Here is a 69,902-nt window from a genome sequence, read left to right on the forward strand (position 1 = left end):
CCCCTTTGGCATCAAGCACCAAAACGGGATCAATCTTGGCCCTTTTAACCCCATTGCCTCACAAAAATCTTCAATAAGAATACAAAGGCAATGAGAGAGCATGAGATGAACTTGGAATAAGTTACCCTCTCATCGGAGTGCAGTGGAAGTCTTTCATGGTCCAAGTCCACCTTTTCCCTTCCAAACCTCCTTTGAGACTAAAACAAGCAAACTCAAGCACATGGTTAGTCTCAAAGGGTCAAGTTGTAGCACAGCTCCCCCTAAATATGTGCATCACTTGCACAAAGGACTTGTGAGGTCCAGGGAGTGTTTGTACAACTTGAGCACCATAAGTAAGCAACGAAATGCATAAGGAACATGATCAAGGGCATAAACACATGTATGCTATAAATCAATCCAAGTTCCGCGAATCTAAGACATTTAGCTCACTACGCAACCTGCAAAAGGTCTTCTCATCTAGAGGCTTGGTAAAGATATCGGCTAGCTGGTTCTCGGTGCTAACATGAAACACTCCGATATCTCCCTTTTGCTGGTGGTCTCTCAAAAAGTGATGTCGGATGTCTATGTGCTTTGTGTGGCTGTGTTCAACAGGATTTTCCGCCATGCGGATAGCACTCTCATTGTCACATAGGAGTGGGACTTTGCTCAGATTGTAGCCTAAGTCCCGAAGGGTTTGCCTCATCCAAAGTAGTTGCGCGCAACACTGTCCTGCGGCAACATACTCGGCCTCAGCGGTGGATAGGGCAACGGAGGTTTGTTTCTTAGAGTTCCACGACATCAGGGACCTTCCTAAGAATTGGCACGTCCCTGATGTACTCTTCCTATCGACCTTACATCCAGCATAGTCGGAATCTGAGTATCCAACCAAGTCAAAGGTAGACCCCTTTGGATACCAGAGCCCGAAGCAAGGCGTAGCAACCAAATATCTAAGAATTCGCTTCACCGCCACTAAGTGACACTCCTTAGGATCGGATTGAAATCTAGCACACATGCATACGCTAAGCATAATATCCGGTCTACTAGAACATAAATAAAGTAAAGACCCTATCATTGACCGGTATGCTTTTTGATCAACGGACTTACCTCCTTTGTTGAGGTCGGTGTGTCCGTCGGTTCCCATCGGAGTCTTTGCGGGCTTGGCGTCCTTCATCCCAAACCGCTTCAGCAAGTCTTGCGTGTACTTTGTTTGGGAGATGAAGGTGCCGTCCTTGAGTTGCTTCACTTGGAACCCAAGGAAGTAGTTCAACTCGCCCATCATCGACATCTCAAATTTCTGCGTCATCACCCTGCTAAACCCTTCACAAGACTTTTGATTAGTAGAACCAAATATTATGTCATCGACATAAATTTGGCACACAAAAAGATCACCATTGCAAGTCTTAGTAAAAAGAGTTGGATCGGCTTTCCCAACCTTGAAAGCATTAGCAATTAAAAAGTCTCTAAGGCATTCATACCATGCTCTTGGGGCTTGCTTAAGTCCATAGAGCGCCTTAGAGAGCTTACACACATGGTCGGGGTACCGTTCATCCTCGAAGCCAGGGGGTTGCTCTACGTACACCTCCTCCTTGATCGGCCCGTTGAGGAATGCGCTCTTCACATCCATTTGGTACAACCTGAAAGAATGGTGAGCGGCATATGCTAGCAAGATACGAATTGATTCTAGCCTAGCCACAGGAGCAAAAGTCTCCTCAAAGTCCAAACCTGCGACTTGGGCATAACCTTTTGCCACAAGTCGAGCCTTGTTCCTCGTCACCACCCCGTGCTCGTCCTGTTTGTTGCGGAACACCCACTTGGTTCCCACAACATTTTGCTTGGGACGAGGCACTAGTGCCCAAACTTCATTGCGCTTGAAGTTGTTGAGTTCCTCCTGCATGGCCAATACCCAATCTGGATCTAGCAAGGCCTCCTCTACCCTGAAAGGCTCAATAGAAGAGACAAAGGAGTAATGCTCACAAAAATTAACTAATCGTGATCGAGTAGTTACTCCCTTACTAATGTCACCCAAAATTTGGTCGACGGGATGATCCCTTTGAATCACCGCTCGAACTTGGGTTGGAGGTGCCGGTTGCGCTTCTTCCTCCATCACGTGATCATCTTGTGCTCCCCCTTGATCACACGCCTCCTTTTGATGAACCTGTTCATCGTCTTGAGTTGGGGGATGCACCGTTGTTGAGGAAGAAGGTTGATCTCGTTCATCTTGTTCCTGTGGCCGCACTTCTCCAATCGCCATGGTTCGTATAGCTGCCGTCGGAACATCTTCTTCATCTACATCATCACAATCAACAACTTGCTCTCTTGGAGAGCCATTAGTCTCATCAAATACAACGTCGCTAGAGACTTCAACCAAACCCGATGATTTGTTGAAGACTCTATACGCCTTTGTATTTGAGTCATAACCTAACAAAAACCCTTCTACAGCTTTGGGAGCAAATTTAGAATTTCTACCCTTCTTCACTAGAATATAGCACCTGCTCCCAAATACACGAAAGTAAGATACATTGGGTTTGTTACCGGTGAGTAGCTCATACGAAGTCTTCTTGAGGAGGCGATGAAGGTAGACCCTGTTGATGGCGTGGCAAGCCGTGTTCACGGCTTCCGACCAAAAACGCTCGGGGGTCTTGAATTCTCCAAGCATCGTCCTCGTCATATCGATTAGCGTCCTGTTCTTCCTCTCTACCACACCATTTTGCTGTGGTGTGTAGGGAGCGGAGAACTCGTGCTTGATCCCTTCCTCCTCAAGGAACTCCTCCACTTGAAGGTTCTTGAACTCGGACCCGTTGTCGCTCCTTATCTTCTTCACCTTGAGCTCAAACTCATTTTGAGCTCTCCTGAGGAAGCGCTTGAGGGTCCCTTGGGTTTCAGACTTATCCTGCAAAAAGAACACCCAAGTGAAGCGGGAAAAGTCATCAACAACAACTAAACCATACTTACTTCCTCCTATGCTTAGATAGGCGACGGGTCCGAAGAGGTCCATATGTAGCAGCTCCAGGGGTCTTGATGTGGTCATCACATTCTTGCTGTGATGCGCTCCTCCCACCTGTTTACCTGCCTGACAAGCTGCACAGGGTCTATCTTTTTCGAATTGTACGTTAGTCAAACCTATCACGTGTTCTCCCTTTAGAAGCTTGTGAAGGTTCTTCATCCCCACATGTGCTAAGCGGCGATGCCACAGCCAGCCCATGCTAGTCTTAGCAATTAAGCATGCATCTAGACCGGCCTCTTCTTTTGCAAAATCAACTAAGTAAAGCTTTCCGTCTAATACACCCTTAAAGGCTAGTGAACCATCACTTCTTCTAAAGACAGACACATCTACATTTGTAAAAAGACAATTATATCCCATATTGCATAGTTGACTAACAGATAGCAAATTGTAACCAAGAGACTCAACTAAAAACACATTGGAGATAGAGTGCTCATTAGAAATTGCAATTTTACCTAACCCTTTTACCTTGCCTTGATTCCCATCACCGAATATAATTGAATCTTGGGAATCCTTATTCTTGATGTAGGAGGTGAACATCTTCTTCTCCCCCGTCATATGGTTTGTGCATCCGCTGTCGATAATCCAGCTTGAACCCCCGGATGCATAAACCTGCAAGGCAAATTTAGGCTTGGGTCTTAGGTACCCAACTCATGTTGGGTCCTACAAGGTTAGTGCAAATATCCTTAGGGACCCAAATGCAAGTTTTGTCTCCCTTGCATTTTGCCCCTAACTTCCTAGCAACTATTTTCCTATCCTTTCTACAAATAGCAAAGGAAGCATTTAAAGCATAATAAATTGTAGAAGGTTCATTCACTACTTTCCTAGGAGCATGAATAATATTCTTTCTAGGCACATGATGAATAGCATTTCTCCTAGACATATTTCTACCATGCATATAGGAAGAACTAGAAGCAAACATGGCATGAGAGTCAAAATCATCATAAGCATTATAACTCCTATAAGCATTTCTAGTTTGTCTCCTATCATGACACATAAAAGCATGGTTCCTTTTAATACTACTAGCCATAGGAGCCTTCCCTTTCTCCTTGGCGGAGATAGGAGCCTTATGGCTTGTCAAGTCCTTGGCTTCCCTCTTGTAGCCAAGTCCATCCTTAATTGAGGGGTGTCTACCAATCGTGTAGGCATCCCTTGCAAATTTCAGCTTATCAAATTCATTCTTGCTAGTCTTAAGTTGGGCATTAAGACTAGCCAATTCCTCATTTAATTTGGAAATTGAAACTAAATGATCACTACAAGCATCAATGTCAAAATCTTTACACCTATTGCAAGTTTCAACAATTTCTACACAAGATGTTGATTTACTAGCTATTTCTAACTTAGCATTCAAATCATCATTAACACTTTTTAATTTAGAGATGGATTCATGACAAGTAGATAATTCACTAGAGAGCATTTCATTCCTTTTAATTTCTAGAGCAAGAGAATTTTGTGCACTAACAAATTTATCATGCTCCTCATATAAAAGATCCTCTTGTTTTTCTAGTAATCTATTCTTGTCATTCAAAGCATCAATCAACTCATTAATCTTATTAATTTTAGATCTATCTAATCCCTTGAATAAGCATGAGTAATCTATCTCATCATCATCACTAGACTCATCCTCACTTGAATAAGCATGAGTACTAGTATTATGAGTGCTTACTTTCTTCTCCCTTGCCATGAGGCAAGTGTGACGCTCGTTGGGGAAGAGGGATGACTTGCTGAAGGCGGTGGTGGCGAGTCCTTCATTGTCGGAGTCGGAGGAAGAACAATCTGAATCCCACTCCTTTCCGATATGTGCCTCGCCCTTGGCCTTCTTGTAATGCTTCTTCTTCTCCCTTTTGTTCCCCTTTTCCTGGTCACTTTCATTATCGGGACATTTAGCAATGAAATGACCAATCTTACCACATTTGAAGCACGAGCGCTTCTCCTTTGTCTTGGTCTTGCTTGGCTGTCCCTTGCGACCTTTAAGCGCCGTCTTGAAGCGCTTAATGATGAGGGCCATCTCCTCATTATTTAGCCCGGCCGCCTCAACTTGCACCACCTTGCTCGGTAGCGCCTCCTTGCTCCTCGTTGCCTTGAGAGCAATGGGTTGAGGCTCATGAATAGGACCGTTCAACGCGTCGTCCACATATCTTGCCTCCTTGATCATCATTCGCCCGCTTACGAACTTCCCCAGAACTTCTTCGGGCGACATCTTGGTGTACCTAGGATTTTCACGAATATTGTTCACTAAATGAGGATCAAGAACGGTAAAGGACCTTAGCATTAGGCGGACGACGTCGTGATCCGTCCATCGCGTGCTTCCGTAGCTCCTTATTTTGTTGATAAGGGTCTTGAGCCGGTTGTATGTTTGAGTTGGCTCCTCGCCCCTTATCATTGCGAACCGTCCAAGCTCGCCCTCCATCAACTCCATCTTGGTGAGCAAGGTGACATCATTCCCCTCATGAGAGATCTTGAGGGTGTCCCAGATCTGCTTGGCATTGTCCAAGCCGCTCACCTTATGGTACTCGTCCCTGCACAAAGAGGCTAGCAACACAGTAGTAGCTTGTGCATTTTTATGAATCTGTTCATTAATAAACATGGGACTATCCGTACTATCAAAGTGCATTCCACTTTCTACAATCTCCCATATGCTAGGATGGAGAGAGAACAAGTGACTACGCATTTTGTGACTCCAAAATCCGTAGTCCTCTCCATCAAAATGAGGAGGTTTACCAAGTGGAATAGATAATAAATGAGCATTAGTACTTTGAGGAATACAAGAGTAATCAAAAGAAAAGTTCGAATTGACCGGTTTCTTTCTCTCGTATTCGTTGTGGTCGTCGTCCTTTTGGGAGGAAGTAGACTCATCGCTGTCGTAGTAGACGATCTCCTTGATGCGTCTTGTCTTCTTCTTCTTCCCATCTTTGCGTCTGTGGCCCGAGCCTGAGTCGTTGGACTTGTCATCCCTTGGCTCGTTGACGAAGGACTCCTTCTCCTTGTCGTTGATCACGATTCCCTTCCCTTTAGGATCCATCTCTTCGGGCGGTTAGTCCCTTTGTGAAGAGAACGGCTCTGATACCAATTGAGAGCACCTAGAGGGGGGTGAATAGGTGATCCTGTAAAACTTAAAAAACTTAAGCCACAAAACTTTGATTAAGCGTTAGCACAGTTAATGCCAAGTGGCTGGAGAGAAGATCTTGCACAATACGATAACCACAAGGAGTTCAACACAGAGAAGACACAGTGGTTTATCCCGTGGTTCGGCCAAGTACAAAACTTGCCTACTCCATGTTGTGGCGTCCCAACGGACGAGAGTTGCACTCAACTCCTCTCAAGTGATCCAATGATCAACTTGAATACCACAGTGTTATGCTTTTCTTTTCTTATCGTGTTCGCGAGGAATCTCCACAACTTGGAGTCTCTCGCCCTTACACTTGAAGTTCACAAAGAAGCACGGAGTAAGGGAGGGAAGCAACACACACAAGTCCACAGCAAAATGCGCACACACACGGCCAAGAATCGAGCTCAAAAGACTATCTCAAAGTTCTCACTAGAACGAAGCTCGAATCACTGAGAATGACAAATGAATGTGCAAAGACTGAGTGTGGATGATCAAGAATGCTCTAAGGTTGCTTGGTGTGCTCCTCCATGCGCCTAGGGGTCCCTTTTATAGCCCCAAGGCAGCTAGGAGCCGTTGAGAGCAAATCTGGAAGGTCATTCTTGCCTTCTGTCATCGGGCGCACCGGACAGTCCGATGCACACCGGACAGTGTCCGGTGCCCGATTTCCTTCCTTAAATGGCGAAGCCGACCGTTGGCGGCCAGAGAGCCGTTGGTGCACCGGACATGTCCGGTGCACACCGGACAGTCCGGTGCCCCCTTTCGACCGTTGGCCCGGCCACGTGTCGCGCGCAGATTCCACGGCCGACCGTTGGCTCACCGGACAGTCCGGTGAATTTTAGCCGTACACCGTCGGCGAATTCCCGAGAGCGGCCACTTCGCGCCGAGTCAGCCTGGCGCACCGGACACTGTCCGGTGCATCACCAGACAGTCCGGTGTGCCAGACTGAGCTGAGTCTTGGTTGTACACAGCCAAGCCTTTTTCAACTCTTTTCTTTTCTTCTTCTTTCTGTTTTTAACACTTAGACAAGTATATTAGTACACAAAACCAATGTACTAAGGCTTAGAAACATACCTTTACTCTTGATTTGCACTTTGTCCATCCATGAGCATAAATTCACATTTAAGCACTTGTGTTGGCACTCAATCACCAAAATACTTAGAAATGGCCCAAGGGCACATTTCCCTTTCAAGTACTGGTTCCGCAGTCGAGGAGGCGTGGTAGTGGCGCGAGGGGCGGTGCAGTTGCTCGCACGTAGCAACAGGCGCGCCGGTTGCATGACGTGTGGGCCTGGGCCTCCATGCTGGGCGCGTTGGAGTCGAAGGGGTGCGCCCACTTGGCGCGGTTGCATGCCGACTGCATGGTTGTCCACCCTTTCACCCGCTGGTCTGGGCGAAAGTGGTGGAATGCTTGTAACCGCCGGGTAGTTGCATGCACTGCGCGCGGCGGTTTGGCTCCTTCTGCCCTGGACCAGCTTGCATGACGCGTGGGAACCAGCCCCCGTGTCGTAGGGGGAGGACCTTGGAGCATGTTGGAGAAGACTCAGCCCGCGATGGCTGAGGACGCAAGTGGGAGAGTCGCCTTTAAAAGGAGGGTGACCCCCTTGAAAGGCTACCATGTCTTCGCGTTCCCTTATGCGTCGTGTCTTTCCGCCTTCCGAGCCCCCGGATGGGGGACGCCCGCAATCCTTCCGCCTTGTCATTGGAGGGACGCAACTTCGAGGAAGTTGGTACCTTTCGGCCATCGTTCGGCTTCAAGGATTTTCATCAGGCAGCCCGGCCGCATCCCCTCACCGGTGGTCACCCAAGATGGTGGCCACCAGCTCGATGGTGGGGAGAAGCGAACCGGGCTGCGGCCTCTGCCCCTCCCTCAGCTTCAAGGATGTTCATCATCAGTGCTGGGGAGGGGAGTGCGCCGAGTTGGGGTCGGTCTCTGCGCGGGCAGCGGCCCGCTCCTCCCCTCAGTGATCGGGGGGAAGGGCGTTCGCCGTTCGTGGCGCTGGCAGCTGCCGCATGCCCGGCTCTCTGACCCGAGCGGCTTCGGAGCCGCTTCCGGCGCCGCCTTCCGCCACGGCAGCCGGAAGAGGTTCCTCCACCGACGAGATAGCCGGTGCCGCCTCCGGGCTGACCTCCAACTCTACGGCCTTCTGCTCGTCCTTGCCTCTTGAGTGAGGAAGTGGGCGAGGACCCCATGGCAGCAGCATCCGCCCTGAGGTCATCGCTGCTGTTGTTCGGCCCCTCGGAGCAGAAGTCGTCGTCGTCGTTGTCGGAGCGGGCGGCGGCGAGCCACCCGTCGGCCTTCTGTTGCTCCGCAGGCCCCCCTATCGTGTGGGGTTGTTCGTACCTGCGGAGGTGGAACCGGAGTTCCGTTTGTAAGGGCACTTTGAGTGCCGGCGTCTTGTTCATTGCGGCTGTCGGGCCTGAACATGTATGTATTTTCGGCACGGAGCCGTGTTTTTTCTTTTATTCGAGCACTAAGACTCGCCTGTCGACTATCTGAACCGCTTCACCGAGCGTGAGTCGCCTCGTGCAAAGGTGACGAGTGAGGTATCCGTATCCCGGAGGCGTAGGAGTCCCTCGGCTCGGTCGGCCTCGCTGTCCGAGGCTTCTCTTGCTCAGTTAAAGGAACCCTCGGCCGCTCTTCGATGAGCCGAAGCCGGAGGTAGCGGTGTCAGCACGGACAGAGGCAGAGTTGGCTCGAAAAGAAGATTTGGTTGGCCGGAGCCTGACCGGGTCGTCCACTGGCGGGACCGACGCCGGAGTTGAGCTGCCGAGGCCACAAGCCGGGCTGATGTCCTCGGGGAACGGTTGGCTGAGGCTTCAGGGTGGCCGGCCGAGCCGTCTGCTCGAGCCGGATTCCTGACGAAGATCCCGCCGGCGCTGGTCCGGGCGTGGTGCTGATGTCGTCCTTCGGGGTGGAGATCCTCCAACCGCGTTGCCGTCCGAGGCTAGGTCAGACCCTGCCGAAGGTTTAGTTGACGCCGAGGGTGCTGCTGCCCCCTTCAACTGTCGACGTCCGAGCTTGCAGGATCGGGTTGTCTTGTAGTGTGTGTATGTTTTCTGCGGCCGCCGAGGCCCAAACACACTGTCGTCGTGTTGTAAAGCTGCGTCGCTTTTCCTCTTGTTTCGAGTATCTAGACTTACTTGTCGGTAACAAAATTGTTTGTCCGAGCGAGAGTTACTTTTCACGGAAGGTGATGAGTGAGGTATCCGTATCCTGGAGGCGTAGGAATCCCTCGGCTCGGTTGGCCTTGCCGCTTACGTGTACTCTTACTCGCCCATAGGGTTCTGTCGCCGTCGTAGTCGAGAAGGCCCGAAAAATCGTTTCGGCAGAGGAGCTTTCGAGCGTGAAGACTTGTTCGGTCCGCGGAGTCACCTATCCGAGCGTGAGTTACTTATCGCAGAAGGTGATGAGTGAGGTATCCGTATCCCGGAGGCGTAGGAGTCCCTCGGCTTGGTCAGCCTTGACTACTTACGTGTACCCGGAGGTAGCGGTGTCAGCACGGACAGAGGCAGAGTTGGCTCGAAAAGAAGATTTGGTTGGCCGGAGCCTGACCAGGTCGTCCACTGGCGGGACCGACGCCGGAGTTGAGCTGTCGAGGCCACAAGTCGGGCTGATGTCCTCGGGGAACGGTTGGCTGAGGCTTCGGGGTGGCCGGCCGAGCCGTCTGCTCGAGCCGGATTCCTGACGAAGATCCCGCCGGCGCTGGTCCGGGCGTGGTGCTGATGTCGTCCTTCGGGGTGGAGATCCTCCAACCGCGTTGCCGTCCGAGGCTAGGTCAGACCCTGCCGAAGGTTTAGTTGACGCCGAGGGTGCTGCTGCCCCCTTCAACTGTCGACGTCCGAGCCTGCAGGATCGGGTTGTCTTGTAGTGTGTGTATGTTTTCTGCGGCCGCCGAGGCCCAAACACACTGTCGTCGTGTTGTAAAGTTGCGTCGCTTTTCCTCTTGTTTCGAGTATCTAGACTTACTTGTCGGTAACAAAATTGTTTGTCCGAGCGAGAGTTACTTTTCACGGAAGGTGATGAGTGAGGTATCTGTATCCCGGAGGCGTAGGAATCCCTCGGCTCGGTTGGCCTTGCCGCTTACGTGTACTCTTACTCGCCCATAGGGTTCTATCGCCGTCGTAGTCGAGAAGGCCCGAAAAATCGTTTCGGCAGAGGAGCTTTCGAGCGTGAAGACTTGTTCGGTCCGCGGAGTCACATATCCGAGCGTGAGTTACTTATCGCAGAAGGTGATGAGTGAGGTATCCGTATCCCGGAGGCGTAGGAGTCCCTCGGCTTGGTCAGCCTTGACTACTTACGTGTACTCCGTCGTTTTCAGGATCCACTTTCGAAGTAGTCGAAAAGCACGAAAGGCATTCTGGCAGAAAAGATTTTTTTCTTTTTTCGAGGAAAATTTCGACGCAGAGGGGGTTCCCCCCTTCTAGCCCCCGAGGGAGGGTCGGGCTTTGCCGAGGCAAGGCTGACCCTTCCTTGATGACCAGACTTTGTGTGTGAACGAGGTGTACGAATAACTTGGAAGCATCTTAAGGGTAGAAGCGACGTAGCTGTTGGATGTTCCAAGCGTTGCTGTAGACCTTGCCTTGACTGTTGGCCAGCTTGTATGTTCCGGGCTTCAGAACCTTGGCGACGACGAACGGCCCTTCCTAGGGAGGCGTGAGCTTGAGCCGCCCTCGGGCGTCTTGTCGCAGCCGAAGCATCAGGTCGCCCACCTAGAGGTCTCGGGACCGAACCCTCGGGCGTGGTAGCGTCGCAGGGACTGCTGGTACCGCGTCGAGTGTAGTAAGGCCATGTCCCGAGCCTCCTCCAGCTGGTCCAGTGAGTCTTCTCGATTAGCTCGATTGCTTTGGTCGGCGTAGGCCCTCGTCCTCGGGGAACCGTATTCTAAGTCTGTGGGCAAGATGGCCTTGGCCCCATAGACTAGAAAGAACGATGTGAAGCCCGTGGCTTGGCTCGGTGTTGTCCTCAGACTCCAGACCACCAAGGGGAGCTCCTTCATCCATCGCTTGCCGAACTTGTTGAGGTCGTTGTAGATCCGTGGCTTGAGCCTGAAAGGGAATTAGGCTTACACCTAGTTCCTAAATAATTTTGGTGGTTGAATTGCCCAACACAAATAAAAGGACTAACTAGTTTGCTCTAGTGTATAAGTTATACAGGTGGCAAAGGTTCACACTTAGCCAATAAAAAGATCAAGTATTGGGTTCAACCAAAGAGCAAAGGATCAACCGAAGGCACCTCTGGTCTGGCGCACCGGACTGTCCGGTGTGCCACCGGACATGTCCGGTGCACCAGAGGGACTTCGAGGCTGAACTCTTCACTCTCGGGAAATTCCAGAGGCGACTGCGCTATAATTCACCGGACTGTCCGATGTACACCGGACATGTCCGGTGCTCCAAGGAAGAGCGGCCCCAGGAACTCGCTAGCCTCGGGAATTCACTTCGGCTGCTCCGCTATAATTCACCGGACTGTCCGGTGTACACCGGACTGTCCGGTGTAACAGCGGGGCAACGACTACTTCTGGCGCCAACGGCTACCTGCGACGCATTAAATGCGCGCCAGCGCGCGCAGAGGTCAGGCACGCCCATGCTGGCGCACCGGACAATCTACAGTGCATGTCCGGTGCGCCACCGGACATCCAGGCGGGCCCAGAAGACAGAGCTCCAATGGTCGACCCCAACGGCTTTTGGTGACGTGGCTGTCGCACCGGACATGTCCGGTGTGCACCGGACTATCCGGTGCACCATCGAACAGACAGCTCCACCAAACGGCTAGTTTGGTGGTTGGGGCTATAAATACCCCCAACCACCCACCATTCATTGCATCCAAGTTTTCCACTTCCCAACTACTTGCAAGAGCTCTAGCTTTCAATTCTAGACACACCAAAGAGATCAAATCCTCTCCAAATTCCACACAACAAGCTAGTGATTAGAGAGAGAGATTTGCTTGTGTTCTTTCGAGCTCTTGCGCTTGGATTGCTTTCTTCTTTCTTGATTCTTTCATTGCAATCAAATTCACTTGTAATTGAGGCAAGAGACACCAAACTTGTGGTGGTCCTTGTGGGAACTTTGTGTTCCAAGTGATTGAGAAGAGAAAGCTCACTCGGTCCGAGGGATCGTTTGAGAGAGGGTAAGGGTTGAAAGAGACCCGGCCTTTGTGGCCTCCTCAACGGGGAGTAGGTTTGCGAGAACCGAACCTCGGTAAAACAAATCCGTGTGTCTCACTTCTTTATTCGCTTACGATTTGTTTTGCACCCTCTTTCGCGGACTCTATTATATTTCTAACGCTAACCCGGCTTGTAGTTGTGAATATTTTTGAGAATTTCAGTTTCGCCCTATTCACCCCCCCTCTAGGTGACTTTCAATTGGTATCAGAGCCCGGTGCTTCATTAGAGCCTAACCGCTCGAAGTGATGTCGGGAGATCACACCAAGAGGGAGATGGAGACCGGCGACAAGCCCACTACGAGCCAAGGGAGCACTTCATCGGAAGAGTCCCGCACCAAGAGGAAGGAGAATAAGAAGGACTCCTCCAAACGGAAGGAGAAAAGATCTTCTTCCTCACACCACAAAGAGAAGAAGGAAAAATCTTCTTCCCACAAGTCGCATCGGAAAGGCGACAAGCACAAGAGGATGAGGAAGGTGGTCTACTACGAGACCGACACTTCATCAACATCGACCTCCGACTCCGATGCGCCGTCCGTAACTTCTAAGCGCCAAGAGCGCAAGAAGTTTAGTAAGATCCCCTTACACTATCCCCGTACATCTAGACATACTCCATTACTTTTCGTTCCATTAGGCAAACCGCCAACCTTTGATGGCGAGGATTATGCTAGGTGGAGTGATTTAATGAAATTTCATCTAACCTCACTCCACAAAAGTATATGGAATGTTGTTGAGTTTGGAGCACAGGTACCATCCATAGGGGATGAGGATTATGATACGGACGAAGTGGCCCAAATCGAGCACTTCAACTCCCAAGCTACAACCATACTCCTCGCTTCTCTAAGCAAGGAGGAATACAACAAGGTGCAAGGGTTGAAGAATGCAAAGGAGATTTGGGACCTACTCAAGACCGCGCACGAGGGTGATGAACTCACCAAGATCACCAAGCGGGAAACGATCGAGGGGGAGCTCGGTCGCTTCCGTCTTCGCCAAGGGGAGGAGCCACAAGATATGTACAACCGGCTCAAAACCTTGGTGAACCAAGTGCGCAACCTCGGGAGCAAAAAGTGGGATGACCACGAAGTGGTTAAGGTTATTTTGAGATCACTTATTTTCCTTAACCCTACTCAAGTTCAATTAATTCGTGACAACCCAAGATATACACTAATGACTCCCGAGGAAGTAATCGGGAATTTTGTGAGCTTTGAATGTATGATTAAAGGCTCAAAGAAGATCAACGAGCTTGAGGAGCCCTCCACGTCCGAAGCACAACCGGTAGCATTTAAGGCGACGGAGGAGAAGAAGGAGGAGTCTACACCAAGTAGACAACCAATTGACGCCTCCAAGCTCGACAATGAGGAGATGGCTTTAATCATCAAAAGCTTTCGCCAAATCCTCAAGCAACGGAAGGGGAAAGACTACAAAACCCGCTCCAAGAAAGTGTGCTACAAATGTGGTAAGCCCGGTCATTTCATTGCAAAATGTCCTATATCTAGTGACAGTGACAGGGGCAACGACAAGAAGGGAAAGAGGAGAAAAAAGAAGAGGTACTACAAGAAGAAGGGCGGCGATGCCCATGTTTGCCGGGAGTGGGACTCGGACGAGAGCTCCACCGACTCCTCCTCCGACGACAAGGACGCCGCCAACATCGCCGTCACCAAGGAACTCCTCTTCCCCAACGTCGGCCACAAGTGCCTCATGGCAAAGGACGGCAAAAGGAAGAAGGTTAAATCTAAATCCTCCACTAAATATGAATCCTCTAGTGATGATAATGCTAGTGATGAGGAAAATAATTTGCGTACCCTTTTTGCCAACCTTAACATGGAACAAAAGAAAAAATTAAATGAACTAATTAGTGCCATCCATGAGAAGGATGATCTCTTGGACTCCCAAGAGGACTTCCTAATCAAGGAAAATAAAAAGCATGTTAAGGTTAAAAATGCTTATGCTCTACAAGTTGAAAAATGTGAAAAATTGTCTAGTGAGCTAAGCACTTGCCATGAGACCATTGACAACCTTAGAAGTGAAAATGCTAAATTAATTGCTAAGGTTGATTCTCATGTTTGTGATGTTCCCAATCTTATAAATGATAATGATGATTTGCTTGCTAAGATTGATGAATTGAATGTATCTCTTGCTAGCCTTAGAGTAGAAAATGAAAATTTGATTGCTAAGGCTAAGGATTTTGATGTTTGCAATGTTACTATTTCCAACCTTAGAAGTGAGAATGATATATTACATGCTAAGGTTGTTGAATTAAAATCTTGCAAACCCTCTACATCTAATGTTGAGCATGTTTCTATTTGTACTAGATGTAGAGATATTGATGTTAATGCTATTCATGATCACATGGTCTTAATTAAACAACAAAATGATCATATAGCTAAGTTAGATGCTAAAATTGCCGAGCATAACTTAGAAAATGAAAAGTTTAAATTTGCTAGGAGTATGCTCTATAATGGGAGACGCCCTGGCATCAAGGATGGCGTTGGCTTCCAAAGGGGAGACAATGTCAAACTTAATGCCCCTCCTAAAAATTTGTCTAACTTTGTTAAGGGCAAGGCTCCCATGCCTCAGGATAACGAGGGTTACATTTTGTACCCTGCCAGTTATCCCGAGAGCAAAATTAGGAAAATTCATTCTAGGAAGTCTCACTCTGGCCCTAACCATGCTTTTATGTATAAGGGTGAGACATCTAGCTCTAGGCAACCAACCCGTGCCAAGTTGCCTAGAAAGAAAACTCCTAGTGCATCAAATGATCATAGCATTTCATTTAAGACTTTTGATGCATCTTATGTGCTTACTAACAAATCCGGCAAGGTAGTTGCCAAGTTTGTTGGGGGCAAACACAAGGGCTCCAAGACTTGTGTTTGGGTACCCAAAGTTCTTGTTTCTAATGCCAAAGGACCCAAAACCGTTTGGGTACCTAAAATCAAGAACTAAAATTGTGTTGTAGGTTTATGCATCCGGGGGCTCAAGTTGGATACTCGACAGCGGGTGCACAAACCACATGACAGGGGAGAAGAAGATGTTCTCCTCATATGAGAAAAACCAAGATCCCCAACGAGCTATCACATTTGGGGATGGAAATCAAGGTTTGGTCAAAGGATTGGGTAAAATTGCTATATCACCTGACCATACTATTTCTAATGTTTTTCTTGTAGATTCTTTAGATTACAATTTGCTTTCCGTATCCCAATTATGTCAAATGGGCTACAACTGTCTATTTACTGATGTAGGTGTTACTGTCTTTAGAAGAAGTGATGATTCAATAGCATTCAAGGGAGTGTTAGAGGGTCAGCTATACTTGGTAGATTTTGATAGAGCTGAACTCGACACTTGCTTGGTTGCTAAGACTAACTTGGGTTGGCTCTGGCACTGCCGACTAGCCCATGTTGGAATGAAGAATCTTCATAAGCTTCTAAAGGGAGAGCACATTTTAGGACTAACAAATGTTCATTTTGAGAAAGACAGGATTTGTAGCGCATGCCAAGCCGGGAAGCAAGTTGGGACTCATCATCCACACAAGAACATCATGACTAGTGACAGGCCACTGGAGCTCCTACACATGGACCTATTCGGCCCGATCGCTTACATAAGCATCGGCGGGAGTAAGTACTGTCTAGCTATTGTGGATGATTATTCTCGCTTCACTTGGGTGTTCTTTTTGCAGGAAAAATCTCATACCCAAGAGACCTTAAAGGGATTCTTGAGACGAGCTCAAAATGAGTTCAGCTTAAGGATCAAGAAAATTAGAAGCGACAACGGGACGGAGTTCAAGAACTCTCAAATTGAAGGCTTCCTTGAGGAGGAGGGCATCAAGCATGAGTTCTCTTCTCCCTACACGCCACAACAAAATGGCGTAGTGGAGAGGAAGAATCGAACTCTTTTGGACATGGCGAGGACCATGCTTGATGAGTACAAGACACCGGATCGGTTTTGGGCCGAGGCGGTCAACACCGCCTGCTACGCCATCAACCGGTTATATCTACACCGAATCCTCAAGAAGACATCCTATGAACTCCTAACCGGTAAAAAGCCCAATATTTCGTATTTTAGAGTTTTTGGTAGCAAATGCTTTATTCTTGTCAAAAGAGGTAGAAAATCTAAATTTGCTCCTAAAACTGTAGAAGGCTTTTTACTAGGATATGATTCAAACACAAGGGCATATAGAGTCTTTAACAAGTCCTCAGGACTAGTTGAAGTTTCTTGTGACGTTGTGTTTGATGAGACTAACGGCTCTCAAGTAGAGCAAGTTGATCTTGATGAGATAGGTGAAGAACAGGCTCCATGCATAGCACTAAGGAACATGTCCATTGGGGATGTGTGTCCTAAGGAATCCGAAGAGCCTCCACATGCACAAGATCAACCATCCTCCTCCACGCAAGCATCTCCGCCAACCCAAAATGAGGACGAGGCTCAAGTTGATGAAGGAGAAGATCAAAGAGATGAGCCCCCTCAAGATGACGGCAACGATCAAGGGGGAGATGCAAATGATCAAGACAAGGAGGATGAACAACCAAAGCCGCCACACCCAAGAGTCCACCAAGCAATACAACGAGATCACCCCGTCGACACCATCCTCGGCGACATTCATAAGGGGGTAACCACTCGATCTCGTGTTGCACATTTTTGTGAGCATTACTCTTTTGTTTCCTCTATTGAGCCACACAGGATAGAGGAAGCACTTCAAGATTCGGATTGGGTGATGGCGATGCAAGAGGAGCTCAACAATTTCACGAGGAACGAGGTATGGCATTTGGTTCCACGTCCTAACCAAAATGTTGTAGGAACCAAGTGGGTCTTCCGCAACAAGCAAGACGAGCATGGTGTGGTGACTAGGAACAAAGCTCGACTTGTGGCCAAGGGATACTCCCAAGTCGAAGGTTTGGATTTCGGTGAAACCTATGCACCCGTAGCTAGGCTTGAGTCAATTCGCATATTATTAGCCTATGCTACTTACCATGGCTTCAAGCTTTACCAAATGGACGTGAAGAGTGCCTTCCTCAACGGACCAATCAAGGAGGAGGTCTATGTTGAGCAACCTCCCGGCTTTGAAGATAGTGAGTACCCTAACCATGTTTATAGGCTCTCTAAGGCGCTTTATGGGCTCAAGCAAGCCCCAAGAGCGTGGTATGAATGCCTTAGAGATTTCCTTATTGCAAATGGCTTCAAAGTCGGCAAGGCTGATCCTACTTTATTCACTAAAACTCTTGACAATGATTTGTTTGTATGCCAAATTTATGTTGATGATATCATATTTGGGTCTACTAACGAATCTACATGTGAAGAATTTAGTAGGATCATGACACAGAAATTCGAGATGTCGATGATGGGGGAGTTGAAGTATTTTCTAGGATTCCAAGTTAAGCAACTCCAAGAGGGCACCTTCATTAGCCAAACAAAGTACACTCAAGACATCCTAACCAAGTTTGGAATGAAGGATGCCAAGCCCATCAAGACACCCATGGGAACAAATGGGCATCTCGACCTCGACACGGGAGGTAAGTCCGTGGATCAAAAGGTATACCGGTCGATGATTGGTTCATTACTCTATTTATGTGCATCTCGACCGGACATTATGCTTTCCGTATGCATGTGTGCAAGATTCCAAGCCGACCCTAAGGAATCACACCTTACGGCCATAAAACGAATCTTGAGATATTTGGCTTATACTCCTAAGTTTGGGCTTTGGTACCCTCGGGGATCCACATTTGATTTGATTGGTTATTCGGATGCCGATTGGGCGGGGTGTAAGATTAATAGAAAGAGCACATCGGGGACTTGCCAGTTCTTGGGAAGATCCTTGGTGTCTTGGGCTTCAAAGAAGCAAAATTCGGTCGCTCTTTCTACCGCCGAAGCCGAGTATATTGCCGCAGGCCATTGTTGCGCGCAATTGCTTTGGATGAGGCAAACCCTGCGGGACTACGGTTACAAACTAACCAAAGTTCCTCTTCTATGTGATAATGAGAGTGCAATCCGCATGGCGGATAATCCCGTTGAGCATAGCCGCACTAAACACATAGCCATTCGGTATCATTTTCTTCGGGATCACCAACAAAAGGGGGATATCGAGATTTCATACATTAATACCAAAGATCAATTAGCCGATATCTTTACCAAGCCTCTTGATGAACAAACTTTTACCAAACTTAGGCATGAGCTCAATATTCTTGATTCTAGGAACTTCTTTTGCTAATTTGCACACATAGCTCATAAATGTACCTTTGATCATTTCTCTTTGATATATGTTATGACTAATGTGTTTTCAAGTGTATTTCCAACCAAGTCATAGGTATATTGAAAGGGAATTGGAGTCTTCGGCGAAGACAAAGGCTTCCACTCCACTCTACTACTCACCCTTCGCCGTCGCTCCGCATCACTCTCCGTCTTTGGTATAATCTTCACTTATATGTTTTATTTGCCAAAAGGGAGAAATTAGTTAGGAAAGGGCCTATATTTCATTCCAAGTATCCGTTTTTGGCGATTCATGCCAAAGGGGGAGAAAGTATTGGCCCAAAGCAAAAGGACCGCACCACCACCCTAATTTTAAAATTAATGATTTTCAATTGGTAAATTTCAAATTGGTATCTCTTTGTGATCTAAAGGGGGAGAAAGTAGTATCTCCAATTTTTGATATCTTAAAACCCTCTTGAACTCTAAGAGGAGAATTTATTTGAGGGGGAGTTTTGTTTAGTCAAAGAAAAAAGCATTTGAAACAAGGGGAGAAAATTTCAAGCTTGAAAATGCTTTGCAAAAATCTTATTCATTTACCTTTGACTATCTTGCAAAAGGATTTTGAAAAGAATTTACAAAAGGATTTGCAAAAACAAAACATGTGGTGCAAATGTGGTCCAATATGTTAAAAACAAAGAAATAATCCATGCACATCATGTAAGTATTTATATTGGCTCAATTCCAAGCAACCTTTGCACTTACATTATGCAAACTAGTTCAAATTATGCACTTTTATATTTGCTTTGGTTTGTGTTGGCATCAATCACCAAAAAGGGGGAGATTGAAAGGGAATTAGACTTACACCTAGTTCCTAAATAATTTTGGTGGTTGAATTGCCCAACACAAATAAAAGGACTAACTAGTTTGCTCTAGTGTATAAGTTATACAGGTGCCAAATGTTCACACTTAGCCAATAAAAAGATCAAGTATTGGGTTCAACCAAAGAGCAAAGGATCAACCGAAGGCACCTCTGGTCTGGCGCACCGAACTGTCCGGTGTGCCACCGGACATGTCCGGTGCACCAGAGGGACTTCGAGGCTGAACTCTTCACTCTCGGGAAATTCCAGAGGCGACTCCGCTATAATTCACCGGACTGTCCGGCGTACACCGGACATGTCCGGTGCTCCAAGGAAGAGCGGCCCCAGGAACTCGCTAGCCTCGGGAATTCACTTCGGCTGCTCCGCTATAATTCACCGGACTGTCCGGTGTAACAGCGGGGCAACGGCTACTTCTGGCGCCAACGGCTACCTGCGACGCATTAAATGCGCGCCAGCGCGCGCAGAGGTCAGGCACGCCCATGCTGGCGCACCGGACAATCTACAGTGCATGTCCGGTGCGCCACCGGACATCCAGGCGGGCCCAGAAGACAGAGCTCCAACGGTCGACCCCAACAGCTTTTGGTGACGTGGCTGTCGCACCGGACATGTCCGGTGTGCACCGGACTGTCCGGTGCACCATCGAACAGACAGCTCCACCAAACGGCTAGTTTGGTGGTTGGGGCTATAAATACCCCCAACCACCCACCATTCATTGCATCCAAGTTTTCCACTTCCCAACTACTTGCAAGAGCTCTAGCTTTCAATTCTAGACACACCAAAGAGATCAAATCCTCTCCAAATTCCACACAACACCCTAGTGATTAGAGAGAGAGATTTGCTTGTGTTCTTTCGAGCTCTTGCGCTTGGATTGCTTTCTTCTTTCTTGATTCTTTCATTGCAATCAAATTCACTTGTAATTGAGGCAAGAGACACCAAACTTGTGGTGGTCCTTGTGGGAACTTTGTGTTCCAAGTGATTGAGAAGAGAAAGCTCACTCGGTCCGAGGGATCGTTTGAGAGAGGGTAAGGGTTGAAAGAGACCCAGCCTTTGTGGCCTCCTCAACAGGGAGTAGGTTTGCGAGAACCGAACCTCGGTAAAACAAATCCGTGTGTCTCACTTCTTTATTCGCTTACGATTTGTTTTGCACCCTCTTTCGCGGACTCTATTATATTTCTAACGCTAACCCGGCTTGTAGTTGTGATTATTTTTGAGAATTTCAGTTTCGCCCTATTCACCCCCCCTCTAGGCGACTTTCTTGCAGGATCATGCCGTTAGCACGCTCTACTTGCCCATTCGTCATGGGGTGAGCCACGGCGACCCAGTCCACCCGGATGTGGTGATCCTCGCAGAAGTCCAGGAACTTTCTGCCGGTGAACTGGGTGTCGTTGTCGGTGATGATGGAGTTCGGGACCCCAAAGCGATGGATGATGTTGGTGAAGAATGCTACCGCCTGTTCGGACCTGATGCTGTTTAGGGGTCGGACCTCGATCCACTTGGAGAATTTGTCGATGGCGACCAACAGGTGCGTGTAGCCCCCGGATGCCTTCTGCAAGGGGCCGACGAGGTCCAGACCCCACACAGCAAACGACCAGGTGATGGGTATGGTCTGCAGAGCCTGAGCGGGCAGGTGGGTCTGCCTCGCGTAGAACTGACGCCCTTCGCAGGTGCGGACAATTTCTAGTGGCGTCGGCCACCGCCGTCGGCCAGTAGAAACCTTGTCGGAAGGCGTTTCCAACAAGGGCCCGAGGTGCTGCGTGATGGCCGCAAGCCCCCGAGTGTATCTCTTGTAAGAGCTCCTAGCCTTCGGCGATGGAAATGCATCACTGGAGGATGCCCGAGGGGCTGCGGTAGTAGAGCTCCTTCTCGTCTCCCAGCAAGACGAACGACTTGGCGCGCCGCGCCAACCGTCGAGCTTTGGCTCGGTCGGGGGGTAGCTCTCCTCGGTGGAGATATTGCAGGTACGGGGTCTGCCAGTTTTGATTAGGCGTGACCTCGCTTCGCTCCTCCTCGATGCGCAGTGCCTCACCCTCGGGGGCCGAGGGTACCTCGGGCCGAGCCGAGGGTGCCTCGGGCTGTGCCGAGGACGCCTCGGACCGTGCCAAGGGTGCCTCAGGCTGGGCCGAGGCCTTCTCGGGCTCGGACGTGTCGTCGGTCTTGACGGAGGGTTGATGCAGGTCTCGGGAGAATACGTCCGGGGGAACCGTTGTTCGCCCCGAGGCTATTTTAGCCAGCTCGTCCGTAGTCTCGTTGTAGCGTCGGGCGATGTGGTTGAGCTCGAGCCCATAGAACTTGTCTTCCAGGCGTCGAACCTCATCGCAGTAGGCTTCCATCTTCGGGTCGCGGCAGTGGGAGTTCTTCATGACTTGGTCGATGACGAGCTGCGAGTCACCGCGAACGTCGAGGCGTCGAACCCCTAGCTCGATGGCGATTCGCAACCCGTTGACCAGAGCCTCGTACTCAGCCACGTTGTTGGACGCCGAGAAGTGGAGGCGTAGCACGTAGCGTAGGTGCTTCCCGAGGGGCGAGATGAAGAGCAGGCCCGCGCCTGCCTCCGTCTTCATCAGCGACCCGTCGAAAAACATGGTCCAGAGTTCCGGTTGGATCGGAGCTGTTGGGAGCTGGGTGTCGACCCATTCGGCCACAAAGTCCGCCAAGACCTGGGACTTGATGGCTTTCCGAGGGGCGAACGAGATCGTCTCGCCCATGATCTCCACCGCCCACTTTGCAATCCTACCCGAGGCCTCTCGGGACTGGATGATCTCCCCAGGGGGAAGGATGACACCACAGTTACCGGATGAGACTCGAAGTAGTGTCGCAACTTCCGCCGCGTCAGGATCACTGCGTACAGCAGCTTCTGAATTTGTGGGTAGCGGATCTTGGTTTCGGACAGTACCTCACTGATGAAGTAGACTGGCCTCTGGACGGGCAATGCATGCCCCTCTTCTCGTCTCTCAACCACAATCGCGGCGCTAACCACCTGAGTGGTAGCGGCGACGTAGATCAAGAGGGCTTCTCCGGCAGCGGGAGGCACCAAGATGGGCGCGTTCGTGAGCAGCGCCTTCAGGTTCCCGAGGGCTTCCTCGGCCTCAGGGGTCCAAGCGAAGCACTCGGCCTTCCTTAAGAGGCGGTACAGAGGCAGGCCTCTTTCGCCGAGGCGCGAGATGAAATGGCTCAGAGCCGCGAGGCATCCCATGACCCTCTATACGCCTTTCAAGTCCTTGATGGGCCCCATGCTGGTGATGGCCGCGATCTTCTCCGGGTTGGCCTCGATGCCCCGCTCGGAGACGTTGAACCCCAAGAGCATGCCTCGGGGGACTCTGAAGACACACTTCTCGGGATTGAGTTTTACACCTTTCGCCTTGAGACATCAGAATGTCGCTTCAAGGTCAGAAAGGAGGTCGGAGGCTTTCCTCGTCTTGACTACGATGTCATCGACGTAGGCCTCGACCGTTCGGCCAATGTGTTCGCCGAACACATGGTTCATGCACCGCTAGTACGTTGCACCCGCATTCCTCAAACCAAACGGCATGGTAACATAGCAGTACATGCCGAAGGGTGTGATGAAAGAAGTCGCGAGCTGGTCGGATTCTTTCATCTTGATCTGGTGATACCCTGAGTAGGCATCGAGGAAAGACAGGGTTTCGCACCCAGTAGTGGAATCCACGATTTGATCGATGCGAGGCAGAGGGTAGGGAACTTTCGGACATGCTTTGTTTAGACCAGTGTAGTCTACACACATCCGCCATTTCCCCCCTTTCTTTCTCACAAGCACAGGGTTGGCAAGCCATTCGGGATGGAATACCTCTTTGATGAACCCTGCCGCCATTAGCTTGTGGATCTCCTCGCCTATGGCTCTGCGCTTTTCTTCGTCGAATCGGCGCAGAGGCTGCTTCACGGGTCGGGCTCCAGCTCGGATATCCAGCGAGTGCTCGGCGACTTCCCTCGGTATGCCGGGCATGTCCGAGGGACTCCACGCGAAAACGTCGGCGTTTGCGTGGAGGAAGTCGACGAGCACTGCTTCCTATTTGGGGTCGAGCTCGGAGCCGATCCGGATCTGCTTGGAGGCGTCGTTGCAGGGGTCGAGAGGGACGGACTTAATCGTCTCCGCTGGCTCGAAGTTGCCGGCGTGGCGCTTCACGTCTGGCGCCTCCCTAGAGAGGTTCTCTAGGTCGGCGATGAGGGCCTCGGATTCGGCGAGGGCCTCGGCGTACTCCACGCATTCCACGTCGCATTCGTACGCGTGTCGGTACATGGGGCCGACGGTGATGACCCCGTTGGGGCCCGACATCTTGAGCTTGAGGTAGGTGTAGTTGGGGATGGCCATGAACTTGGCGTAGCATGGCCTCCCCAGCACTGCGTGGTAGGTTCCTCGAAACCCGACCACTTCGAACGTGAGGGTCTCCCTTCGAAAGTTGGAGGGTGTCCCAAAGCAGACGGGTAGATCGAGTTGTCCGAGGGGTTGGACGCGCTTCCCGAGGATGATCCCGTGGAAAGGCGCAGCGCCCGTACGGACCGAGGACAGACCGATCCGCAGGAGCCCGAGGGTCTCGGCGTAGATGATGTTGAGGCTGCTGCCTCCGTCCATGAGGACCTTGGTGAGCCTGACGTTGCCGATGATGGGGTCGACAACGAGCGGGTATTTCCCCGGGCTCGGCATATGGTCGGGATGGTCGCCCTGGTCGAAGGTGATGGGCTTGTCGGACCAGTCTAGGTAGACTGGCGCCGCCACCTTTACCGAGTAGACCTCCCGACGCTCTTGCTTGCGGTGCCGAGCCGAGGCGTTTGCCACTTGCCCACCGTAGATCATGAAGCAGTCACGGACCTCGGGGATCTTCCTTCTTATCGTCGTCGAGAGCCTTGCCTCCCTCCGCGGGTGGCCCGGCCTTGTGAAAGTGGCGCCAAAGCATGGCGCACTCCTCAAGGGTGTGCTTGACGGGCCCCTGATGATAGGGGCACGACTCCTTGAGCATCTTGTCAAAGAGGTTGGCACCTCCGGGAGGTTTCCGAGGGTTCTTGTACTCGGCGGTGGCGACAAGGTCCGCGTCGGCGGTGTCGCGTTTCGCTTGTGACTTCTTCTTGCCTTTCTTCTTGGTGCCGCGCTGAGTTGACGCCTCGGGGACATCTTCTGGTGGGCGGCCCTGGGGCTGCTTGTCCTTCCGGAAGATGGCCTCAACCGCCTCCTGGCCAGAGGCGAACTTGGTGGCGATATCCATCAGCTCGCTCGCCCTGGTGGGGGTCTTGCGACCCAGCTTGCTCACCAGGTCGCGGCAGGTGGTGCCGGCGAGGAACGCGCCGATGACATCCGAATCGGTGACGTTGGGCAGCTCGGTGCGCTGCTTCGAGAATCGCCGGATGTAGTCCCGGAGAGACTCTCCCGGCTGCTGGCGGCAGCTTCGGAGATCCCAGGAGTTTCCAGGGCGCACGTACGTGCCTTGGAAATTGCCGGCGAAGGCTTGGACTAGGTCGTCCCAGTTGGAGATCTGCCCCGGAGGCAGGTGCTCCAGCCAGGCTCGAGCGGTGTTGGAGAGGAACAGGGGGAGGTTACGGATGATGAGATTATCATCGTCCATTCCACCCAGTTGGCAGGCCAGCCGATAGTCCGTGAGCCACAGTTCCGGTCTCGTCTCCCCCGAGTACTTGGTGATAGTAGTCGGGGTTCGGAACCAGGTCGGGAACGGTGCCCGTCGTATGGCGCGGCTGAAAGCCTGCGGACCGGGTGGTTCGGGCGAAGGACTCCGATCCTCCCCGCTGTCGTAGCGTCCCCCACGCCTGGGGTGGTAGCCTCGGCGCACCCTCTCGTCGAGGTGGGCCCGACGGCTGCGGTGATGGTGCTCGTTGCCGAGGCGACCCGGGGCCGCAGGCGCTGTGTTGCGCGTGCGCCCGGTGTGGACCAAGGCTTCCCGCATGAATCGGGAAGTCACGGCGCGAGGTTCCGAGGGGTACCCCTGCCTTCGGGAGGCGGAGCTTTCGGCCCGTCGGACCGCGGCATCCTCCAGGAGGTTCTTGAGCTCTCCCTGGATACGCCGCCCCTCGGTGGTTGATGGCTCCGGCATCGTGCGGAGAAGTATTGCCGCTGCGGCCAGGTTTTGGCCGACTCCACTAGAAACCGGTGGCGGCCTTACCCTAACATTGTCGGCGATGTGGTGCTGGATGCCCTGGGGGAGATGACGCGCTTCTCCGGCCGGAGGTTGGCCCGCTCATTCCTGCCCGATGTCCCGGCGGATCGGCTCAAGTGTTCCTGCTTCCTCGTCGAGCCTGGCCTGCATCTCGCGGATTTGCTCGAGCTGTGGGTCATGACCCCCCGCCGGGACGGGGACCACAACTAGCTCCCGAAGGATGTCAACGCGAGACACAGGCCTAGGGGGATCACCGTTCTCTAGTATACCAAGATGGTTGCCTTCGCCGGGACCCCCTAGATCGACGTGGAAACATTCGCGACTTGGGCCGCAGTCCTCGTCGCCGAGGCTGCGGCTACCGTCGGAACAGTCAGAAAGGCAGTAGTCGCATGCGGTCATGAAGTCCTGCATGGCACTAGGGTTACCAAGTCTGGAGAAATCCCAACAGAAGTCGGGCTCGCCATCTTCCTCGGACCCCGAGGGCCCGTAGGTCGAGACGGCCGTCAGCCGGTCCCAGGGTGACCGCATACAATACCCCAGAGGGTTTGGACTCGTCTCTATGAGAATGTCCACCGAAGCGGAGTCGCTTGGTGGGTCGAGTCCGAATCCAAAAGGCGCGAGTTGGGAATCGGTCGGTACCTCTTGGTCGACGGGCGGTGACGAAGTCACGTCAGGGACTGACTGCACCGTCGTCTCAGGTACGAGGGTGACGCCCAGCAAGACCTTCGCGAGCGTGCTGGCATCGTCCGTTTGCTTGAGGTTGGTGTGTTGCGGGGAGACGACGTTCGTCTTCGTCTCAGACGCGAGGTCGATGCCCGACGCGCTCCCGGTTGGGGCGCCGGCGCCGTCGACTCGCTCGATAGCCGACGAGGTGTCGCCTCCTGCTTGGCCTTGGTTGCCCCGCCTCCTCCTCCGTCGGCGGGGGAGGGGACGGGACAAGCCCGAATGTCGTCCTTCCACCACGTGGGGAAGGCGTCGTCGATTTCGCCGCCGGCGGGCGGGTTGTCGACCGCCATCGTCGCTGTCGCGTGGCGGGGGAAGGAGTATCATGTCGTAGCTGTCGTCGAGGGACATGAACTCAAGACTCCCGAAACGGAGCACCGTCCCGGGCTGGAGAGGTTGCTGGAGACTGCCCATCTGGAGCTTGACAGGAAGCTGTTCGTCAACACGCAGCAGGCCCCTACCTGGCGCGCCAACTGTCGGCGTTTCGACCCTGGGGGGGTCCCTGGACCGACGAGTAAATTGTCGCCGCGTGCCCCAGCCCAGATGGGTCGGCGCGAGACGGAACACGAAGGGGGGAGGAAGGCGGAGGGAGACAGGCGTGGGAGGTGGAACCCGCGACCTTCGTGTTAGCCCCGCGCCCAGGTCGGGTGCGCTTGCAGTAGGGGGTTACAAGCGTCCACGCGGGAGGGAGCGAGCGGCCTTGCGCGAGCGCCGTCCCGTCCTTCCCCGCGCGGCCAACCTTCTGTAAGAGGGCCCTGGACCTCCCTTTTATAGGTGTAAGGAGAGGATCCAGGTGTACAATGGGGGTGTAGCAGTGTGCTAACGTGTCTAGCGGAGGAGAGCTAGCGTCCTAAGTACATGCCATCGTGGCAGCCGGAGAGGTTTTGGCACCTAGTTCGTGTGGTGTCATGGCCGTCGGAGGAGCGCTGGAGCCTTGTGGAAGGACAGCTGTCGGGGCTGTCGAGTCCTTGCTGACGTCCTCTTGCTTCCGTAAGGGGGCTGAGAGCCGCCGTCGTCATAGAGCATGCAGGGCGCCATCATCACTTGTTTAGCGGAGCGAGCCAGATGTGACGCCGGTCTTGTCCCCCATAGCCTGAGTCAGCTTGGGGTAGGGTAATGATGGTGCCTCCTGTGACGTGGTCGGTCCGAGCCCTGAGTTGGGCGAGGCGGAGGCTCCTCCGAGGTCGAGGTCGAGTCTGTCTTTCAAGGCCGAGGTCGAGTCCGAGCCCCTAGGTCGGGCGAGGCGGAGACCGTCGGCTGAGGCCAGGGCTGAGTCCGAGCCCTGGGGTCGGGCGAAGCGGAGTTCGTCGTCTTCCGGGGCGGAGCCCGAGTCCGAGCCCTGGGGTCGGGCGAAGCGGAGTTCGTCGTCTTCCGGGGCTGAGCCCGAGTCCGAGCCCTGGGGTCGGGCGAAGCGGAGTCCGTCGTCTTCCGGGGCTGAGCCCGAGTCCGAGCCCTGGGGTCGGGCGAAGCGGAGTTCGTCGTCTTCCGGGGCTGAGCCCGAGTCCGAGCTCTAGGGTCGGGCGAAGCGGAGTTCGTCGTCTTCCGGGGCTGAGCCCGAGTCCGAGCCCTGGGGTCGGGCGAAGCGGAGTTCGTCGTCTTCCGGGGCTGAGCCCGAGTCCGGGCCCTGGGGTCGGGCGAAGCGGAGTTTCCGATGGCGTCTGAGGTCGGACTTGGTTGCTGACAGCCTCACTCTGTCGAGTGGCACAGCAGTCGGGGCGGCGCAGGCGGCGCTGTCCCCTTGTCAGGCCGGTCAGTGGAGCGGCGAAGTGACTATGGTCACTTCGGCTCTATCGACTGGAGGGCGCGCGTCAGGATAAAGGTGTCAGGCCACCTTTGCATTAAATGCCCCTGCGATTCGGTCAGTTGGCGTGGCGACTTGGCCTAGGACCTAGGTTGCTTCTTGGTGAAGACTGGGCCTCGGGCGAGCCGAAGGTGTGTCCGTTGCTGGAGGGGGTCCTCGGGCGAGACGTGAATCCTCCGGGGTCGGCTGCCCTTGCCCGAGGCTGGGCTCGGGCGAGGCGTGATCGCGTCCCTCGAATGGACCGATCCTGGACTTAATCGCACCCATCAGGCCTTTGCAGCTTTGTGCTGATGGGGGTTACCAGCTGAGATTTAGGAGTCTTGAGGGTACCCTTAATTATGGTCCCCGACATGAATAAACTAATATTTTTTTAATAACTTGCATTACTAGTTAATAATTACGATGCTAAGATTAATCTGCATGAGACGTTCATGGCTACTCACTCCGTCATAATTTATAATTCATTTGATTTTTTTACTAAGTTTGATCGGCTTGTCTTATTCAAAAATTTTGTGAAAAATTCAAAGCTATGCTTAAAGTATACTATATGTAAAACGATATCACAATAAAAATTATAAATAAATAATAATAAATAAATATTTTTTGAATAAAACAAGTCGGTCAAATTTGGTGTTAAAAAGTCAAATGAATTATAAATTGAAACATAGGAAATAACTTATTTTAGAGGTGGGTGTTCTTATTGAACTTTTGATTTGAAAAGCTCGATGATTTTTTTTTGTTTAAGCTTTTTGTGGCGGTGGATAAAGACTAGGTCGGTTGGAACCGGATTACCCAGAGTAAAAGAGTAGCGGTCTTTATTGTGGCTTTCGGGCCTTCGGATAGAGCCCAAAGGCCGAACGCATTACATCCTTTGCCGCTTGCTGGGCCAACACCGAATCCACGCGACCACGCTCGGCGCCCATCGAAAAACCCTCTCCTCTCCCGGACAGGCGGACAGCGGCAAGCTGGCCACCGCGTCACCGCCTCTACAGCCCCAGGCTCCACTGCTAAACGCCGGTAATGGCCCAGGCTCCGGCGCGCGCCGCTTCCGCCGTACGTCTCTTCGACGCGCACTGCCACCTGCAAGACCCCCGCATCGCGGCCGTCGCCCCTGCCCTTATACGAGCCGCCGGCGCATCCGGCGTCGCACGCTTCGCTGTCAACGGCACCTCCGAGGTGCGCCCTCCGCTCCATCTACCTCATCCCAGCTCCAGGGTCACGGGCGTACATGGTACATAGCTCGTCGCTGACTCTTCCCTTAATCGACACGACACGTGCAGAAGGACTGGCACCTGGTGAAGCAGATGGCCGAGGATCACCCAGCCGTCGTCCCCTGCTTCGGCCTGCACCCTTGGTGAGAGTTGAGGTTCCCCTGCTTGCCTCTCGCGTTGCTCTGCTGATTGTGTCCTAAGGTCCCATCACTTTGGTAGGTGGGTACCCGAGAGGTCGCCGGATTGGATGAATTTGCTCCGGCGGTTCTTCGCCGAAACCCCGGAGGCGGCTGTTGGGGAGGTGAGTTTTTCTGCCATCCAAAAAAATCCAAATCCACTATCAGGTGTAAAGCTGTTGATAAGTTGTGTTCGTCGACAATTTATTTGCCGTGATTATCTTGACCTCTGGATCCTCTATGCTGCAAAGTAAGGCTTCCGTAACAGGAATTTGATTATTTTATTATGTTCAGGTGATTATCATATTCAGTAATTGGGTACTTATTCTGGCGCCCCTAGGCCCTCTTGTTACTTCTTTTTATTCTTCAGTTCTATAGCTAAGGCAGTCATTTATCGATTGACACATTGAGTATCCATTGAATTTCCCATGAACCATAACCTTTTTCTTATGCGCCTTTAGCCCCCCTACCCCCTCACCTGTTCTTTTATTTTGTTTAGCTCATGTCATATGTTCACTACTAATGCAGATTGGTCTGGACAAAGGTTCACATGGAAAAACCATCAACTTCGGAGAACAGGTTAGTACTTAGCAATAGCATGAACCCTGTACTTCATGTTGCATGCTTGTGTATCGGTTTTGTTAGAAATTTCAGTTGCATGGTGAATATTGCTGTTTCATCTATTAATGGTCTGGTTCTAGTTGTTTGTATCTAAATGTACCCTTTTGATTTTTTATATCCATAGGTCCATAACAACAGCAAACTCTTATCACAGGTTGAAGTGTTCCAGCGACAGCTCGAACTAGCTAAGGAATTGGAGAGACCTGTTTCTGTTCATTGTGTGCGGGCATTTGGTGATCTTCTGGAAGTATTGAAGTAAGACATGCTATTTAGAGCATCTCCAACAATGCCTCAATTTGGTACCTCAAATTGAAATATGGAGCTCTACGCAGTAAAAACTATTCCAACAGTGCCTCATTGCATAAAATTTGGTCAAAAAATTATAGTGCACCCTCTCAAGTGCCTTAAATATACTACATCATAGTGTGCTGCTCTATAATCTAGATTTGAGACTTTACCGTTAGAGCGGGATGTTCTGTTGGTGCCCTAAATTCTATAAAATATACTCATTTTTTAATTATAGGTCATTTTTATAGGTCACGTTGTTGGAGATGCTCTTAGTTCTTCATTACCATCTATATCCAGTTTAAATTTCGTAAATTGCACTACCTATGTAATTATGTGGCACGTCCCGATTTGTATGTAAGGGATAAGGTGATTCTGTTACATAGAAACCAAGGCTGTTATAGTCTTACACAAATGACTTACTGATTGAGCTGCCCATGTAAAGCCTTGTACCCTTGTTGCTATATCTATTAACATTCTTTCTTGTGTTAACCTTCGTTCACCAGGCAAACTGGACCTTTCCCAGCAGGCGTGTTGTTACATTCTTATATGGGATCTGCAGAAATGGTGTCTGCCCTTGCAAATTTAGGCTGTTACTTTTCACTATCTGGCTTCTTGACAGGCATGAAATCCACTAAAGCTAAGCACATGCTGAAGTCGGTAAGTAGGCTGATTGTATACTAATGATATTTCATCTCAGAAGAGATTACCAGTTAACAATTTTTTTAGATTCCCCTGGATAGGATTCTTTTAGAGACAGATGCACCTGATGCATTACCAAGATTGGACAATGTTTCTGTATCACCAGTCCATGTTCACAGTTCAGATGCAGATACTGAAAAGCGTCACATGGATTCAGAGTCACAGGCTGCTAATGCATCAAATGAGTCCTTGAACCATCCAGAAAATATCCATATTGTAAGTTTTTTTCCTCTTGGATGCTCTTGTCTAAATTTTGTTATGTTGAATTTGTGACTATACAATAAGGGATCTTGAGTCTGAAACAATGATACAAGTGATAGGCTAGTTCAATGGAAACAATGATACAATAAAGAAAACTTTGCCCAACACCGGTTGAAATATTTTGGACATGTTCAATGGAAACCTCCAAAAGCACCATTGCTTAGTGGGATTCTATGGCGCTATAGCAATGAGAAGAGAGGTAGAGGAAGGCCGAAGTTGACATGGAAAAAGACGCTAAAGGGAGACTTGAAAGGATAGAATATACTCAAATGAATTAGGCTTGAATAGGAGTACATAGAAAACAATTATCCATATGCATGAACCTTGACTTGTGGTATCTCTCGAGTTTCTATTAAGTCGCATGTACCAAACAATTCAACCTAAAAACTTAAGCTCATAGGAAGAGGGGGCAATTCACTTATATTATATTCCAACACTCACCCTCACGTCGAGACTCTTTTGGATCTCAAACGTGGAATAGGAGCGAGCAACAATTATTTTATTTGATTGCGCTAACCAGGATTCGAACTCATGACATCTAGCTCTGATATCATATTAAGTTGTATGCACCAACCAATTCAATTCAACCTAAAAGCTTAAGCTCATAAAAAGATGAGACAATTCACTTATATTATATTCTAACAGTTTCAAAAACTCTAGCATACCCTAACTTGTTTGGGACTAAAAGACTTTACTGTTGTATGCTCTTGTCTAAAATTTCTTTTGAGAAGCTTTTTCGTGACTTATTCCATTTTATGTGTTCATCTACTTTTTGAACAATAAAGTAGTCCTAGAGGCAAAAGCAAGAACCAAAAGAAAAATACACAACAAAATATGCTTTCTCTCCTTCCTGTGTGCAATTTGGACAGCATAATTGTATATTAATAATGCTTAAGTCCTTTTGTTTAAAATGCTGAGGCATGTTTACTTCATATTAAGCAATAATGAGATGAGAAAATACTTCTACCAAACTCTGGGGGCCCCTTGTTTCCAGGTTTTGGAGTATGTCGCATCACTCCTTGAAATGACAGAGTCAGAATTGGCGGAGTTGAGTTACAAGAATGCTACCAAGCTGTTTTCTTATCCTGGCTCCAAAGTTCAACATGAACCTGAAGACATCTAAATCGGGTTCAACACTACCTTACTCACTGGTCAGCAAATCTGAAACCTGTTCTTTTTAGTTTTGACTCCTGGTTTTTCTCCTCTTCTTAATGCTGTTTGTGTACCGGATTGTAGGGTCCTCCCAGACACAATGTTTGAGAAACTGAAATGGCTGTACATCACTGTTAATATTGGTGAAATAAAACAGATACCGAATCAAAGTAGTGCAACTGGTTTCCTTAAAAAAAAAGTCTCTGATTTTTTGTTTGACGAGAAGTACAGCACTAGTTAGCAACAAGACATCCAAATCAGTGGTATCCATTGTTTTCATGTTGCCATTGAATGATGAACCGTAGAGAAAACAGCCAGCGTTCCTTTTTCCTACTGGGGCAGTAGTTTTTGGCCCTGAAGGTTACGAGAGAGAGAGACGCTGATTTTGCCTTAAAAATAGTAACCTGAAAACAGTCTGCGTAATGAGGATTTAGTTGATAGTACCTCTAGTTTTTTATTTGACGCTGGTTAGTTCAATTTTGTACTAAAAATCGTCAAATAAAATCAGATGGAGTACTACATTGTAGGTTTCAGTGGCAACGTCTGAGTTCTGACTTGATAACCTGTTAGCAGAGTTGACTTGCATCCCTACAGGCTACGGTCTACAGGGATGGGCTGGTTCTGGTTGTAACGAAACAGAGCGAGAGGAGGGACATAGGGCCTGTTTGTTCAGCTTTTTTGTGACCAGCTTTTCCAAGAATCTAGCTGTAGGGAGAATCTGGCTGTGTAGAGAATCTGAGTATCATTAGGATTACGTGCGGAGGAAGATAAAGTTGTCCATGAGGCTCAGATGTATAAAGCGACGGATTACTACTATTGCGATGATTCAACTGATTATATGTTTATGTTGATTTTGAATGGTTTTTACCGAAACGAATTTTATAGAAGCTGGCTGAAAAGCTGAGTGTTTGGTAGTCCGCAACAGCTTTTGGTGGCTAGAAGCTGCGAAAAGCCGAAACAAACATGAACATAATTTGGTCCCTCGTATGTGTTGATGCATGTCATGCCGCTTGCAAAGTTGCACTCAGGCCTTGGTCAGCACCTCAATCCAGCTCAATACATATGGATCAGGGTGAATACTAGTGCAGTCTACAGATTTAAACTGTTTTACATGGCCATATGTACCATATGCTGAATAAACCGTACAAGCAATTACGGCGAGATAGTATTCCTAGGCTGGTGCTTCAAGCACTCAGAAGAACGCGTTGTTTTATGGCAGGATAAGCTCCAGTCCTAGCCAATGAATGAACCGGTCCAGTTCCAATATCCTAGTCTTATCGTTAACCCACTGAGAGCTTGTTCGGTTCTACCCCAATCCATATGGATTGATGGGGATTGAGGGGGTTTTAATCCCTAGCAAGTCAAAATTCCCTTCAATCCGTGTCAATCCCCTCCAATCCATATGGATTAAAAATAACCGAACAAAGCCTGAGGAACTCGAACTACCCGGTGAGAAATATCAACAGCCGGGCCCCATGACCAGATAATGCACGTCTACTTCTCGACATGACCCGATTAATGGAGTACACGATTCGGCGGCTACCACGCGCCTTGGACTTAAGCGAAGCAAATCTGCCCAAAAGGTTGCACTCACCAGAGGAATCCAAAGGGTGGAACCGATCAAAGGATACATGTCATGTCGATGCTTTCCCGCTCTACCTGAGAACACATCACGCACCTTAGCAAGAACACATTTTACTTGCAAGAACGCATATTTATATTTTTCTTTATAAGATCCAAGTACCGAAGAGATTAACCAGCGGAAGGAAACATGCATGTACATGTAAGCATAGGGTGTATATATGTTCATCCGATTACAAAATTGTGAAGAAGCAATAACGAAACTAAACTACGGGCGGTGCTCTGATGAAACATGTATGTACAAGCAAGCGCCGAAGTAGCTGGGCATGAATTGAACATCGATCGCGCGCGCGCACACACACGAAAAAAGCAGTACGGGCAGGCAGCAGCAAGCTAAGCTGACGCGTACACGCCAGCATCGGGCGGTGGCGCGGCCTGGCGGCCGCACGGGCCGGAGCCGAGGAGGGAGAGCCAGGCCAGGACGGGCGTGCCGAGGAGGACGAGCCCCGCGGGCACCATCCAGAGCCGCGCGTTCGCCGGGTGGAACGCCAGCGCCCACCACACCAGCAGCGCCGCGCCACCGAGCCCCACCGCGACGAGCCCCGCGGCCGCGGCGGACAGCCACGACGACCACGGCGCAGACCGCCGCGGGCAGCCGGCCCCCTCCTTGGCTGCGGCTGCGGGGTGGTGGTCCGGCTTCGCAGGCCCCGCGGCCTCCATGGTGGAGCTGCAGCGGCTGCTAGTGGAGAGCCGACACGCGGCCGGCCGGGTCCAGGCTGTGTATTGCGTGCATATATAGCCGGCCCCGCGCGTTACACCGGCGGCGGGCATGCCGCTGGTCGTCGAGTCGTCCTGCATATATACGTGCACTGCTTTTGCAGTTTTGCTCACTTCTGTTTCAATTTTGTTTGGCCCGTCGAGTCGTCGTGTGCTTCGGTAGCTCGGTAGCAGTCGTAGCACCACTCGTTGGCCTATAGCTTGCGACCGCGATGCACCATGCGTTGGACTACGGGGCTCGGCCGTTCAAAGGCAGCATACTAGCAGTAGCCTGAGTCGAAGGCGCCTGTTTCTTTCATTCAGTCTTTCCGAACCCCAGAAAAAGTTGAGCGAGAAGAAATCGTTTCAAACCCCAGAAAAAAAACTAGATAGGGAAAGAAGAAAAATGCACTTGGAAAGAAGGGATTGGTCGCGTTCTTCACGTCAACATGGAACAAACTGACCGATTTGCACCCAGTCCCCAGTCAACCGTACGAAACTAGAGCAAGCACAGGCAAAGCCTAGCCAGGGAAAACTGAACCAGACACACGGAACTACAGCAAGGACAAACCAAACCAAACATTGGACCAGCTTGCACTTCACGTCGAGGTGTCATGCCAGTCCGTCGATATCGTACGTGTCTTTGTAGTTTGTACACAAGTCTACACCCCAGGCCGGTCCATCTCCTGGTTCATCTTCGCGGCCATCCTCTTCGGTTTCTTCTTGTTACCTTCAGTGAACCGAGCGGCTTAACATTGGGCACAACAAAATTCCTAGCCAACAATTCATTTCGCCTCCTCATCAGCGAAACAATAATCTTTATCTAAGTTTCTTAGGTAGTCTGAATAAAATCTATTTAGGTCCTTAGTTCGATTCAAGGAAATTTTAGGTTTTGATTAAAAAAATCTCTCGTTTGCTCCACATCAGAGCACATATCTAAGGCGATTTTCTCGATCTATATGAGAAAGTCTTTTTTATTAAATATTAATACAATATCTATGGGTCGTCTTAGAATATCTCCAAGAGACTCTATTTTTGACTCACTATTTGACTCTTTATTTGTCTCTTCATAAAGATTAAACTATATATATAACATCTCATTCCAACAGACTCTCCAACATGCAAGTTAGCTTGGCTAGCGAGAGTTGCTAGTCCAATTTGACTAGAGGGAGTCAATTTAGAAAGACAGATAGCTTGTCAAATTAAATGTCTAGTCTGTTGAAGAGCTATTTTGCTCTTAAGTACCTAAAGTTTAGCTTGACAAGTTATTTAGTTAGTCTCTTGGAGATGATCTGACCCCGTAGTTGAGTGTTTTTAGCCTCTTCATTTCATTTACGGGGCGTTTGGATCCCTTCATTTTAGAGAAATTGGAATTCAATCAATAAAGTAACTTATTTAATTTGGAATTTGACATTCCACCACTTCCAAAGTTCAGATATAAGTCTATCTCAAATTCATGTGGTAGAGGGTGAGAAATGATTTTATGCATTAGTAGAATTTGTTTCTACTCTGTAACTTACATGTCACTCTTCGTCTCACTTCTCTATAGTAAAAATATCGCACATAAATATGTCCGACATCTTGCTAATAATAATATATAAATATATTTTGCATAAAACTAAATTAGCTTAATTGATATATACTTAAATTACTATTATTAGAATGGAATTCAATTCCAATGATACAAACATGGTATTAGGAAAAAAATGTATGTCAGTTCCGAAATAAGAGCAGTCGGCTGAAAACTGCCAGTTGGGCTGCCACCGGAGAAATAAAAACCGACGTCGTGTAGTGGTGTGTAGGCCTTCGAAAGGGTCACGAGGTAGAGGGATGAAAACGATATTTATTCGGTAATCAGTTTTTTCTTTGATTGCGAATAAATAGGATATAGAATATACAATACAAATTTATATTCTTATTTTTAACATTCATTTTGTTAAGATTCATAAAAGGTAAACCTCAAATTCATCCTACATTTTCTCAAATAATAGATATAAACTTCGGTATGGATTCGGAAACAAATTCGGTAATTTTTTTTAATTTTTTGTGTTGTAGGGAGCAAATAATATATAAAACAACTTATATAATATTTTATTCATATTTGTACTAATGTGCTTGATAACATAAGAAAAGATTAACATCAAATTTTATACATATCTATTTTAAACTATTAAATGTGTTCTAACAGTTCAGATTACCACTTTCATCCATCAGGTAGTCATTGTTGCCTGCATGAGCAAGGGAGTCTTCGTTCTCCAAAGATGAAGAGAGCAGGCGGCGGCACTGCTGCAGATGAAGGGAAAAATGAACGGCAGCGCCGTAACGTTAACGAGGAGAGATGAGTAGTGGAGTGCACGGGACACTGGGACAGAGTCTTCTGCCTTTTGCAGTGCAAACTTGGAACTCGAGTGACACCTCCGGAGTTGCATATATTCACATGCGCATGCTTTTTTGTGAATGTGTGCATACGTTGCCTGCAGAGGCTGATGTACTCGTGTACTACACTTTCACATGGTCACTGGCCTGACTGCTTCAGCAAAGGAGACAAAAGCATCACAACGGTTCGGACTTCAGATGCAGCTGGGTACCGAGGACCACGCCTAGCAGTCTCAGGCATCTATACAAGTTGGGAACACCAGCGTACATAGTTGTTGTACAAGCCGATACTGTTACAAAATATCAGCAAGGTGCAAGGTTATAATATCAAGGGGTCACTAACGCTCGAGGTACGCAGCGCGCAGCCATGGAGCCTGAGTTCACTCTCGCTTTCGTTCGTTCCGCAGAAGCCAAGTGCTAGTGTACAGTGTGTACTACTTCTCCTGACACTTTCGTCGGAAGAGTAAACTGCGATAATGTACACTCCAAATAACCTCGATTTTGTAACACCTAAGAGGCTAACCGATTCTACTCACACAGACTAGTGGGAACGGCTTATCAGCTGAAACACAGGTGGAAACAGAACTACATAATACATACAATGTCGTTATTGTATCACACCCAAGCCTGTCTTGTTTCTCGGGGGGCATCGAAGACCACGGCATCTGTAGACTTCTTCATGGACCTATTCAACTGAAACACGGGATGCCTGCAAAGCCTCTCCACCCCTTTCCTAAAACTAAATCTGTCGGACGCGCCATTTCTGCTACCGAATTCTCTCCCAGAACTGTTGAATCGGTTGCTCGAATCGCTGCCGAGGAGAGAGGAGGCATCACTCTGTCTTTTCTTGTGGTCCATATCGGTTCCAAACTTTTTTGGCTCGTGAGAACGGATTTGTGAGTGATGATGGAGAGTTTTCTCAGCTCCAAGGACTTGAACAGGAGTGGCACTATCATTCATGTGGAAACCGAAGCCTTTTTGATTTGGCAGAACTGAAGGTTTCTCCAAATGCTCGGACACCTGATGTTCGTCTTGGTCATTTGGAGAGCTGGAGCATGGTTGCAACGCCTCAAGTGCCTCATCCTTTTTGTTTCGTTCCTTTAGAGTCTTCAAGATTAAGGTCTTGAGGAAATTCATCACCTGAACCGCATGTATCAGGGCAGTTAACGGATCGGCCATCTGGAAGAGAAATGCACCAGGATTAGCGTATGTGTAGGTATAATATGAACCTTGTATAATCTGAAGACATAGTAAGACGCGTGTCAGTTAACCTGAGTCATATTGGGCGCAAAAACCATCGCGATGTTCCGGGCGTTCATCTTGTTGTAGTTTTCTTGCTCTACAACATCGGCCATCAGATTAATTGCCCAGTCAAGTAATGCTGCTTCCACTGGTGGTAGCATAGAAGCAAGGAGAGCGCACCCCCCTTCCGTGTTGCAGTGCATCACTTGTTCTGGTGTCAGTGCATCCAATACACCTGAAGGAAGCTCCCGAAACCATGCCTACAAAAAGGCACCACGGAGATCATGGAACGGAGTACCCCAAAAAAAATATGTGCACGTGGGTACCTAACAACCCACTTCAAAAATACTTCCTTCAAATAACTACATGTTAATTATTCCAACAACTAACTGTTTGATATTTCAAAACACTTGAGGTGTTATCTGCAACTCTGCATCTTTTGCTGTCATTTTCAATTGTTTCTCAACTGGAAGTCAAATAAAGAAATCACATGGAAGACAAATGGTAAATTGGAGAGTTCAAAATACCTTTATCAACCCGGCAAGGCAGTGCAAGTCAACTTCATTTGGAACCACTCCACTGTTTAATTGGTCCCTCACATAGACTTCCTGGCTATTTTCTGCATTAATCCTAAAGATCCCTTCAACCTAAGACAAAAGTGAGCATGTATAAGTGTCAGCACAGGATTGAATACTAAAATTCTAATTCTAACTTTGTTAGCTCGGTCGGGTATACCTTAAGTCCTCCGCGATCATATAACTTCCTCTGCATCATTAGCAATATTGTGGGCACACTGTTTCCTCTTGGATCATATGAACATTGCAGAGAGGTAGGTGAAACCCCAAATACGCTTACACTGCATGTAGAATTTGACCTGGAAAAAGTTAGAAACTAGCACAAATAGTGAACTTAGACTTACACTTACGCATCATGTTTAAGGCCTTATGGCATATACTTTCAGACCACCATAACAGCTAAAGACTGCATCAGCAACCACTACTAGCAAAGAGATAGAATGTAAAAGCAAACACAAGAAGGAAACTGTCTATATAGGTAAGAAGATCCTGATCTTATTCCAACAACCTAAAAGTACCGTGCGAACCCATTTGGTAAATGGAAAAAGACAAAAACAACAGAGACCATATTTGATCCAAGTACAAATGAACATACCCCAAAATAAAAGATAGGTTAGAAGATTCTGTAGCCCATGTTGCCAACCACCTCAAACAGCCTTGTTGTTTCAAGCTCAAGCACATGGGCAAATCAAGTTTGGCGACAAAATTCATTTGGGCTGAATATACCATTAGCCATGTAAGAATATCCTATATAATTTTTTTGATAAGCACGCATTTATCTTCAGAACTATATGCCCTCAGAATAGATATTCAGAATCTCTTCTATGCCAGGTGCAGAAAGTAAACAATCCAAGATAACTAAATTCCCATCTGTACTTCCTGATACAGAAAGCAACAACTCGTAGTACTTTAAAAGTACTGCCTCTCGTCTCTCTCTCTCCACGAGATCAACTTGTCCAGTTACTACTAATTAATTCGGAACCCTCAGCTAACCACCTTGTTACAGAACTGTATCATTGCTAAACACAGAGAAAAACAAAAATACAGCTCACTTTCGTCAGCTTGCTTAGGAGCGTCCGCTGAAAACAGTGTGCGCCTAAACTTGTAGAACTGAATTTAGGAACACGCCCATTTTTTCGCGTAGCGTCTTTGTGGACAACGGGCACTTCATCAGAAAGCTACAGTTCCGTCACGGAAGCAGTCGGGAAAAACTAAGGCACACAAAGTTACAGCTGAAGCGAAAATCGAAGCGTAATCACCCGCACGGCAGCGGCAGCGGCGACTGGCGAGCTCACCTGGCACTCGGCGTGCGCCGCGGCACTTCGGGTTCGAGGTCCGCGGGGAGGCCGAGGAAGCCACCAAAGCGGTCGAAGGTGACGTGCGAGACGTGGTGCACGTCCGTGGGCCGCCCGATCTCGATCCCGCCCTCCTCCTCGTCGTCGTCGTCGTCGATATCCACGGCGCCAGCGCTGCACATCACCAGCGACCTCCGCAGCGCGCCCACGACGGCGCTCACCAGCCCTCCCCCTCCCCTCCCTGGCCGGAGCATCATCGGCGGCGAGGCCGTCCCCTCGCTCGCCATCTCGTCATACTCCTCCTCGTTGTCGTCGTCGTCGTCCTCCTCCTCGTCGTCGTCGGAGCGCGCGGGAGAGATCTGGAGCCCGAAACGCATCTGGAACGGCGCCATGGCGCGCCGCGGCGGCTGGTTCCGTTGCGCGCTTGCTGAGTCGCTCGCTCAGCTCGGGAGGCGGGGGCGGGGCGGGGCGGGGCTGTGGCGGTGGCGGCCCAGGTAGTTTTTCCTCGCGAGGTCGCCTTTGCTAGCCTCGCGGCTTTTATACCCGGCTTCAAACGAGGTCCTCACTAATCCCCCTGCTTTACCCCCATCAGCTTACGAGTACCTGCCTGGTTGATTGATGATTAATCCCACGGTGTTACCGCTGCCCTCGCGGCCTCGCTGATTTTGAAACGCGCGGGGGAAAAGCGGTCGGAGTGGTTGGGTTGTGGCGGGATTATTAAAAACCCTGGGCGTTGGTTAGTGGAGCGGAGTGGAGTGGGGTGGGCCGGTGGGGAGCAGCGGGTGTGGGCTGGTTGCCTGGCTCTGGTTCTGGCTCATTGGCTCTGGCCGTGCCCGATCCGTCTGCGGGTGGGTGCGCGTGCGTGGCTGGTGGTGCCTGCGTCTGCGCGAGCGAGGCGACGAGAGATCTTTACAGGCTGGGTTAGGCGGACGCCAGGGCCACTTGTGGTTATTACAGCCAGAGTCCAGGTCCATGCCCGCACGACTGCGGGTGCGCGTGCGGGTGGAGCCGCGCCGCGATGCAATGCAGCGGCCGCCTCGCTGCGCGGGTCAGGAGACTCAGGACCCAGGACCCATGAATGGTGTGTGGCATACGCGCGCGCCGGTTTGGTACGCGGGCACCGTGGTACGGCGCAGTTGCCGAGGGTAAATGCGGCGGTCGGGTCGGGTCGGGTCCGGTCGAGGGCTCGGGACCCGGGAGCGTGCCGTGGCCGCGGCCGCGGGTACGGGATCGGGATCGGCGTGTTTATTGTACCCAGCTGATTCTTTCGCGTCCGATCGGGGGAACGACGGAAGGGAAGGGATCACATGCTTTGCCCCCGTGGCAGGCAGGGGGAAAAAAAGGGGCCTCCTCCGTGCCGGCGGGGACACCGGCCGTCCGGGCGCTTCCGTAGATCAGCTACCGCCTACCACCGCCATGTCGCGCCGGCTGCGATCGACGCCTGGCGAGCGCACCAAGTACTGCCAGTACGCGCGTAGTTATTCCCACACAGTGAGCCAGTGGCAGCACAGTGCGCAGCGCGTACTGTGTGATGGGTCGTTTCCGGTGCTGCTCGCCGTACGCCAGCCATGCATGCGCCCCCAGCCCAACCGTAGGACGGGGAGATCGGCGGCGAGTCGTCGAGACACATGCCACGCCACAGCTAGGAGGGACATGGCGATAGGCGCGCGTAGTACATCTATCTATTTCATTGGTGATTACGTGTGCGTGTGTGTGGTGTGGGGTGAGTAATTGTGTGTGTGTGTGTTGCTTTGTGTAAAAGGCAAATCTCAGGACCACCGTGCCACCTTTTGGTCTCGTGTTTATGGCGGTTTTGCGTACTCGCGCTTGCAGCTGTTATTGCCTTGCCTAATCCGGCCTATCTGCCCAGTGCCTAGCGGGAACCCCTCGGGCAACTTCGCGGCACGTAAATGCCATCGTTCTTCCTCAGCATGTCAATATATCTGGGAGAGTGCTGGATTGCTAGCTATTAGGCGTCATTAGGACATGTACAACATAATTAAATATGAGTCTCTAAGGGTTAAATGAAAAAAAATCAATATATGGATTCTTCACGATCGACGATCGTATCTCTACATGAGTCTCGATACATAATGTGTCTTGACTACATTTATTATCTAAACGCTAAGAATTGTATCATGAAATCTCTTAGTTGTCTCTTATATTTGGAAAATCGTTTCAATGGCTTATGGTACGGTTATCATGCCACAAGGATTAATATCAACCCTCAAATTAAAGTTGTAGCCTGTAGCTGTCATATATAATAACACAAATTAATAGAGCTGATCAATAGTTAGCCAGCATGCAATAATCATCGTTCGTCTCTTTCATAACTAGCACACAATGCCTACGACGTTCTCCTAACAAAAGTATGTAGGGAAAGGACATGTTGGTGGCATTTTCTTTTGACTTCTTCCCCTTTTTACATACGGAGAGATCGACATTTCATCCTACCCCCATGCACACACACATCATGTCGGCTGCTTGCTGCTAGGCGGCGTGTATCGCCTATCGTCGTCGGCGTGCCTAGCTAGTCGATCGAGGTTTGGCGTGCCAATCGCATTCTGTTATGCTAGCTGTGCCACCCTTGCCCCTAAAATACACCTTCTCTCTTGGTAGTTGGTAATTTGCGTTGTTTATTGTTATAAGTAGGGCTGCTGCTCCCTCGCGTTTTACTTGGGTTTTAAGCATGGCATGCCGGCCGATCGATGGGTCGATCGATCGAGTTCAAGGATTCGATATGCTTTTCCGCGAGCCATCACCTTCCCCCCCACCTGCACGTCTGTTAGGGCATCACTTTTCGGCAAAGGAGAGGGGGACGGTCTCGATGATACTGCAGGCTACGTCTACGTGTGTGTTTTGCCATGTTCTGCGATTCGCATCCTCGCTCGCTCGCTATCAGGTATTCTCCTTGTCCACAGTGGTGCAATGGCAGTAGCGTGCTCGAGCAGTATGCGAACTAGCTTGGAAAATCCGAGAGCTGCTGCTCTGCTATCCTGCTACGGATATAACAGTGCGATACGTATTGCAAATTTGCATATACAGGCGAAGAGCAGGTCGAGATGATTGAACCTTGCTGGAGACGAAATGAACTAGGTCAAATAATGCCATGCATGCAAACTGACATGCGTGGTGACGAAACGACTCGAGGTACCTGCTGCGAGTCGTATTACCGTATTCATGGGCCGTACGTGTTGTCCTTAGTATATATCCAGTTGGTTACACTTACACCCAGGGGCGGATCCATAGGGGGGGGGGGGCAAAGTGGGCCATGGCCCCCCCTCAATTTTATACAAACCTATTATACATAATGACATTTATTGTTAAGTGGAGAAAAAAATCAAAGTTTTGATAAGATATAGTCATATTCTAAACAAAAAAAAAAAAACAAATAGCTAGCGACTAAAACTAGCTGAGAAATTTAGAATGAATCAACTGATTGACCAACTTATTTTTAGCTATACCCTTTAAATAATCATTAGTTCTTAGCTACCTCAACCTAGCTAAAACCAGTTAACAATTAGCTGTCTAAAACAATCATGTCATGAGCCTCCTCGTCGGATCCTCTCCAACCCAGTTGTTAGCTGCCTAAAACAACCTTGTCATGAGCCTCCTCGTCAGATCCTCTCCAACCCAGTCCTCGCATCTATCACTTCGACCCTAATGTTTTCGATGCCACCTAAACCAGTTTGCCTCGATGCCCGTTTCGACTGTCGCCTCCTCTTGACGCAACGCTGCCCGACCCCGACCCTTCCTGGCGCCTCCACCCCCGCCCCGTCGTCGTCGCGACATCGGCCCGCCTGACAAAGCCAGGTCTCGCTCGTCGCAATGATGTGACCCGTCTTCGCGACGAACAAGCTTGGCGACATAGCAAGCCCTATCTCTGAGCTAGAGACGTCGCTTGACCCCACTGCTTTACTGGCATCTCTGCCCTTCTAGGAGATCGACATTTGACAAGGTACACGACTTTGATTCGGTCATAAAAAACTTAGCAATATGTTTGCTTCTTTTGTTCATACAATTTTATTCTTTGAACTTGTATCATATATTGATATGAAACTTGAATTCTATACAATACTGGTTTTTTATGATCTCGTTTGATTTTGTCATGTGGTCTTTCTGGCCCTCCATGAATTCTCGGTCTGCGTCCGCCACTGCTTACACCAGATCTTCGCATGACCTGTGGTAGGCCAGAGAAGAAGAAGAAAACATGCATGGTTGTGACCGTTAATTATCATAATTCATAATTCAATCACAAGCAGCAGGGCTGTTCAACATGATGGTATGCGTTTGTACGTAGCTAACCACCATTCCCCACTAATTTTCCAAAACTAAAACCCAGTGGACGACCACCCAAACAAAGCTAGAAGCACCCAAACGCCGGCCCGCCAACGTGCTAGTACCTGAAGACGATGTGCACCCAGAAAGCTGAGAGAGCAAAATGAGTGCGCGCGCGTTGCTTCGCCCACAAACATTTCGATTTCGGTTCTTGGTGCACGGCGCTTTCTCCGATTTCGACAGGCGGCGAGGAGCCGCCTAGCTTTGGCCCCCTCTGGTCTCTGGACTCGTCGGTTTGGTGGCCACTGGCCACCCGCCACTCCCAACGGCAACTGGACCGACGCAGCGCTGCGGGCGGAAGCGGCAAGTGTTGCAGAACCCATGCCGCGCGCTGCGACGACGTCAGAGAGATGTTGCCTTTGGTTGGTTGCTGCAGGGTGCAGGCTTGCGGTTTGATGTGGGGATCAAGATGGCCTTGTCCTCTTCTAAAAAAAACAGAAAGATGGTGTAGTGCCAGTACATCCTTCCTTCAGTGGAGCACTTGAACAGATGATGGAATTATGGAATGATGATGTGCTTATCTTTTCTGTGTGGGTGTCGTCGCCGACTCGTCGTCGCCACTGTGACAAGTTAGACAGTTCGCACTCCCAGCGGGGCGACACCGACAAGTATGCGTTCTGGATATTTTTTTCTTCCACTTTTGTAGTTGTAGTGGAGAGTAGTGTATTGTTGTGTGCGTTGGTTTGATCAGAAGCTGGCAGATTAGCAGATACAAAAGCGGTGAGATCCTTCTTGTCATTACTCCATATGGTTAGTTAGTCTGTCTCCAGAGGGTAGCATAAAACAAGAGACGTGGAACTATAGATGACATTGTTTTCTGAGGGTAGTGTAAAATAAGAGACGTGGAACTGTATATGACACTGTTTGTTTTGCATAGTAAAGTTTAAGATAAAAGATGAGATAGAAGATCTGCTGGAGATATCCTTATAGGATAAGCACGATACAATTTCTTGTACTGAATATTGTCCCTAAGACTTGGTTATCACTTTGTTAGTGCTTCTATAGTTACAGTCAGAGTCAAAGAACTCACTATCTGGTACCAGCTGCTCTGCTTTGTGCCCAGCCCATTCGCGGTTAGTTTAGATGCTGAAACGGATGAGCGAACAAGGCTGCTGCTTATGAACGAGTCACCTATGCTGCGTTGTAAAGCCGGTGCAACTTTTTTGAATGGCAACTGAGACCTGAAGGAGCTTGTTTACTTGCTCCTCGTTCAATATTCAGCAATCAGTATTGGAGACTTGGAGTACGGTCTATAATATTGGTACATGACCAAACTCCCAGGGCCCAACGATCATCACATCTCGTCTGCCGCTAATAATGATTGCTGACACGTTCAGTATCCTGCTTTGGTCTACTAATCCGAAACCATGGCCCGAAAATTAACAGGAGCAGATTCCAAAACACACACTGGGTAAGAACAATAGCGCTGTTTTAAACTTTTGGGCTTAAATAAACAGACTGTCATGTTTCCATCAAGATAAGCATATACATACTTCAATTCATATCTACATGGTGGTGACCAGGTGCCAGAACACCCACCATGCACGAAACGAAAGAGTAGCGGCGAATTTGAAGGTTAACTGAAGCAGCTAACGTTTCAATGAGTAGCTCTTCCCGCTGAACGCTTGGAACCTCAGCTCGTCGTCCTTCTTTGCGGGTTGCTCCTCTTTAGCAGGAGCCTGTTACAGTAATTTATCAGAATAGCAACATCTCATATAATGTTACGACTCAGTGACTTTGCTGACTTAGCATGGACCATGGAGTCAATTGCCTACAACCAAATTAGATATGATACTTTTACTTGTATAGTTGTATGTATACATTGTACTCCCTCGTTCCAAATTATAGTTCTCTTACTTTAGCTTTGCCCTAAGTCAAATTTCTCTGATTTTGACCAAGTTTACAGGAAAAATCCACCAACATCTAGAACAACAAATTAGTTTTATTGAATTGTCCATGGAATATGTTTAAAGCATTTATTTTTCTTAAAACTTGGTCAAAGTTGTATAGGTTTGATTTAGGACAAAACCAAAGTGAAGCACAATTTGGATAGGAGGGAGTACCATTGTATATATACACGTATAATTTGGATGGGAGGGAGTAATGTATATATCCAAGTCCAAATAGCAAATCTATAGCAAAGCAGAGTACACAAGAGCGCTTCGTACTCTTGAGAACAATGGACTAACAGAAAATTCTAGAATTCACATTTGTCACCCAAATAATTCATGATGCATGTGAAACATTTACTCCTAAGTTCTATTTTTTTAACAAAGGCTTACATATAATTCTCGTAATGTCAGGCTCAATAACTTCTAGTCACTATGCTACAACAGTTAACAGAAAATGTTGATGGCATCGAATCAAAACTTCACCCACTATGAAAGAAAGCATTCTCCGTTAGCAAAATGTCTGACAGAACCAGAAACTTCAAACGAATGAGTTCCTGAGCGCAAATGGATGCTAAATTATTTTAGCATGTTTATTTTATATGGGCATAGGCCGTACACTGAGACAAACTCAATTAAGTCTTTGATTATATGGCTGTCAAGACTAATACAGATGATTCGTCAACCATATTCACTAGATTTACCGAAGCAAACAGCAAAAATATTTGGAAGTAGCATAAAGAATTGAAAATAACAAGGACTCATTGCAGTAGGATATACCTTTTGTGGTTCCTTATTGTTGCTTGCACTTGAACCAAAAACAAGTTTCCCAGTTTTCTGTCGACTGTAATTGCTAGCTCCTGAAGCTGCGGGTGCTGAGATTTGCTGATTTGCTCTTTTGTTTGAATCTGAAGGTGCAGAAAGTGCAGTGGAAGGAACCTCTGATGCTTGCAGTTTTGAGGCTTTTCCATCCAACCGCTTTCCAAAACCAGTAAATGGTTTGAATTTTGGTTCATCCTCCACTGCAGTGTTGCCATCTGCAGGTTGAAACAATAAGCAACCATTTTAGGAAATATCCAAATAACACCATACACAGCTAGTATTACAAGTTTCATGCATTGTTAAATGCTAGCAGCTAAGCTCAGGATGAATGGACCTCAACATTATGAACACATACGTTCAAGCTATAGAGCAGTAGACCAGGAGGAATACAACCAAATGTTAATTTGCACAGTTCTAACTGCAACTCTAAGAACCTCTTTATATCTTTTTGTATTGATAGGAATAGAGATTTCGGTGAAAGAAGCCCTCCAACAGCTTCTTCAACGATAGAGAGCTATAGTATAATATCGTGCGTGCAACGGCACACAAAAACAAACATTACACTTTATCTTGGCCAAAAGGCCTAGAAAGGTACAAGTTGAAAAAAACTAACCTTTTTTATAGCTCGCTTGGCTTCTCGTCCTCCATTAGGTAGCGAGGTGGTAGGTACTATGTGGGAAGCAATGTGTGCGACTTTCTATCGTGTTGGACTTGGGTAGTTTCTCATGGGCCATCTGTGGGGTAATGGACCCGCTAAGGACTTGTTCGGTTATTTTCAATCCATATGGATCGGAGGGGATTGATACGGATTGGAAGAGATTTTGACTTACTAGGGATTGAAACCACCTCAATCCCCCTCAATCCATATGGATTGGGGTAGAACCGAAACAAGCCCTAAGAGGGGCTTGGGTGGCTTTCACGGCCTATCTATGTGGTAACGGTCCACTGGTAGGGGAGGGGAATAAACCTACACGTTTCACGCATGAAGTAGGACGACCGTCGAAACTTATGCTTTATAGTAGTAGAGGCTAGGTTATAGTACTCTATATAAATAGGAACGATAAGATCAACTGTAAAACAAGCACATGTAACAAATCAACAGAATTCATAGGCCATGATTTCTCCAAGATGCTAAATACAAACCTTCAGCAGGTGCCTTGCTTGCAGGAACTGTTGGTTGTCGTGGTTTCTCAGGTTCTTTATAATCAAGAGGAGGCGCAAAGTCCACTTCACAGTCTGTCTCAATAATGCTAACCGCAGAAGCAGGCTTTGTTTCAACAATATCAATATAATATTGTTTGTTGTTGTAGGCTACCATGATGCTGTCTCCCGTGGTTAAGCAGGAGAAATTTCTTAAAGTTTTTTCCAAGCTGGAAAATTTAACAGCAAGTAATGAGAATGATAACGCCTAATGCCAAGAGAAATGAAGAGAATTTTCAAGATCATTATAGGACAATTTTAAAGGTTTCCTTACATGGCTTTCGGGTTTGAAATATCCAGAAAATCAGTTGTGTGAGGTTGCAATTTCACATATGTGCCCTTGGGAAGAGTCGCATTTTTTACATGGACAGTGTCACCCTCTTGAAGCAGCATGTTTTGCATCATCTAAACAAGTGAGAATACATAAAATAAATAAGTATAGACATATTTCTTTCGCCATATAACAGAAGATACAAGTGAACTGAGTTATCCTTTTATACATACCCAATAGGGCATGATGATCATGCCTTCTTCTGCAACAAACTCCAAAACACCACAGTGTGAAATCCGCTGGGTTGCATCATTGTGCAGCTCAAATAGCATAGGGTACTCGATGTGCAAGGAAGCTATTACAAAAAGTCCAAATAATTACTGAGACTAACATCTACGACAAATCAAGTCGAAAAGAAGTTCCATAAATCATTCGAAAAAGAAAGGAGCTAATAATAACCGAACTTACCAAGACGATCAAGGGCAGAAGGTGGCATTATTACTACATTTGACAATGGTAATACAATATCAGATGTATGTCATATTTATTTTATATATGAAAAAAATGACAAGCCAAACTGACCCCATCCTTACCTTTATCACCGCCTTCCAGGTGTGGCTGAAAAAGAAGTTTAAATCCAATTTAGCCACAAGAACAACGAAGCACTACATATGACTATGAGCAGATAAAATGTATTGCACCAAAGAATAGCATACCTTATCAAAAAACGATGCTGGATAACAACGGTATGTTTGCTCAAACGAGTTGCCATGGTAAGCATATCCCCCGTAAAACTACATGGAAAAATCATGCCAATTAAGCATATACCAGTATTACCACTTACAGAATTGAGGGAGAGAAGTCAAATATAATGGCAACAGCGCATGGAGAAGAAATGTAACTAATGTTTGCATCGTTGGAATCAATGCAAATGCCTGAATTTCAACGAGTATATCATAATAAGAAAATTTATATCTACAACATTTAATGCAAAAAAATAGCGGTTGGGGGCTAAGAATGAAACAGGACCACAACATAAGAAACTTTGTGTGCTGTAATCTTCAATATGAAGCTCATTTTGTGGGGCTGACCATTCTTGTATTAGCTTATGGCTATCTAATCAAGTGGTTCAATATTTTGGTCTGACAAAGTAATGACTTGTACACATGAATTTCAAAAGGCACATGCTTTTTAGACTACGGATCAAAAGCAGCATCTACCAAATATCAAACATTTTCCACAGAAGCAGCATGAACAAGCATGTTTGTTGTGCATGTACAGACCAGATAGGAGCCAGTATTAATAATAAATTTGATCATAGAGTAGATGAACTATCTGGCAATGTAGAATGTAGGAATCCCAATGCTCCATATACTAGGTAAACTGTACAAAATTACAACCGTTCCAACAACATAATGCTTTGAGATAATATGCATGACAGTGAGTTGTGTGATAAATCAAAGAAGTAAACATTGCAGTGGTACGTTATGAATACCATTTTTGCTTAGACTTTTGCTTCAACTTCCCTCAACCTGCTATGAACAAATAACACGAAGTTGCGTGAGCACAGCTGCTAGACTTGAAAAGAAACAGCCATTGATGTAAATACACAGTGAAAAGGTGCCGTGATCAATAATCAAACACAATGCAAAAGTTGCATAAATGATAAATCACAAATGATGAAAGCTTCACTGCAGTGTGACCATGAACATTAGAACATATATTACTGTTGTCACCGTATGCACTAGTAGGCAAATTCCAGATGCAAATGAAACTGAGATGCAGGTAAAGAATAGTGAATTACTAAAACACACCACCAGATACCCAATCACTGTTTTTTCTCGCAAAGAAGAAATTTGATAGGAAAACCAACACAGATGTGGTACAAAAATCACCGTTTTCACTATTTTCTCCCACAAAACTCAACTCATGAGCTAGCTCAAAAATTTTCTTGTTAAAACCAGAACGGCAACAGCGATGCTGGTATTGGGATAATGCAGTGGACAAGTCACCAAAACCTAGAACCTCTCTGGGATGCATTGACAATTTGACACTAATTGTTTACCTGAAGCCACCATTATTGGAACAAATTAATAGCATAAAACAAAAATCCAAACCTAGTCACACCAGAACAGTTATGACGTGTATCGTTCAGAAAATCTGCATTCAAATTCCGAACCTAGTCAAGCCAGAACATATATGACGGGTGCCGTTCAGAATATCTGCATTTTTTGGCAGTGATAGCTAGTTCGTGATGTTTGATTCAATCCGCGAGGTGCGTGACTACAAAAGGCCACGCCCCAAACTTAAGTTTGCCAAACAACTGGGACGATGACCTGGCGTAGTGGCGTTGCGTGCGTGGAGCAACCACTTGGGCCCCGGGATCAATCTTTCGTGCACGGAAGAGCAAACCACTAATCGCACGGAACCGCAAACATGGATGGATGGGATAGCGAAGGAATCACTAGCAAATGACTAGAGGGAAACTCCCCTCAGATCCATCCCCAAGCAAGTTAGGGTTCCTTACTGACAGAAGAGCTTGGAATCTTGGATTTCAGCTCCTTCGAGACGGCGATCGCGCTTCCCGGAGGAGGTTGCGGGTGAGCTCGAAGTGTTCGGGCGCAGGTTTATACAGTTTGAGCGACGGTGCGACGGGCGCATAGATGCCACCGTCCCACCGAATCCGATCGGAGTGGGAGCGGAACAGTTTCGATTCGATGCGATAGGATCGGGTATTCGAGAAACAGAGAGCCGCCGGTATGGTTGGGCTCAGTGGACCGGATTGGGTTCTCGACACGAGCACGAATGCACGATCGCACGGAGCATCCATGGGCCCATGAGGCCAGGATCAGTATTCTTGGGTCTAAAATGATCTTGCCTAGGGCTGGATTTTCTGGATTGTGGTTCATAGGATTGGATAAAATACTCGTTGCTCGTGAGCTTGACTCGTGGTCAGCTCGGCTCGGCTCGTGAGCTAAGCTAGCACTTCAGCTCGTTCGTTAATGAGCCAGCTTGACACGGGCTCGAGCCAACTCGTTAGCTCGAAGGAGATATCATTTATCAACAAAATAAAGTTTACCCCTATATTAGATGAACTAATAAGTGATGCTCGAATGAGCTAGCATTTATCAGCAAAACAATGCCTACACCAATATTGGGTGACCTAATAAGTGATGAACTATGTTATTTTTTGGTTTAATTGATGTGATATACGAAAATATGAGTACTTTTACTCTATTCCCCACACTTGTTGAGTTCATGCACATTATTCCCCACACTTGTTGAGCGATGGACTTTTGTGAGCTCACTCTTGCGATAAAACTCCCCCACGGGCGAAGAGCGGGTGGCCCAGGAGGAAGACTACTATGAGGAGTTCGACAAGGTCTAGGTGTAGTCTCCCAATCAGCTTGTTGGCGCTATAGAACAATAATGATATTAGTTCGTTCTTTATATTATCATTTATTTTGTAATACATTCCGTTATGTAATAATGATTGTGAAATTCGTCTCTATACATTGAGCAGTATATGTGTTGATCTCATTTGACGTACATATGAGACGCATTCGGGTTTGCCCCCTAATTCGGGTGTGACACTAAGGATGATTGAAAACTCGGGTAGTCTGGTTTGGTAGTATTTATAGCCTCAAACTCCTAAAAGATTCGTTGAGAGAACTGATAAAAATCTACTCTCGACTCGTGCAAAGGATCTCCAACATTCGTCTGCCATCAATGGGATCTTCCTCCGTCTACCCTTCTCGTGGGACAACTCTGGTGCACCACCGAACATGTCATGTGTCAGCTAGCCGTTGATATGGTTGTTCAGACTAAGATGGTCGTTGGACACGACGATCCGGTGTACCACCAAATTGGGTCAGTGTGCTAGGCAACTGAAAGTCGCGTCTGCAAAGCTCTCTGGAACTTTTATCCGGTGCGCCAAGCCGCCCAAGCGCCATTGCAGACCTCTCTAGGATTTATGTCCGGTGCACCACATGACTGGTCCGATAAGCCCCATACAACTTAGTTATGACTTCTTTCTTGTTTTTCTTCTCCGAGTTAATTTGTCTATCTCCTAGAGTGTTCCCATGACTTAGACAATTATTTCTAGTGATTGTCCAACCAGTCCAAAGTCATGTAACTTCATTTATTTGAATCCTCCAACTCAATTTCTTCGTTTATTTGAAGTTGGTTCCTGCATACATATATTTAGCAAACATGTTAGTCCATAGTACTGTGTTGGTCATTAATCACCAAAACATTTATCGAAATGGTTCAAAACACATTTCTCTTTTAATACTTTTAGCTTACCATTTAAATGTGGAGGAGTACGACAACCGTAGAACCGTGGAAACCGGTGCTTTATATAGTAATAAAGACTATGAAACAACACATGATACTATACACTATCTTGTGGGGAATATGAAACAATACATGATACTATATATATTAGGACAACTATGAGCATATTTGGTTCCAAGGGGTTAAATATTAGTCCCTTCAATTTAGGTTCACTTAGTCCCTAAATTATCAACCAGTGGAACTAAACAGTGATTAAACTGCTTTAGTCTTTAGTCACCCAAAGGATGACTAAAAGAGACTAAATCATATTAATTTTACTTTTGCCCCTTATTTATTTTAGTTACACTAATTGGGGAAAATGATAAAGGGTGTTTTTGTCTGTAAGGCATTTAATGCGTCATGAATACTTTAGTATAAACATGCATGTTGTAACTTTGGATATCATGATAAAAAATAATGGTTTGGAAATAGTATATGCGTGGGAGCGGCATGAGTGGACGCGGTGGTAGACCCTGCACCGTGGTGGGCTAGACCTTTTTAGTTTGCAAGAAAAAAGGCCTTTTATTTTTCTTGTGCAGTTTGAGAGGGGTACTAAGAGCAACTCCAATAGTTATATAAATTTTAGCTCTCTAAATCACAGATTTAAGAAGTTGCTAACTAGCTTTTGGAATAAAAAAATGTGAGTTCTCCAATAGTTCTCTAAATATAGGTTGTAATTTTGTTTTGTATCTATCCACGTAAAAAATAAGTCACAAAAACTATATAATGCAGTCAACATTTTTGTTTAGGGAGTTGTTAAATGGTTGCCAAATGTAGAGAGAAAATGATGTTAGATGACAAGTTCTTAAATTTAGAAAGTTCATTTAGAAAACTGTTGGGGAATATTTTTTATGTTAACTACCTAAATTATTGATTTAGGAAGTCTTTTAGAGAACTACTGGAGTTGCTCTAAGTAATAAGTGAGGAAAAAAACTCTAAACAAAACCGCTAGGTCGCTGCTACACATCACGTGCTACTGGGTCTGACTAGGGTCTACCAGATCCGTCCAAGCCGCATTGCTACGTGCTATAGGCAGCTAGCTAGGCGTACTGTGCGACTGTCTGTGATGCCAATCCGGTTGACAAGATGCCATGGGTTGCAATCTCCCCAGATCCTGACCGCGTCGCTCTCCCAGTCCCAGTCCCAGTCCCAGGTACCCCGGCGGCTTCGGAATCCTCGCGTCAGACGCTCAAAACCCGTGCGTGTGTGTGTGTGTGGCGCTGGCACGCCGATCCGCGAGCAGGGTCTACACTATACTGGCTTCAAGACATCGAGTGCGGGGCAATCAAAAGCAGCGGGATCGTGGTGTGTGCCAGTCGTCGGTCTCGTCTCTCTCCTCCCCCTTGCTCGACGCATTTTTTGAACTGAAAAGGAAGCAGGAGTGTACGAGTGCAGACTGCAGAGTGCTCTGGTGACGTTCACAGTCTGGGGAAACGCTGTGTCATGGACAGTCAGTGGTCAGTGCCTATGCTGATCTGTACCGTGAAATGCGGCACGTAGAACATGATTCCTGCTGAAGAAACGAGCACGCAGCATTTCATTTCTACCGCATTGAGCATGCTCGGCTCGGGTGCGCGTCAGGTGTCGTACGAATGCATCTTTTACGCGCAGGACGATTGATGACCACAGATGCGCTCGGCAGTATTTAGTGGCTCCCGGGGACTGGGGCTCACGCTTACCCCATGTACAGTACCAGGGGTATCAAGATCGGCAGGAATCCTGATGGTATCGCGGGCACTCAGGCCACTTGCCAGTGCAACGTTCCAAAGCATTTAATCTAGATAATTGCAGCGTCCATCATTATACTGGGCAGACAAAACAATTGCAGCAGGGAAAAAACAATCATTAATCATGAAGAGAACAGAACAAGCTAACGGTCATGACCATCATCCATCCACCCACCCCCACTGCACCAATCAGGATAACAAGACACAGACAATTGTACAGCACATGGCACAAAGAGGTCGTTGTTGCTTTGGTGAAACAAGATTAAAAGACAGGATCCCAGGAAGCCAAGCAGGCCCCTCTAGAGAGTACATGGGTCGTGGTCGTGGTACAGATCGGCCGAGATCAGTGGCCAGGAGGCGACAGCCATGTCCGGCATCAGTAGCCGTTGCCGATGCCTGGGCAGGGAAACCCCACATGCGCAGCACCACGACACGCTTTGGGCTTGGCATGGCAGGGGCCTGCCATCAGGCCGTGCCAAGCGCCTCTGAGCAGTGCGCCACATGGTTCCTTGCTCCCTCCCCATGCCCGGTGCCGTACGCCTCCGCTAACCAAACGAGACGCCCAACGGCTAGTTCCTTCCTTGGCGGGAAACGGTTCCCGGCCTCACGGATCAGTTCGTCCGTCGACGGCCGCACGCCGGCAGGCATAGATGAGACTACCACTAATTATCTGAACTAATTAAGGGGAAAAAACAATCATCGAAAGAGAGAAAAAAAATGGAACAAGCTACCGAATTGAATCTGACAGGCGGCAGTGCCGGCCGTGGGCCGACGGGAGATCAGGCCGGCGACGGCTGGGAGGTGGGGTCGGCGGAGGACGGGATGTCCGGGCCGACGCGGCAGCCCTCCAGCATGAACACCACGTCGCCCATGGCCGGGCGGTCCAGCGGGTCCGACGCGGTGCAGAGCAGCCCGACCTTGATGCCCAGCAGGAACTCCTCCCACTCGGAGGACTCCGGGTCCAGCTCCAGCAGGCCCGGCTCCAGCAGCTCCGCCACGGCGCCGCGCTGCAGCTGCCGCTTCACCCACTTCACGATGTCCTCCTCCTCCCCGGCGAAGATGCCGGGGCGCCGGCCCGTCAGGAGCTCCAGCAGCACGATGCCGAAGCTGTACACGTCGCCTTCCCTCGTGGCCTGCCCGGCCGCGGCCGCGTCGGGGGCGACGTACCCGAGCGAGCCCACGGGTGTCGCAGCTGATGTCGACGCGGCGGCGGCTGCCGCGGCGGCACCCGCGGTCACCACCATCGGCTCCAGGCCGAAGTCCGACAGGTGCGGCTCGAAGTCGGCGTCGAAGAGGATGTTCTGCGGCTTCACGTCGCCGTGCACGACGCCGGACTGATGCAGGAACGCAAGGCCGCGCGAGACGCCCAGCGCGATGAGGTGCCTCATTGGCCAGTTGAGGATGTGCCCGTCCTGGTGCGACGCTTCCTGCAGCAACGTGGCGAGGTTGCCGTTGGGCATGTAGTCGTAGACCAGCAGCCGGACATCCGGCGGAGGACCGGCGTAGTAGCCACGGAGCACAGTCAGGTTCCTGTGCTTCACCTTCCCGAGAGACTCGGCCTCTTTCCTGAACGACCCTTCATCAATCACCACGGCACCATCCGCAGACGTGGACGGGAGCCGCAGAATCGCCAGCACGGTGCCGTCACTGTAACAAGCCTTGAACACGAGGCCATGGCGGCCTCGGCTGAGCACGTTCTCCTCGTCAAACTGGCGGGTTGCCTCAACAGTGTCGGCATAAGTGATCCTTGAGTTGAACATAATCAGCTTCGGCTGGCTGACACCGTTCTCCGTGCTTGTGCCACTCGACCCACTGCCGCGTCCCGGGCTGCGTCTCCTCTTCTTCACACCATCACGGCTCTCAATGAACCGACGCCTCCATCGCAGCAAGCTAAACACGCAGCAACAGCACAACAGCGCAAGGAGCAGCACGGCAGCAGCCACCACACCAATTAGCAGAGCCAGGCGCTGCACCTTCTGCCGTCTCTGCCGCCGCCGCTGCTCTCCGCACTCACTCTCCAATGGCGGCCCACACAAATCTGGGTTTGAAGCATACGCTGAAGCAGAACCAAAGCGGGAGCCGAGCATTGCCGGTATCTCACCAGAAAGCTCGTTGTGTGACACATTGAATGACACAAGGCCAGGAATCTGAGCCAACGATGCAGGGATGCTGCCGGTAAGATTGTTGGACGACAGGTCAAGCGTCTGCAGCTTTGAGAGGTTGGCAATAGAGGCTGGTATGTCTCCGCCAATACGATTGTCATCAAGCTTGAGAAGGGTGAGTGATGAGCAATTGGATATCTCTGGTGGTATCTTGCCTGAAAACTGATTGTAACTGAGGTCCAGCTCTTCCAATTCACCAAGGCGCGAGAGGTCACTCGGGATGGAGCCGGTCAGCTGGTTGCCACTGAGCTCAAGCACAGTAAGGTTGGAACAATTGGCAAGCTCCGGTGGCAGCTCCCCAGAAATGTGGTTGTGTGAGGCCGAGAGCACTTGAAGTGACGGCAAGTACCCATATGTCGCCGGTATTGACCCAGTGAATGAATTGCCGGAGAGATTGAGGTCGCGCAGACTCCAAAGACTGCTGAATCCTTCAGGAACATCACCAGAGAAGGAGTTGTCTGCGAATGACACATACTGCAGCTGCGGTAGGCCAAAAAGTTCCGCCGGGACATTGCCAGAGAGGTTCTTCTGACCAGAGAGATCAAGAACTCGCAGGTTCTGGAGGTTGCTAATGGTCGTAGGAATGTGACCAGAAAAGGCATTGCCGCTCAAATTTAAGCTCTGGAGAGCCAACAGGTTACCGATGGCCAGAGGTATCTCACCGGCGAGGTTGTTCTCTGATAGGTCCAGGAACGTCAGGTTCCCCAGCTGGAAGAGCTCACCAGAAAGGCCACCAGTGAGTCTGTTCCTCGGTATGGACAATGCCTCTAGCCACGACAGATTCCCCAAGCTCGCCGGAATCTCGCCGGAGAAAGTGTTCCCACCAAGATAGACCTCCCTGAGCCTCGGGAGACCGCCAAGAGCTGACGGCACCTCGCCGGTGAAGTGATTGTCCTCGAGATCAAGTACCTGGAGTGCGCCGCATCTGCCAATCTCCGCAGGCACGGCGCCAGCGAAAGCATTACCGCCGAGGCGCAGCTCCAGCAGCGCAGTGAGCTGCCCGAGCGCTGGCGGCAACTCTCCGGTGAACGCATTGCCCGAGAGGTCGAGCAGCGTCAGTCCCCCCGCCCCAGCAAGCCAAGCCGGGAATGGACCAGCTAGCTTGTTGCCTCCCAGGTCCACCACCTGAAGATCCGCGGCGAGACCTCCCGGCACGTCCACCTGAGAGAACTCGTTGCCGCCGAGCTGCACAATGCGCAGGGACGAGTTCCCCTGACGACCAAACGCCGCCGCCGGGATGGCGCCGGTGAGCTGGTTCCGCGACACGGAGAGAATCTGCAGCGTGGGTATCGCGGCGACCGCAGACGGCAAGATGCCGCGGAGCGAGTTCCCCTGAAGGCTCAGGTGGAGCAGCGCCGAGCAGTTTGCCAGCGCGGCCGGGATGGTCCCCTCGAGAAGGTTCCCGTCCAGCCAGAGGTAGTGCAGGTCCTGCAAGTTTCCCAGCGACGCCGGGACGGTGCCCCGGAGTCGGTTGAAGGACAGGTTCAAGAACTGGAGGCTGGCGGTGGAGGCGCTAATGTTCGACGGGATGGTTCCGGAGAAGGCGTTGGAGGATAGGTCGAGGTACTTCAAGCTGGGAGGAAGCGAGACGGGGACGGGGCCGGACAGGAGGTTGCCGGACACGTCGAAGGTGTCGAGGCTGGTGAGGTTGGCGAGGAAGGACTGGGGAATGGGGCCGGAGAGCGAGTTGGACTGGAGGAAGACGGCGCGCAGGGAGGTGACGCGGGCCAGCGACGGCGGGATGGCGCCGGAGAGGTCGTTGGACCGGAGGCTGAGCCGCTCGAGGTACGGCAGCGAGCCGAGCGCTGGCGAGATGGGGCCCGAGAGACGGAGCCGCGGGAGCTGCAGCTCGACGACGCGGCCGCCCTGCGCGCACGCGACGCCGCGCCAGGAGCAGGGCGCGGAGGGGGACGCCGCGTCCCACCCGGACATGGCGCCGTAGGGGTCGCGCAGGCCGCGGCGGAACGCGAGCAGCGCGTCGATCTCCGCCTGCACCCCGGCTGTCCTCGCCACCGGCGCCGGCGCCGGCGCGGTCAGCGACGCGAGCGGCGCCAGCGCCAGCATGAGCAGCAGGAACAACGACCGCGACGGCGGCATCGCGGGCGACCGGGAGAAGGAGAGGGTGGAGAGAAGAGAGCCGCCTCTTTTACTCCCCCTGTCTTGTCAACTTTGGCGGCTGTGGCGCCTAGGCTCTCATGGAGATGGGGAGAGCGCGAGTGAGGAGGGAGGGATCGGCGTTCGCGTTTGCAGCGTTCCCGGGCCGCAGAAGGGAGAGAGCGAGGCAGGAAAAGGAGGCGGGGTTTGGTTGAGAGGTTTTGGACGGGTTTGGGTGGCGTTCGAGGCCGTTTTTCAGTCCGGTGTGCGTTGTCCGTGCAGCCTTCGCTTTGCTTTGTTTTTTATGTTCCCGTCCCAGTGCCCTCTCTATCTCTCTCTCTCCTCAGGCTTTACGTCCTTTGAGAGAGGAGAGAGACTGCGCTGGTGCCAGGTTAACGTTAAACTCGCTTTTAGCGCGCGGGACAGGCTGTCACAGTAAAGTCCTTTTACTGGGAACGAACGCTGACGGGGGCGTGGCCGGCGTCGCGACACCGACGAGCGGGGCCCGGCGAAAAGCAATGAATTGCCAACCATCTGCAACGTCCGCCTCTGGCAATGGCACGCACGACCACACTCCTCTGCGGCCCTCCGTGCGATATCCCAACTTGAGTCCTAGCCCTGCCGCTGAAAATGGTGGCTCTATTTTAGATCTGGGAGAGGTCGGACCAGTTTGGTATCTGTTCGACCGTTCCTCTCTCTCCCACTCGGTCTGGAGGAGCACATGAGGCACGAGCACAGATCATCCGGAAAGTAAGTACACACTTTACAGTTCATTTATATTGCGCCATACTACTTGCTGTAACGGGGCGTGCTCTACTAGCTGCAGGTACTGCCGTCGTACGCTCCCAGAATCTGCCGGCCGGACCCATCCGATTGCACCAGCCGGATCAGACTCCCAAAGTTATTGACGCACATGCCGGATCAGTAACGCAGTGCAGCACGGGGGGCAGTAGATTTTAATTTCTAAGCCTAACGGAGGAGGGGAGAGGAGGAGAGCTCCCCCACCTGTTCGTTGCTCACGATGACCACATGTGCAGTGCAGACCACCGTAGGGCGGCGGTAACGTCTTGCAAATATATCCTTTCTTTTTTTTTTTCTTTGCCCTTTCTACCAGCGCCTTTGCAGACAGATTGTGTACGTTGCCCACTGTTGCTCCGGCGCTAGTAATAAACAAATATAAAAGCGCCCAAGTTAATTTCACTTCGCTACCCTACGCAGTAGATTTCAGGGATCACGACCTAGGACGTGATGGCCAAGTTCCTTTCAATTTTGTTTTAAACCCCGAGACAATGGACTGGACTCCCAGTTCAACCAAGGTTAAAACGCACGGTGAAACTTGGGCTTCCGGTCTGGTCTTTTTTACCGAGACCTCTTGGTACCTCTCTACACACCACCACACAACACAAACAGCACGGGCAGACGATCTCCTGGTCCGTACTGCCACACCGCAGTGTGGCACAGTGCTCCAATAATTCATCAGGCTGTGTTCAACGGTTACCCCTAAATTTCTCCCCCTATATCCCACTCACGTGCCACGTCAGCGTTTTCTTCCCCCCTATATCTCCACCCTGTACAGCGGTTCCCCCTAAATTCTTCCCCTATACCCCACTACAACCATAAAATATCATTTTCTATACATACTTTTCACCTCCTATCAATTTTTCATCTACTAATAATTAACCGTGGGCCCACAGCACAGTAGATAGGGGAGGAAAGGAGAGCACGCTGCATTCGGGGGGAGAGAGAAGAATATAGCGCGCTGCTGCACGGTAGCTGGTGCTTTAGGGGGAAGCGTTGCACACGATAGCGTCTTCCTGTAGCCTCTACCGTAGGGGAGGGGGAGCCCCGGCGGGAAGCGGTGAAGACAGTCTCAAACGGCCATATGGGCGCGATCTGCCACTGTTTCAGCTGACACTGGTCAGTCACTGCGGCACGAGCACCAGCAAAGCCGTGTCAGCTTTACTGCTCCGTCGTCACTGTGCCGGCCTGCCTGCCTGCCGGTGCCGGGTGCTCCTCCCGTCGAGAGCCTGGGCGTCCTCCGGTAGACCCCTACGGCCCTACCCTCTCTCTGCCCGAATTTTTTGTATTTTAGCCCTTAAACTGAAGTAAATTCACGTTTAGACCTAAAAAAAATTTAAATGCAGTTTTGGACCCTTAGCTCGGCGCCACAGCGTGTGGCGCCGAGGTAACACAGCTCGGCGCCACCGTCTGTGGCGCCGAGCTTCCTGACGTGGCAGTCCCGCGTGGCACCTAGCTCGGCGCCACAGATCTTGGCGCCGAGCTAGGAAAAAACTGCAAACCGCCTTCTCTGTGCGCGCGTTTCTTGTCTTCTGCTCGTTCCAAACCAACGCCGCCGCCGCCGTCCTCAATCGCCGCCGCCTGCCAGGACTCCGGCTCGCCGCCGCCCGCCCGCCCCGGCCCAGCTCCGGCTCGCCGCCGCGAGCCCCGCCCGACGTCGCCCGAGCTCGCCGCCCGCCCTCTGCCGCGCCCGAGCTCCGCCCACTGCCGCCCCGAGGTCGCCGGAGCTCCGCCCGCCCGCCCACTGCCGCCCCGAGGTCGCCGGAGCTCCGCCCGCCCACTGCCGCGCCCGAGCTCCCCACGAAGCCCACTGCCGCCACCGCCCGCTCCGTCCCCGGTAGCTCCCGCTTCCATTGCCGACCATTTTTTTTAATTTCTTAATTTGTAAACTAGTAGTAATTAGTTAGGTATCCACTTATTTATTATTTAGTAAATAGTTAGATAGTTTGTTGTTATTGTTTATTAAAATAGTTAGCTAGTTTGTTGCGTAGTATATTGTTAGTGTTTAGTAAATTCTTAGTGATTATATAGTTACCATTTTGTTTAGCGCATTGATATTACATGTTTTCTGTGTTGGCAACCATCGTGTTGTCGTTTATTCGCAGGTTCTATAAACATCACTTTACAGGGGAGGTGCTGCCAAATTTTTTACTGACAATTGGTTTTTTTGTACGTAGGTGTTCGTCCGACTTAACCTTCTCCACCGTTAGCTGGACTCGTACGCGTTCAGGTATACATTGTTTTCGTACATTATTTATAGATTATATAATTTCGTTTGATGTGTTCATTTAATATTTACTGTATAGTTATTAGTTAATATATATTTATTACTTAGTACGTTAGTAGGCTTAAGTATATAGCCATTATTGAGTTAGTAATCCATTTTTGCAATAGATGGACAGCCTAGTAACACTATACCATGGAGGAAGGGTGGAGATAGATGCTTATGGGAGTGTTACTTTTGATGGTATGAAGATCGTGACCATGTTGTTCGTTGAAAGACCATCTTTTGACAAGCTTTTGGCTCGAGCTTGTGAGGAGATTAGGTGGGACATAAACGACCCTAGAATATCAATGCAGGGTTTGTTGTCCCATATTACACATGGAACAGTTGTCCGACGGTTGATCTCCATTACTTCAGAAGATGATTGGGAGATATATTTAAGAATTGTGAAGACGATGGTTCCACCATGTTTGGATGTGGTTATTCAAAAGTTACCTGTTAGTCATTGCGAAGGTCCAGTCGGGTTATCTCCACAAATGCCAAATGCATCTCGTATTGAAGCTCCTTTGGTAGAGCTTCATGAAGAAGTCGTTGTTGTGCTCGATGCTCAATCGGGTCCGCACGAGTATGGGATTTCTCGTCCTATTCCTGGCGTTTGTGGGGCTTCTAATGCGGTGGTACCCCCCCAAGAGTATGATCCAGTTGACGATCATCCTAGTAAGTGTCTTCGACACATTGTTCGTATCCATCGTTATTTCGTTTGATTAGACTTTTTAATATGGTTTTTCTTGCTACGACCCGATGCAGGATCTCCACATATCGATAATGCTGATGTTCAGATTGATGTGCCTGTGTCATATAATATGGACAACATATGCAGGGCATCCAATAGTGTTGATGTTCAGATTGAGGATGAGGAGGAGCCATATGAAGCTGCACGGGCCTTAGATTCTGATGATGACCGTCCGGTTCAAGAAATGACCGAGCAAGAAATTGAACTCATAAGACGTTTGTGTCCGGAGCGAGACCCTGCAGTACATGAATTTAGCAGTTTAAGTCATTCCACCCGTGCGTATGCTGAAGGACGTGACGATGAACTGCTAGAGGCTCCGGATAACGCCGACAGCATTGAGATTAAGGTTGGCTTACTTTTCAAGGATCTGCCTACACTGAGACGATGGCTACAGGAATATTCTGTGAACCGGAAGAGGCCGTTCAAGGTGAGACATTCGTATGCACAGCGTCGTTACACTGTTGTGTGCGAGGTGCCAGAATGTAATTGGAGGGTATGTGCCCGAAGGCAGAAGGACACCGGAAAGTTTAAGATCACCAAAATTGTAGGTCCACACACTTGTGCCCAGACAGAGCTGAGCTCTAAGCATCGTCAGTTGACATCTACCCTGATTGCGAAAAGGATATTGGGGATATTGAAGGGTCAGCCAAACTTGAAGGTGAAGTCAATTATGACCATGACTTCAGAGCTGTTTGGTTACAGGATCAAATATGGGAAAGCATGGAGGGCAAAGCAGCGAGCATGGAAGATGATATACGGGGATTGGGAGGAGGGTTATGAGAAGTTACCAGCATTGTTCAATGCAATGAAAGCAAAAAACCCAGGCATGCATTACGAGTACATCCCCAAACCTAATGAATGGAGGAACGACAAAGAGATATTTTATCGTGCTTTCTGGTGTTTCTCGCAGTGCGTAGAGGCCTTCAGGCATTGTCGTCCTGTGCTCTCTATTGATGGTACTTTTCTGCTTGGGAAGTATAAGGGCACATTGTTGGTTGCCATATCATGCGACGCAGACAACTCACTGGTTCCTTTGGCATTTGCTTTGGTGGAGAGGGAGAATAGAGATAATTGGTCTTGGTTCTTGCGGCTTGTACGCATCCATGTCGTAGGCCCTGGACGCGAGGTTGGTGTCATATCTGACAGACACCAAGGTATTCTTAATGCAGTGCAAGAGCAGATTCATGGCTACGCACCCATGCACCACAGATGGTGCACTCGACATCTAGCAGAAAATCTTCTTCGAAAGGATCATAGCAAGGCTAACTTCCTGAGAGCACCTAGAGGGGGGGGTGAATAGGTGATCCTGTAAAAACTTCAAACTTAAGCCACAAAAACTTGTTAAGTGTTAGCACGATTATTGCCAAGTGACTAAGGTGAAGTCTCAACAATCTCAACAAAACACAGTACCACAAGAGAATCAAGCACAGAGTGACACAGTGGTTTTATCCCGTGGTTCGGCCAAGACCAACGCTTGCCTACTCCACGTTGTGGCGTCCCAACGGACGAGGGTTGCAATCAACCCCTCTCAAGCGGTCCAAAGACCCACTTGAATACCACGGTGTTTTGTTTTCCTTTCACTATCCCGTTTGCAAGGAATCTCCACAAATTGGAGTCTCTTGCCCTTACAAGTATATGATCACAAATGAAACACAGAGCAAGGGAGGGAAGCAACACACACAAATCCACAGCAAAAGCGCACACACACGGCCAAGAATCGAGCTCACAAGACTATCTCAGAGTTCTCACTTAGAACAGAGCTCGAATCACTTAGAAACACAAACGAATGCGCAGAGACTTAGTGTGGATGATCAAGAATGCTCAAAGGTTGCTTGTGTATATCCTCCATGCGCCTAGGGGCTCCTTTTATAGCCCCAAGGCAGCTAGGAGCCGTTGAGAGCAAATCCGGAAGGCCATCCTTGCCTTCTGTCGTCGGGGGCACCGGACAGTCCGGTGCACACCGGACACTGTCCGGTGCCCGATTTGTTTCCTTAAACGGCGAAGACGACCGTTGCAGACCGTTGGCAGATCTGGCGCTGTTGGCGCACCGGACATGTCCGGTGCACACCGGACAGTCCGGTGCCGTCTTCCGACCGTTGGCTCGGCCACGTGTCCCGCGCGGATTGCGCGGCCGACCGTTGGCCCTGGCCGACCGTTGGCTCACCGGACAGTCCGGTGCACACCGGACAGTCCGGTGAATTTTAGCCGTACGCCGCCGGCCAATTTCCCGAGAGCGGCCAGTTCGAGTCGCGCCAGCCTGGCGCACCGGACACTGTCCGGTGCACACCGGACAGTCCGGTGCTCCAGACCGAGCTGGGTCTTGGCAGCCAAGTCCCTTCTCCTTTTCTCTATTCTTCTTCTTTCTGTTTCTAACACTTAGACAAATATATTAGTACTTAAAACCAATGTACTAAGGCTTAGAAACATACCTTTACTTCATGATTTTCACCTTGTTCATCCATGTACATAAATTCCCAATTAAGCACATGTGTTGGCACTCAATCACCAAAATACATAGAAATGGCCCAAGGGCTCATTTCCCTTTCAATCTCCCCCTTTTTGGTGATTTATGCCAACACAACATAAAGCAACTAGAACAAGTGCAAACTCACTTCAAATAAAATAAATTTAAGTTTTATTCAATTTTGGCATATATGGATCATCCTTTGCCACCACTTGGTTTGTTTTTGCAAATCAAACTCAAATCTCTAAGTTAAACACACATGTAGAATCATTCCAAAAGAGATTGATCAAAGATTTCGAAAACTCCCCCTATTTCCCATAATCAATACTTCTCCCCACAAGAAGCCAATTATTGACAAGAGAGACAACATAAGAATTTTGACAAACCAAAAATTCTATTCTACTATTTTCAAAATCTCTCAAGTGGTAGCTGATCCATTTATCACTTTGGCCTTTATTTTCTCCCCCTTTGGCATCAAGCACCAAAACGGGATCAATCTTGGCCTGTGAACCCCATTGCCTCACCAAAGTCTTCAATTAAGAGCAAATGGTAATAAGATTTCATGAGATGAACTTGGAATTAGTTACCCTCTCATCGGAGTGCAGTGGAAGTCTTTCATGGTCCAAGTCCACCTTTTCCCTTTCAATCCTCCTCCTTTGTTGAGGTCGGTGTGTCCGTCGGTCCCCATCGGAGTCTTTGCGGGCTTGGCGTCCTTCATCCCAAACCGCTTTAGCAGATCTTGCGTGTACTTCGTTTGGGAGATGAAGGTGCCGTCCTTGAGTTGCTTCACTTGGAACCCAAGGAAGTAGTTCAACTCGCCCATCATCGACATCTCGAATTTCTGCGTCATCACCCTGCTAAACTCTTCACAAGACTTTTGGTTAGTAGAACCAAATATTATGTCATCGACATAAATTTGGCACACAAACAAATCACCATCACATGTCTTTGTAAAAAGAGTTGGATCGGCCTTCCCAACCTTGAAAGCATTAGCAAGTAAAAAGTCTCTAAGGCATTCATACCATGCTCTTGGGGCTTGCTTAAGTCCATAGAGCGCCTTAGAGAGCTTACACACATGGTCGGGGTACCGTTCATCCTCGAAGCCAGGGGGTTGCTCCACGTACACCTCCTCCTTGATTGGCCCGTTGAGGAAGGCGCTCTTCACATCCATTTGAAACAACCTGAAAGAATGGTGAGCGGCATATGCTAGCAAGATACGAATTGATTCTAGCCTAGCCACAGGAGCAAAAGTCTCCTCGAAATCCAAACCTGCGACTTGGGCATAACCTTTTGCCACAAGTCGAGCCTTGTTCCTCGTCACCACCCCGTGCTCGTCCTGTTTGTTGCGGAACACCCACTTGGTTCCCACAACATTTTGCTTCGGACGAGGCACCAGTGTCCAAACTTCATTGCGCTTGAAGTTGTTTAACTCCTCTTGCATGGCCAACACCCAGTCCGGATCTAGCAAGGCCTCTTCTACCCTGAAAGGCTCAATAGAAGAGACAAAGGAGTAATGCTCACAAAAATTAACTAATCGAGATCGAGTAGTTACTCCCTTGCTAATGTCACCCAGAATTTGGTCGACGGGATGATCCCTTTGAATCATCGCTCGAACTTGAGTTGGAGGTGCCGGTTGCACTTCTTCCTCCATTACGTTATCATCTTGTGCTCCCCCTTGATCACACTCCTCCTTATGATGAACCTGTTCATCGTCTTGAGTCGGGGGATGCACCATAATTGAGGAAGAGGGTTGATCTTGCTCATCTTGTTCCTGTGGCCGCACTTCTCCAATCACCATGGTTCGTATAGCGGCCGTCAGAACATCTTCTTCATCAACATCATCACAATCAACAACTTGCTCTCTTGGAGAGCCATTAGTCTCATCAAATACAACGTCGCTAGAGACTTCAACCAAACCCGATGATTTGTTGAAGACTCTATACGCCTTTGTATTTGAGTCATAACCTAACAAAAACCCTTCTACAGCTTTGGGAGCAAACTTAGAATTTCTACCCTTCTTCACTAGAATGTAGCATTTACTCCCAAATACACGAAAGTACGATACATTGGGTTTGTTACCGGTTAGTAGCTCATACGACGTCTTCTTGAGGAGGCGATGAAGGTAGACCCTGTTGATGGCGTGGCACGCCGTGTTCACGGCTTCCGTCCAAAAGCACTCGGGGGTCTTGAACTCTCCTAGCATCGTCCTCGCCATGTCGATGAGCGTCCTGTTCTTCCTCTCTACCACACCATTTTGCTGTGGTGTGTAGGGAGCGGAGAACTCGTGCTTGATCCCTTCCTCTTCAAGGAACTCCTCCACTTGAAGGTTCTTGAATTCGGACCCGTTGTCGCTCCTTATCTTTTTCACTTTGAGCTCAAACTCATTTTGAGCCCTCCTGAGGAAGCGCTTGAGGGTCCCTTGGGTTTCAGACTTATCCTGCAAAAAGAACACCCAAGTGAAGCGGGAAAAGTCATCAACAATAACTAGACCATACTTACTTCCCCCTATGCTTAGATAGGCGACGGGTCCGAAGAGATCCATATGCAGCAGCTCCAGGGGTCTTGAAGTGGTCATCACATTCTTGCTGTGATGCGCTCCTCCCACCTGTTTCCCTGCTTGACAAGCTGCACAAGGTCTATCTTTTTCAAAATGAACATTGGTTAGACCTATCACATGTTCTCCCTTTAGAAGCTTGTGGAGGTTCTTCATCCCCACATGTGCTAAGCGGCGATGCCACAGCCAGCCCATGCAAGTCTTAGCCATTAAGCATGCATCTAGACCGGCCTCTTCTTTTGCAAAATCAACTAAATAAAGTTTGCCGTCTAATACACCCTTAAAAGCTAGTGAACCATCACTTCTTCTAAAGACAGACACATCTACATTTGTAAATAAACAATTATATCCCATTTGACATAATTGACTGACAGATAGCAAATTATATCCAAGACTCTCCACTAAGAATACATTTGATATAGAATGCTCATTAGAAATTGCAATTTTACCTAGCCCTTTTACCTTGCCTTGATTCCCATCACCGAATATAATTGAATCTTGGAAATCCTTATTTTTGACGTAGGAGGTGAACATCTTCTTCTCCCCCGTCATATGGTTTGTGCATCCGCTGTCAATAATCCAGCTTGAACCCCCGGATGCATAAACCTGCAAGGCAAATTTAGGCTTGGGTCTTAGGTACCCAACTCATGTTGGGTCCTGCAAGGTTAGCACAAATGTCCTTAGGGACCCAAATGCAAGTCCTGTCTCCCTTGCATTTTGCCCCTAACTTCCTAGCAACTATTTTCCTATCCTTTCTACAAATAGCAAAGGAAGTGTTTAAAGCACAATAAATTATAGAAGGTTCATTCACTACTTTCCTAGGAGCATGAATAACATTCTTTCTAGGCACATGAGCAATATTTCTCCTAGGCATATCCCTATCATGCTTATAAGAAGAACTAGAGGCAAACATGGCATGAGAATCATAAACATGTGAATCAAAATCATTATAAGCATTTCTAGCATTTCTCCTATCATAATACATAAAAGCATGGTTCTTTTTAGCATTACTAGCCATAGGGGCCTTCCCTTTCTCCTTGACGAAGATGGGAGCCTTATGGCTTGTTAAGTTCTTGGCCTCTCTCTTGAAGCCAAGACCATCCTTAATTGAGGGGTGTCTACCAACCGTATAGGCATCCCTTGCAAATTTTATTTTATCAACTTCATTCTTGCTAGTCTTAAGTTGGGCATTAAGACTAGCCACTTCCTTATTTAATTTGGAAATTAAAACTAGATGTTCACTACAGGCATCAACATCGAAATCCTTACACTTAGTGCAAATCTTAACATGTTCTACACAAGAATTAGATTTATTTGCTACTTCTAACTTAGCATTTAAATCATTGTTAACACCTTGTAAAGTAGAAATGGTTTCATGACAAGTAGATAGTTCATAAGAAAGCATTTCATTTCTTTTTACTTCTAAAGCATATGATTTTTGTGCCTCTACGAATTTATCATGTTCATCATACAATAAATCCTCCTGCTTTTCTAAAAGCCTATCCTTTTCATTCAATGCATCAATCAATTCATTGATTTTATCTATCTTAGATCTATCTAAGCCCTTGAACAAGCATGAATAATCTATGTCCTCATCACTAGACTCACTATCACTAGAAGAAGCATAAGTGGAGTCTTGAGTACTCACCTTCTTCTCCCTTGCCATAAGACATGTGAGACGCTCGTTGGGGAAGAGAGCCGATTTGTTGAAGGCAGTGGCGGCGAGTCCTTCGTTGTCGGAGTCGGAGGAGGAGCAATCCGAGTCCCACTCCTTTCCTAGATGCGCCTCGCCCTTTGCCTTCTTGTATTGCTTCTTCTTTTCTCTTTTGTTCCCCTTTTCCTGGTCACTTTCATTATCGGGACAGTTAGCGATAAAATGACCAAGCTTACCGCATTTGAAGCATGAGCGCTTCCCCTTGGTCTTGGTCTTGCTTGGCTGCCCCTTGCGACCATTTAGCGCCGTCTTGAATCTCTTGATGATGAGAGCCATCTCTTCATCGTTGAGTCCGGCCGCCTCAATTTGTGCCACCTTGCTAGGTAGCGCCTCCTTGCTTCGTG

The 69,902-nt window shown here is 49.0% G+C and overlaps 4 protein-coding genes and 1 pseudogene across 17 annotated transcripts; 1 reads left to right on the forward strand and 4 right to left on the reverse strand.

Moving 5' to 3' along the window:
* The first annotated feature begins 28,762 nt into the window (after nucleotides 1–28,762).
* On the forward strand, nucleotides 28,763–37,641 carry LOC100286215 (deoxyribonuclease ycfH). Of its 7 annotated transcripts, none has more exons than XM_008669967.4 (9): nucleotides 28,763–29,116; nucleotides 29,221–29,294; nucleotides 29,371–29,452; nucleotides 29,856–29,906; nucleotides 30,103–30,203; nucleotides 30,740–30,893; nucleotides 30,963–31,151; nucleotides 32,191–32,347; nucleotides 32,433–33,191. In XM_008669967.4, exons 1-8 carry the CDS (start codon nucleotides 28,961–28,963, stop codon nucleotides 32,317–32,319), a joined length of 936 nt encoding a protein of 311 aa, XP_008668189.1. In that variant the 5' UTR covers nucleotides 28,763–28,960; the 3' UTR covers nucleotides 32,320–32,347; nucleotides 32,433–33,191.
* LOC100278429 (LOC100304120-like pseudogene) lies at nucleotides 34,052–34,760 on the reverse strand (annotated as a pseudogene). The gene has a single exon (NR_159397.1). The product of NR_159397.1 is annotated as a protein-like pseudogene (transcript).
* On the reverse strand, nucleotides 37,271–40,970 carry LOC100194213 (Rho GTPase-activating protein 3). Of its 2 annotated transcripts, none has more exons than XM_008669060.4 (5): nucleotides 40,174–40,970; nucleotides 39,039–39,177; nucleotides 38,831–38,950; nucleotides 38,333–38,563; nucleotides 37,271–38,240 (listed from the first exon to the last, which is right to left on the reverse strand). In XM_008669060.4, the coding sequence occupies exons 1-5, from the start codon at nucleotides 40,563–40,565 to the stop codon at nucleotides 37,677–37,679; spliced, it is 1,446 nt and encodes a 481-aa protein (XP_008667282.1). In that variant the 5' UTR covers nucleotides 40,566–40,970; the 3' UTR covers nucleotides 37,271–37,676. The 2 variants fall into 2 exon arrangements, with proteins under 2 accessions (XP_008667282.1, NP_001346360.1); NM_001359431.1 differs by having other exon boundaries at nucleotides 37,623–38,240; nucleotides 39,039–39,159; nucleotides 40,174–40,655.
* Nucleotides 40,971–45,447: 4,477 nt separating this feature from the next.
* LOC100282176 (uncharacterized) lies at nucleotides 45,448–51,573 on the reverse strand. 6 transcript variants are annotated; one of them, NM_001155088.2, is made up of 10 exons: nucleotides 51,221–51,573; nucleotides 50,189–50,228; nucleotides 49,410–49,487; nucleotides 49,287–49,311; nucleotides 49,162–49,194; nucleotides 48,927–49,048; nucleotides 48,697–48,827; nucleotides 48,366–48,592; nucleotides 47,181–47,437; nucleotides 45,448–46,190 (listed from the first exon to the last, which is right to left on the reverse strand). In NM_001155088.2, exons 2-10 carry the CDS (start codon nucleotides 50,189–50,191, stop codon nucleotides 46,101–46,103), a joined length of 966 nt encoding a protein of 321 aa, NP_001148560.1. In that variant the 5' UTR covers nucleotides 50,192–50,228; nucleotides 51,221–51,573; the 3' UTR covers nucleotides 45,448–46,100. The 6 variants fall into 6 exon arrangements, with proteins under 6 accessions (NP_001148560.1, NP_001399007.1, XP_008667953.1 ...); NM_001412078.1 differs by having other exon boundaries at nucleotides 50,189–50,225; nucleotides 50,873–51,234; XM_008669731.3 differs by having other exon boundaries at nucleotides 45,924–46,190; nucleotides 50,189–50,225; nucleotides 51,221–51,568.
* Nucleotides 51,574–55,002: 3,429 nt separating this feature from the next.
* Nucleotides 55,003–59,247, reverse strand: LOC103646048 (putative leucine-rich repeat receptor-like protein kinase family protein). The gene has a single exon (NM_001395055.1). The coding sequence runs from the start codon at nucleotides 59,012–59,014 to the stop codon at nucleotides 55,535–55,537; it is 3,480 nt and encodes a 1,159-aa protein (NP_001381984.1). The 5' UTR covers nucleotides 59,015–59,247; the 3' UTR covers nucleotides 55,003–55,534.
* Between the last annotated feature and the right edge of the window lie 10,655 nt (nucleotides 59,248–69,902).

Source organism: Zea mays, chromosome 2 (assembly GCF_902167145.1).
Source record: "Zea mays cultivar B73 chromosome 2, Zm-B73-REFERENCE-NAM-5.0, whole genome shotgun sequence".
Classification (NCBI taxonomy): domain Eukaryota; kingdom Viridiplantae; phylum Streptophyta; class Magnoliopsida; order Poales; family Poaceae; genus Zea; species Zea mays.

Excerpts from the sequence above, each read along its gene's own strand:
- LOC100286215 (XM_008669966.4), top strand. The coding sequence starts at position 28,961 with ATGGCCCAGGCTCCGGCGCGCGCCGCTTCCGCCGTACGTCTCTTCGAC. Across the intron at positions 29,453-29,855 it reads CGGAGGCGGCTGTTGGGGAG|ATTGGTCTGGACAAAGGTTC; the intron begins GTGAGTTTTTCT and ends CTACTAATGCAG. Across the intron at positions 29,907-30,072 it reads CCATCAACTTCGGAGAACAG|GTCCATAACAACAGCAAACT; the intron begins GTTAGTACTTAG and ends TTATATCCATAG.
- LOC100194213 (XM_008669060.4), bottom strand. The coding sequence starts at position 40,565 with ATGGCGCCGTTCCAGATGCGTTTCGGGCTCCAGATCTCTCCCGCGCGC. Across the intron at positions 38,951-39,038 it reads ATGATCGCGGAGGACTTAAG|GTTGAAGGGATCTTTAGGAT; the intron begins GTATACCCGACC and ends CTTTTGTCTTAG. Across the intron at positions 38,564-38,830 it reads GCCTTGCCGGGTTGATAAAG|GCATGGTTTCGGGAGCTTCC; the intron begins GTATTTTGAACT and ends GCCTTTTTGTAG.
- LOC100282176 (NM_001155088.2), bottom strand. Across the intron at positions 49,312-49,409 it reads CAGCATCGTTTTTTGATAAG|CCACACCTGGAAGGCGGTGA; the intron begins GTATGCTATTCT and ends CTTCTTTTTCAG. Across the intron at positions 49,195-49,286 it reads CCTGGAAGGCGGTGATAAAG|TAATAATGCCACCTTCTGCC; the intron begins GTAAGGATGGGG and ends TGTCAAATGTAG.
- LOC103646048 (NM_001395055.1), bottom strand. The coding sequence starts at position 59,014 with ATGCCGCCGTCGCGGTCGTTGTTCCTGCTGCTCATGCTGGCGCTGGCG.